The following is a 72,089-nucleotide window of genomic DNA, read 5'->3' as shown; positions in this document are numbered from 1 at the left end:
GTATAGCATCGTACATTTATAATTAATCACAGGAGTTCAATAGTCTTCCATGATGTGATGCATCGACCACTTTTTTGTTAAGGAGAGTGCAAAAAATGAACCATTTTTTGCAGCTACATGATAATTTCTTATGGAAAATATAACTAACTAAAGAAAATTATTTACCAGGTTTGCTGGGGCTGCTCGTTATGAAGATAATATAAATTGCATCGCTAGGTATGCATGGTAAATTATTAGTTCACTATGAAATTATGTCAACAAATACGCAGTTGAGCGTAAGGTGATATAAAAAATAATACAAAAATATAATATAAAAAAATATACGCACACTTTTAGAAACGTTCTGATGAGAATGTTCCACTGAGCAATACTTTTTAATTGAAATTACTGTTACTGTTTTTTTCCTTCAATAGAACTCAATATTTTGTGTTGAAGATCCATTGAAACAGTGGCTATAGGATCATAACTGAAGTTGTCCGTTGATTGAAAAATTTCTATATTTTTCTAATGATAACATACGAGCAATATGCCTGAGCCNCAGTGATGGTGAATACACAGCGGTGATGAATACACAGCGATGATGAGTACACAGTGATGGTGAATACACAGCGATGGTGAAAACACAGTGATGGTGAATATGTAGTGATGGTGAATACATATTGATGGCGAATACACAGCGATGCTGAATGAATTTCCCTGTTGAATATACATCCCTGGCACAAAGGCAATGAGTGATTACGATTAAAGGAGATGGTGAGCTGGTACATACAGAGCAATGGGTGGTTAAGATTAAAGGAGATAGTGCTTTAGTAGATACGAAACGAAGCAATAGGTGATTAATACCACCAAAGAAGGCGAGTTATAGTACATACGAAGCAATAGGTGACTAATACCACCAAAGAAGGTGAGTTATAGTACATACGGAGCAATGGGTGCTTAATACCACCAAAAAAGGTGAGTTATACTACATACGAAGCAATAGCTGATTAAGATTTAAGTGAGCCATGCGTGAACTTTCCAAGAAAAGTACACGGTGCAAATTAATATAAATCAAGTGGATGGTCGTGCAGCCCTGCAGAATAAAATTTTGGATCGTGCATAGGTTGGTTGGGTATTGGTGGCCGACGGTAGCGCGACCAATATTCTAAATAAGTACGAGACTTGCGCAACTGAGATACGGTGATAAAGTACGGCAATGCTGCACGGTGCGTTAGTTGATACTGTAAAGTAAAGAATATTATTTGTACGCAAAAATTAAGTGCTGTAGAGAGCGGCGAATGAAGGTACTATAGGCATCTGGGCCTATACTTTCAAAACTGGCCAAGTGAACGTAAGTACTTACGCTCTATTTTCTTGTCTATGATTGGTGGATTTTGCTTGAAAGGCCGTCAATGATTGGCTGATGAACTTACGATGTCTTAACTTTTTTTGAAAGTATAGGCCCTGATCATTTCTCCTGGGACTCTCTTCAAGTTCTGAGATTTCGATGTTAAATTATTTTATGAGAAACTTTCAGCATTCTAATTTATATTAACTCACCTGCTGTGTTATTATGTTTACACGACGATGGGTTAAGATTTGGTTATAATATTAGGCATTGAATAAATAATTAAATAAGGCTTGACCCTTATTAACAGACCACCAAGCAGATATAAAACGAAATAATTTTGCCTGTAATTTGAATTCATCATAATGATTTCCAAAATATTCCGTGTTCAGGGTCGAAATTATTTTTTAACTAAAATGTTTTCGTTTAACGAATAATAAAACCAATCCTAAAATCAACCTCCCGCATGTGGAAATAAACCAGAGTTGAACTGTACAGCGAAGGTTGACGTTAAGTTCAATGTTCATCCCTGCGCTTTTTTGCAATTCAATGCAGAGTTTTTATAGGCCAGAAAATGTCGTGTTGTGATAGCCATCTTGCTTTATTGAAACGAAAGCTGCAGCCTTCACTGCACCACAATGCAAGGCGAATAAAAGGTCGTGTATAATAATTATCGGAGAGCGGTTAATAAAGGTGCGAGACATAAAGAATTCCTGCGACCATTTAACCGCTGCAGTGAATAACAATTAGGGAGGCTGACACGGATGGCAGATGCTGTGCTCAACGGGACATACATTAATTTTGTAAATAATTAGCACTTAAATTTGCATGTGGACCCTACTTCTTATACACCACATTAACATTCTTCACTCCCATGAGAAGTTATCTCTTCACTTGGTGAACATTGAATTTCTTTTATTCATAACGATATTCGTACCAATATCATAATTTAGCCCTCTACTGCATATGGCGACACGTCCGACTTAATGTTCATAATATAATTTTTACATGAAATTTCAAAGCAATCGCTCATAAATCGCTTCCAGTTAATCGTAAAATTAAATAATGATAAATTCGTAATAAAATTAAATTGCTTCGTTGCTAATCAGCAAGCCATTACTTTCAAGTTGAGATGACTTCTAAGAAGTCTTCGTTCGAGCGGCGCTTTTAAAAATACAGTTTCACTTTAATAGTCAATCTAAACATTCAGTTTCCGATAAAATGATTCATGACAACGGAAAAAATGATGCAATTGAGGAGATTTTAGTGTCAACATATTTCACTGTCGACAATCCTATACAGTCGTGAATCCCGGAACAACTTACGATCTACATATGCATTTAGTCAGCGAAACCCGTGGTAACTCATCTAGAGCTTTATTCAACATATAACAACAAAAGAAAAAACCACTACTATAAAAACAGAAAAATGGGCAACGTAAAGGAAATATATTTATATGTGCTTGTCTTACGCCTAAAGAATAGATCAATTACAAGGAGAACAATAGTTCTTGGTCTTGAATGTATAAGAACCATAAGAACCAAGCCAGCTGTTGTAATGGGAAATACTTCTAGTGCAAAGTAACGACGCACTAGCATAACTATAATACGGAATTCTATGTACACATGAGCACTACAACTGAAATTTCACGGCAGCACAACTTACGATCACAACACAACTTACGATCACAACACAACATACGATCACAGCGCAACTTACGATCACAACACAACTTACGATCACAGCGCAACTTACGATCACAGAACAACTTACGATCACAGTACAACTTACGATCACAGCGCAACTTACGATCACAGCACAACTTACGATCACAACACAACTTACGATCACAGCACAACTTACGATCACAGCACAACCTACGATCACAGCACAACTTACGATCACAACACAATTTACGATCACAGTACAGCTTACGATCACAACACAACTTACGATCACAGCACAACTTTCGATCACAACACAACTTACGATCACAGCACAACTTACGATCACAGCACAACTTACGATCACAGTGCAACTTACGATCACAGCGCAACTTACGATCACAACACAACTTACGATTACAACACAACTTACGATCACAGCGCAACTTACGATCACAGCACAACTTACGATCACAACACAACTTACGATCACAACACAACTTACGATCATAGCACAACTTACGATCACAGCACAACTTACGATCACAGCGCAACTTACGATCACAACACAACTTACGATCACAGTACAGCTTACGATCACAACACAACTTACGATCACAGCACAACTTACGATCACAACACAACTTACGATCACAACACAACTTACGATCACAGCACAACTTACGATCACAGTACAGCTTACGATCACAACACAACTTACGATCACAGCACAACTTACGATCACAACACAACATACGATCACAACACAACTTACGATCACAACACAACTCACAATCACAACACAACTTACGATCACAACACAACTTACGATCACAACACAACTTACGATCAAAACCCAACTTACGATCACAAAAGAACCTGCGTATATATGACAGATGGTATGGCGGGCGCTGGTGAAGCGTTAATATACAATTACTTAACACAAGGATGTATAAAATGAAAAAAAAACATGTTGCTGTGTGGACCGCATGACGCGATGCTGCAATTCATGCATCATTCAAGCAGGTTGAATGGCGCACCCAAATACAGGAGAAGTTCTCCTTGAGTGAAGCAAATGAATGAACTCATCACCAGTTCTCGGCGCACCATCGCAGTCATCACGACCTCGGGCAAAAACATTATTAAAATTTGTTGTGTCCCTGACTGTGCCAACATATTGGCCACCTATGAATCGGCGATGATTTTCCACATTGGAATTCGCCTTTAATAGAAAGGAACTATGGTGAGAAATGAGTGGGGCTTTGTCCACATAGCGATGCATCTTTAGCGCATTTTCTCATTTATGGAAAAAATGCACTATTGTGCACGCCATGTCCGTCTGTCTGTCCGTCAGTCCGTCCGTCTGTCCGTGACCTCAAGTTTTCGTCGACGAGAAAATGCGCTCCCTGTCACTCACTGCAGCGAGTACTGAGTTATATCTTTTAATAATGCAGACACGTTGGCGATGAGTTGTCCATCCCTTCGTTCGGTATAATTAATTTCTGTTTGTTCGAGGTTATATGGTAATAATTTATTCATTTTATAATCGCCTGCAGAAGCCATAACGATGGTGAAGCGTTCTAGAGTCGCCTGCAGCTAGGCACCGTAACGATGGTGAAGCGTACTACAATCGCCTGTAGTTGCTACACCGATGGTGCAGCGTGCTATAATCGCCTGTAGTTGCCCTAACGATGGTAAATAAAAAAAAGCGTTCTAGAGTCGACTGCAGGCGCCCTAACTTTGGTGAAGCGTGCTAGAGTCTCGCCCTAGAGTCGCCTGCAGACGCCGCAGGCAGGTCACGACTCGTAGGCTCGCCTGACCTCAACTCGTGCAATTGCTGGCAGGCGGAGTGCAATTCAGCGATATTCATTTTCAGATTATGTGTCTTTCATTAAAACGAATGCCACTTTAAGTCAAAATTTCACTGGAATTAAGTTTTTCCAGCTGTCTAATAATAAATAATAGCAGTAAATAATAATAAAATCGTATTCTTTTTAATCAAACCTGTCTTAAAGAACGGCTCTACCCAAAATGCACGAAATTTATGTATATAAATGGAAATAAATTCATATAATCACGTCCAAGTTTATTAACGGCTATACGCATGGACGGCTGAAATATTTATGACGATGTGCTTGTTATATTGATTCTTAATTAGAATAGTTAATTAAATGGGGGAGAATTTGAATGAAGTATAAAACTTGTTCTGTCAAAAAGTAATAAACTCACGATCTATTGAATATTTTGTTTGCTCTCAAGGCGATCTAAAAATTACTGTTGTTTCGGCAAAAAAATATAGGTACGTTAAAAAAAAGAGGGTTAAAAGGTTTTTATTGCAAGGGTTCTTATTAATACTTGTAATAATATAAATATTATTAACGTACTAAGGGTTTTTATTACAACCATCGTATGCATGGATATGAGCCGAGTATAAATGCATGTTTCATATATATTCGTATGGTTTGTATTTATTTGTATACACAACAAGGAATTATCTAATCAAAAGTATTTTTCTGTCCAAAAGATTTACCTTACCTAAAGGATTTACCACACCTCAAGGATTCATCTAACCTTAAGGATTCACCACACCTCAAGGATTCATCTAACCTAAAGGATTTACCACACCTCAAGGATTCATCTAACCTTAAGGATTCACCACACCTCAAGGATTCATCTAACCTAAAGGATTTACCACACCTTAATGATTCATCTACCCTAAAGGATTTACCACACCTCAAAGATTCATCTATCCTAAAGGATTTACCACGCCTCAAGGATTTATCTAACCTAAAAGATTTACCACACCTCATGGATTAGTCTAAACTCTAACCCAAAGGATTTACCACACCTCAAGGATTCATCTACCCTAAAGCATTTACCACACCTCAAGGATATCTAACCTAAAGGATTTACCACACTTCAAGGATATCTAACCTAAAGGATTTACCCCACCTCAAGGATTCATCTAACCTAAAGGATTTACCCCACCTCAAGGATTCATCTAACCTCCAAAGGATTTACCATACCTCAAGGATATCTAACCTAAAGGATTTACCACACTTCAAGGATTCATTTAACCAAAATGATTTACCACACCTCAAGGATTCATTTAACCAAAATGATTTCCCACGCCTCAAGGATTCATCTAACCTAAAGGATTTCCCACACTCAAGGATTTATCTAACCTAAAAGATTTACCACACCTCATGGATTAGTCTAAACTCTAACCCAAAGGATTTACCATACCTCAAGGATATCTAACCTAAAGGATTTACCACACTTCAAGGATTCATCTGACCTAAATGATTTACCACACCTCAAGGATTGATCTAATCTAAAGGATTTACCACACTTCAAGGATTTATCTAACCTAAAAGATTTACCACACCTCATGGATTAGTCTAAACTCTAACCCAAAGGATTTACCACACCTTAAGGATTAGTCTAAACTCTAACCCAAAGGATTTACCACACCTCAAGGATTAGTCTAAACTCTAACCCAAAGGATTTACCACACCTCAAAGATATCTAACCTCAAGGATTTACCACACCTCATCGATTAGTCTAAACTCTAATCCAAAGGATTTACCACACCTCAAGGATATCTAATCTAATAGATTTATCACACCTCACGGATATCTAATCTAAAGGATTTACCACACCTCAAGGATTCGTCTAACCCAAAGGATTTACCACACCACGACGTGTCTGCACTCTGAGCCGCACGTCGCCCACGTCCCGCGAGGTCAGTGCTGCGCTCATTCATAAGAACAGCTGCAGGATTTACGCAGGCAAGCGAAGTGAAGGTGAACCACTTCCACTTTTCTTTATTTCTACTCTTTATTTCTACTCTTTATTTCTACTCTTTATTTCCGCTCTTTATTCAGCGCAAGGGAAAAAATTCGCGGGCGCGAGAAAAAATACGCGTGATGAATGAGTGATGTTGTAGTCGTGCGTTCGGGACTGGTGAGTCTTTAATGCTATATAGTGCCGATCTATTGCATTTTTTTTAATTTAAAGTTGTATTAAGGTTCAGTGTAAGATAAAAAGCAGTTATTCTTACGTAATAATAGCTACTTATGGTAAAACAATGGTTGGTAATTAAAAGATTTAATAGTGACTGGACGGCGCACGAATTCCGTCGTAGGAAACTGACATGCGTTAAAAGCATAATTTTAACAAGAAATATTTGTGTGATAGAAAAATAATTACTACAAAATTTTATTATACTGTATAACAAATTATTTAATTTAATAAAACAAAGCTATTTTCAAGCCGCAAAATTGAAAATGTAGTCAAATATTTGGCTGACGAAAGGCACTCAACGATAGCTGAATTAATTAGAAGAAATGTAAATGTTTTGTTTCAGCACAACCAACAAATCGTATAGGGCGAAAGATGACCTGCTCCAGGTACAGGAAATAGCTTCTAAAATCAAGGCGAAATTATTATCGGCTGATCGCCGACTTTTCTATGGCCGCTGATATGTCTTCCACTCTGGCCATAACAATGAATGAGACTGAATAGACTCATTTAAATGACAGAAGTTCATAAATTATGAAGAGAATTATTGCCTAATGCTGACAATGAAAGAAATTTATGACCATTAGATGGCGGCAATTAAAGTGAATAACAAGAGTGCACTATGGCGCTCGCCACGAATTAAATATATTGCTTTGTGATTAGAAACGAAGTTTGTTCCGTATGGGCAAAAAATGTGGTCACCTGAAACAACTTCATTAGGCATTTTAATTGGTTGTAAAAGACATGTTTCTTAATACGTTATCCTGTCACATTCATTTCCGATACAGCAATTAAACATGTAGGGTGTAATGGCAAAAATAAATAGAACATTTCTAGAGATTTCAGACATCGATACTTATAAAAGATTTCAGACATGGATGCTTTTGAAAGATTTCAGACGTGGGTGCAATTAAAAGGTTTCAGACATGGATGCTAATAAACGATTTCAGACATTGGAAGCTTTTAAAAGACTTTAGACATGGATGCTTTTAAAAGACATCAGAACATATATGCTTCTAAAAGGGAATTGTGATGTTATTTCATTTACGACGAAAGTACGGTAGATAATTCAGGGTTTGTTGCAGTCCTTTTATCGTGTCGAGTGGCAATGGATGAAGATAACTGAGCATTAAAAAATACCACCTAGATATCACGATTTAAAAGAATTGTATAGAGTATAACTTCATATTTGATGAAAATATTTATGAACAAAGTGACATCATTTAGGATGAAACGAAAAGTTTGAAAGAGACCAACTCTATACAACATAACCGCGGCATGGATGTGATCAAATATTATCAATAACTTTGCAACAGATAGTTCTACAACTAAATTAAGTAGAAAATCTGCTGCAATAATTCAGGAAAAAATATCTTCAAGTACACCGTATTTAAATTTCAAACAATTTAATTCAGTATTAATACTGAGAAAGTGAACTCCAAAGGAACTTAAATGATCGAACTTTACGATCTTTTACGATCTAATTCTTTTATTTTAGACAGCTCACGTTATCTGAGCAACGAAATCTAAAAATATACAAACCGACTTCTCATCAGCTTACAACAGAAAAATATAAATGAGATTAAATCGGTGGTCTGAAACCATCGCTCCAGTTCCAGGAAAATGGAATTTTTCTTCTCCCGAGAGATTGTATATTTTCTCAGCTGCTGTAGGTCAGATGGAAGTTCAGGTAACGTATTTCAAAGGTTATTCCATCACTGAAGAATAAGATAGGAGTCAGCCTCATCAAACTTGAAAACAAACTCTCGTATTTTTGCGACCACTTCAACAATTCAGGCCTCGGGAGAGCAAGTTTACGAGCTCCGACGTTGCACTGGAAAGAAGAAATCATTCGCTTCTCGGTTTCTGATGTCATGTTGATTAATAATTAAAATTGAGTGAGGTTAATAATTAAAATAATGTAATAATTAAAATAATAATTAAAATAATACTTAATAAAATAATGGGTAAGAATTCAAACGAGGTCAGGTTAATAATTGAAATTAGGTCAGATTAATGATTGAAAAATTTTCAGGTTAAAATTAGTAATTGGCCTGAAAAAGGTTCAGGTAAATAATTAAGACTAATTCAGGTCAATAATTGAAACAAAAAACAGATCCAAAAAGAATAATATGTATCAGGGCGATCATTTTAATCTTGTAAGGGGCATAATTAAAACTATGTTAAATTAGTTATTAGAATTATATCGGCTTAATGATTGCAGTTTAAGTCCGTTTAATAATAAAAACAGACAAGTTAATGTTCAGGAACCAGTAAGTTCTAACGAAGTGAAAATTTTTTTAATTATCACGGAAGTATTATTATCTTTTATCACAGTCATGCAGGCTACTCCTAAGGCTAAAAATTTGGAAGTTGCTAATCTTGGAACGAAGGTAATGTTTGTAATCAAGATTATCTCATAGTACATAGTATTTAGTATTAGTATTAGTATTAGGACATAGTATTTCAATTAATTTATTTTATAATGCTCTGGTAAAATACCAGTACTCATGTACAATGATTATTTCATTATTATTTCTGTATAATGATTATTCCATTCGAAGACGCAGCAAATTTGAAATAACGTCCCGTAGGAGACGCTATGAGCCTGCTATTTTTCGCCAATGTCTCAAACCATATAATTTATTTTAAATTGTTCATAAGACGAATATGATTTACGTTTAAACTATGTACTTCCTGACAGTATATTTTCCCGCGCAAAAACCAAAGCCATTAGGAGTACAATAGTGACGCGCTCTCAAAGAAATGAGCGAGATTTTGTCCAAATAGCGATGCACTTTATGCAATTGTGTGGGTCATCCTGACCCAGTTTGGCCCGATTAAAAGGACGTATCAGTGCTACGGCACCGCCTCTATAGTCCTGGGGCCATACGTTCAAAACTCGCTAAGTGAACGTAAGTACTTACGCTCTATTTTCTTGTCTATGATTGGTGGATTTTGCTTGAAAGGCCGTCAATGATTGGCTGATGAGCTTACGATCTCTTAAATTTTTTGGAAAGTATAGGCCCTGCTGTGCATGGATATGAGAGAGGGTCTCTTTATGGACAACATGATTCATACATTTCTATGAGTACGAACATGTGTTTCCTTATGGCCTCATAAGGAATGCAAATACAATCCAAGCGCCTGTGTAATTTTTTAAATGTATTGCAGTTAAAATTTTTATTTTTCATATTCATGCATGCTTGGAAGAAGATACTGCGTAGAATGTCAAGTTAGCCAAGACGTTTAACGTCTTACTGTGAAAAAATAATACATGACTAATGATGGTCAAATTACATGCCGTAATTTTCAATTGGTACACCGCAAGTTGTCCGTTTACAGCCAATTTGTATGAAGCATTAATCGTACTGTGGAAGTGAATTATCGTTGGAAAATACATGGCATTGCTGCTCGGTCAACATGGGCCCATACTTTCAAAAAAAATTAAGAGATCGTAAGTTCATCAGCCAATTATTGGCGGCCTTTCAAGCAAAATCCACCAATCATAGACAAGAAAATAGGGCGTAAGTACTTACGTTCACTTAGCGAATTTTGAAAGTAACGGCCATGGTGCATAATCAAGGCAATGATATTCGTACGTGTAGCATGTCGTGTAATTGTTCAAAATTGAAAGCCTGCAATTGTCCAATACGGTTGTCTGGTCCCAAATTTATGCTTAAAATCCTTAGTTCATTTTAGATTTAACGTCGATGTACGAAATTCGTTATGCATTGGAACGACAACTTGACCCATAGGATTTTTTTATGAATAATAAATTTCATCGGAATTTATTATAAAGCTGTACCAGCTAGGTATTTTCATGCGAATCTTTTCGTCAGAAAAGAAGTTATCTATTAAATTTCAACAATTTTAACAGAAGGATAACAAAAAACATTGGTTTATGAAAAAACATCGACTGAAATTTAGATATTCTGAGCGAATGTTGAAATTGGAAGCAAGTTCTTCGTATGGTGAAACAAAATTAAAGGGGTAGAAAAATTTTCTAAAAATGGAATAAATTTCAAATGTCGGTCTACAAAGAAAGGTTCTCGTGAGTATTTTACACTTAATGTGAATTATACAATAGATATATATATATGTACAATATAATAATACAATTGATATGCATCCCTCCATTTTTGGGTCATCAGAACCTTATTAATCATAGAGCAGTATAATCATTTTAGTTTTGTCTTTAACGATTTCAGCCGTTGGAAGAATCTAAATTGAAAACTTTTACCTGATATATGTCAATGATTCAAGTCATTTTAATTTTTTCCGTTTAGAATATGTCTTATTTATGAGCGATTTGACTCCAGTTGCAATGAGCGTATATAGATTCTCTGGATATATTTATCTTCGATAAAAAATGTATTCATTTTTCTATCTCTCGGAGCATGCACACGCTAATTTCATTTCTAAAGTCCACAGAATCTCCCAGCAACTAACATGCCTCAAGAACCAAGCCTTATTCCCTACATTTATAAAGTCCACAGTGCCTCCCAGCAACTAACATGCCTCAAGAACCAAGCCCTAATGTTCCCTACATTTATAAAGTCCACAGTAACTCCCAGCTACTAACATGCCTCAAGAACCAAGCCTTAATGTTCCCTACATTTATAAAGTCCACAGCAACTCCCAGCTACTAACATGCCTCAAGAACCAAGCCTTATTCCCTACATTTATAAAGCCCACAGTACCTCCCAGCAACTAACATGCCTCAAGAACCAAGCCTTAATATTCCCTACATTTATAAAGTCCACAGCACCTCCCAGCCACTAACATGCCTCAAGAACCAAGCCTTAATGTTCCCTACCTTTATAAAGTCCACAGTGCCTCCCAGCAACTAACATGTCTCAAGAACAAAGTCTTAATGTTCCCTACATTTATAAAGTCCACAGTGCCTCCCAGCAACTAACATGCCTCAAGAACCAAGCCTTATTCCCTGCAACTAAAACCAAAAAGTTTCAGCGATTCTTGCGACGCTCGAAATGAAGGCGCATCAAAAACGTAGCCGCTGGCCGCGGGGTTGGACAAAGGCTCTCGACACGGAACAAATTGCAGCAACAACTGAACCAAAGCCAGCACAATCAAAACATCAGATCAGTTCCTCATTCTGACACCAATGACAAGACGTGCTGTCTCATAGGATACTTCCACCCTCCCCCCACACAAGTCAGAAAAAACAGGGTACTTCAACCCCCGGCTCCCCTGTCTCGCTCGCATGGATGTATACCCAGATGCAAGAACCGCATTTAGTCCAACCATTGCAATGATGCCCCCAAGAAAACGTAAATCAGTCGTTCACTCTGACACCACACACAAAACCTTTTGTTTCAAACGACTTTTTTAGAAGAAAAATTAGACAATGAATCTAACCTTTAGCACTGCATCCAATCGAATAGCGCACAAATCTAACAATGTAACCCAGAAACGTAGAAGTTGCGTCGCATGCACGCGAGACGTCGTCCATCATCTTAAGAAAACGACGTCTGGTTGAATTAGATCCAATGGGATTAGCGATGTTGACGCATGGCGTTGCATGACAACGTCGCTTTAATGTTTCTTCGCAAGTCCTATCGAGAAAAATGATAGCCATTGTTCGTGTGTGGCATTGGTCGTGCCATGATGGCAGACCTTGCCCATCGCAATAGATATTAATGCAGGGATGAATTGTGGTGCCGTGAGGAGCCTTATGCCTGACATCGGTTAGCATTAGATGGAAATGGTGTGTCGAGGCTGAACTTTGATGACCCCAACTAATCTAAGACATTAGGTGGGAAATTGTTGTTCTCCCACGGAATGATAAGTCATCTGAAGTGATTCGCAATTTACAATTTACATTGATTGTACCAGAATATATAGGGCCTTGAAATTGGGGGGTCGTATTTCTTTTCCTATAAATTTAAACTGAGAATTATTACTTAACAATTACTCTAATTAGAGTGTTTGTTAACGTATCGACCGCTGGCCACAATAACTTCTCATAGTTTTATCTAATAAATAATTTAATACTCAAAGTTTGCTTTAATAATAAAACTTACCTAATCTTAGAACCCGGTGATTTTGTAGCGGTTTAATGTTCAAATGAGATCGTAAATCGAAGTATAATGCCTATACGATCACTTTAAAAACTATGTTACTAATCCTGAATTTCCGTATTAATGAGCTTTCAAAATATTATAGATTTTTATTTACTTTGCTCAGGATGATTTCCTAATGTGCAATGAACAGGATTAATCCATGAAAAGATGCATCTTTATACAGAATGCCCTTTCATTTCATGTCGTTAAGCGTAAAAACACCGAAGTTCTGACCTCACACAATCACTTTATCGCCAGGGCGAGCATTACATCACCCAGCCTACCACCTGTGGGAAATCACGATCAAATATTCGATGGCTATTCACTGGCCGTTTCGTTTTCGGCTAAGATTTGTGTGAAGCTTACGACGAGGCTCGATCTGTTGTTGAAGTGAAAGTTTTTGTGAAAAGTGCTGCGTCACAGTCGTGGAGTGAGGCAGCGTCTGAACGTGATGGTCACTGGATTAGGCAGCAGACGAGGCCGGTCTACTTTCATGTCACTTTCAAATACGCAACACGGGTGTGAATCCATGCAATACGCATTCAAATGCAATTGTTCGTTGTTCACACATAATTTTCAAATCGCATTGCGATGCATATATAAATAACGAATTATATATATATTTTTTTAATTTAATATTAAATTAGACAACTTCAAAATTCATAAAAACTTTGTATTCGAAAATGAGAGTATGAGACATAAATGCTTTTCCATTCAACTTTTGTTGTTTTTTTTCGTTTAATATTATCAACGTGATATTAAACGACTGTTTTTCCTTATTTTTATCATCTATTATAAATATTGGATACCCTAATACATTCGCATGTAGCACTGGCAACTAACATCAATCAATAATATGCCGCCTATAATCCGCCTCTAAATCTCATAGGGGACCCACCACCAGAATTTCAATCACGAAGGTACAAAAATATTTATCTATTCCCTTTTTCTTACGCAATTAAAACAGTTATTGCGACTAGGGATAAAATCGAGGTATAATTCATGTTAAGTATAATAGTCAGACTAGACAAATCATTGTGAATCCGATAAAATTTGTAAATGACATAACACTGCGGATTAGAACAAAAAAATCAACAATTGGGACTAGACTGTAGACTTTAGTTGCGGCTGATATTTTTGCCCGTCAAACATTCGTCCGGCTTCACGACTGAACACACAGAGCCTACACGAATCTTAGTCACAAAAACGAGACTTGCGCGGCACGAATTTCAGGATTCGTGCCAGCAATTGCGCGTGTCTAAATCGAAACGCAGGTCTTGATCCGGGAGGAAAAAAACGCTGCCTCTAGAAAATGATTGCACCGAAGTTTAGTGCATTGTGAGGCGCCGCTTGGGTTTGTTTTCCTTGACTGAGTTGCCGACCTGAGCATTCAGGCGTAACAAATTTAATGCAGGCTTCGCGCTTTTGCTGCTTTCATTTAAATGAAGCGATGCGTCTGTCTCAACAACACATACATTTTTCAGCTGTTTGTTGGTCATTTTTTTCATAAGGAGGAAGGTTGAAAATTTTTTAATGTGGATGAAAGTTAGTTTTGTATAGTGTGCTTCTTGTTTTACTGGATAATCTCGAAATTTATTCATTGGATTACACTATGAATCTTTGATGCACCGAAAATTTTCAACGACACGACGAAGAAAAGTCTAGTATAAATATGTTGGTTTTTCAATTGAAAAACAACTGTGGTGTTCCGAAGCTAATAGATGAAAGTTAGTTTTGTATAGTGTGCTTGTTATATAATTGGATCATCACGAAATTTATTCATTGGATTACAATATAAATCTCCGATAAACCGAAAATTTACAATGAAGTGACGAAGAAAAGTCTGGTATAAATGTGTTGTTTTTTTATGGAAAAACAACCTTGGTGTTGCGAAGCTATAGCCTTTCAGTTGTGTAAGCTGCCGTAAACTGATAACTTGCACCTGCACGCGAATTTCCTTGTTTACTTCTTAGCTTTGATGTTGTTAACACTTGGAAATTTTGTGTCCAACTGAACAGCGAACGCAAGGTGGCTTAGCGCGGCTCTAAACTCAAATTTACGGCTATTGGCCAATTAACCGGTAAGTGTTAACCCTTTGGCACGCGGGCACAAACATCCGCAGAAATTTGAATTTCCGAGGCTGGTAAAAGAAAGTATGGAAAATTCGAAGGCAATATATAATTTAACTGTTAGATTTTTGAAAAGTGAATCACACATCAGTTGAGGATTTCATCATCGAGTGAATGACATTAATTAAAGATATGTTGCATCTTCAATGTTATAAAATATGCTACAAGAAGTTAATTTCTATGTCTAACCCTCAATTTTCTTATGTTAAATGGCTATATTTTATTCTTATATCCAGTAGGACGTGATGATTGTAGGCAACGATTAGCAGATAATTGTTTCGAAATAGCATTTTCGGACGCAAATTTCATGTTACCATTCAATCTAAATCTGCTGTGAAAATACTTTATTTCTCGAACACGTGTTAAAAGGTAAAAGCTTGAAAGCAACTTGGGTAGTGCCGATAGTAGGCACAGTATTTTCTCTAAGCATTGCTAATAATATGCATATTTTGTCACCTAAGCAATGCCGATAATCCGCTTATTATTTACTCTGAGGTGAATTGATGCCATATGCAATTGCTCGCGAATAATTCCCTCCATCATAAACTCTCAGCCAAGTGTCTCACCCGTTTAAAAATACGACCGTGAAGCACAGGCTAAATTCACCATTAGCGTAGAATTTACGATAGCCACACCAATTTTCGAAAATGCATCCACATCACAATTTATGTGCTTGCGGTTGTTCGGTCAACTTCTATGCACGACAGTCGAGGCCGTTGGCAAATTGTTCTTTTTATGACCCATAAAAAGAAGGCATAGAAGCGCTAAAAAAAATTAACGTGATGCTGGCCATCGAAGATCTGCTCGGCATGCAACGAAGGCAAATGTTAGCCATTGGATTGCGGCAAACCCTAGCCGTGGCTTAATATAACGCCGACTTGTGAATTAATTGAGTGCCGATGCTCAGTTTGAAGACGTATTTTCCAGACGAAGTAATTATTCCCAGAAATCTGATGGACAAAAATTATAGCGTAACCGTAATTTCAAAAGTCAATCGCCGTTCAAGTTTCGAATAAAACTTGCCTATTGTGGGTGACTACGTTGATCTGCGGCCGTTGGAAACTAGAGAATCGTACGCAACTTCAATTGACAGAACCATTATACTGAACGCTCGACTTTCCGCCTGTAAGAATTATCGTGCTTAGTTCTGAACCCGGGCAGAATCACTATACTGGAGGTTCTATTGTCTGCCTGCGAGATGTTACATGCATAGTTCTGAATCCGGGCAGAACCACAATACTGTAGGCTTGACTCTTGCCTGCAAGAGTTATACTCAGTTCTGAACTCGGAAAGAACCACTATACTGAAAACTCAACTCTCGCCTGTAAGAAGTATCATGCTCAGTTATTAACCCTTCAGAACCACTATACTGTAGGCTCAATTCTCACTTGCAAGAAGTATCATGCTCAGTTATTAACCCTTCAGAACCACTACACTGAAGGCTAAACTCTCGCCTGCAAGACGTATCATGCTCAGTTATTAACCCTTCAGAACCACTACACTGAAGGCTCAATTCTCATTTGCAAGAAGTATCATGCTCAGTTCTGAACCCGGTCTAGGCGTCCAGCTGAGCTAGCATAACATCTTGTATCAAGTGGCCTACCTAACCATTTAGAAGCATCGCCGTGTCAGAAGCGACCGGCCAAAAGCCATTCAAAAAACACCGATAAAGCGCCTAAGATTTGCAACTGCGCTTTGCTGTCATAACAAGTTTTCTAAAGGGCAGTTGAAGAGGGATCTCCTAACTCCGTTTCCCACACTCCAGCTGACTTAGAGACAAATTTTAAAAAGTACTTTTGAGTGTCTGCAACAGCAGAAACCTAAACCCTATTACGCGACTCTATATTACATGGCCAGAGTCGAGCAGGTTGTAATTACGATGCAGTGTCTCAGCATTTCGCGGCACAGCGCAAACACAGACTGCAATTTTCTTGCGTTTCTAGGTTACTCACTCAGCAGCAACGGGCAAAACCACTGGAATGTTTCTAGAAACAAAATTTAATTGTCTAGAAGTTCCATAGATTATCTGGCGCCGGTGAAGAAACTCGTGCAAACTTACGCAGGTTTGTTCAATTTATCTAACCCACACAACTCACTTCAACTGCAAAAAATTACTCACCTTTACTAATCGCGATTATAACTTGATTCCTGTCAACTTTCATTCTCTCAGCTCAATGGCTTACAGTTTTCTTTCACGAGCAAGTCCCTTTCACTGGCACACGTCATGGCTCATTTATTCTTGCTTCGTAACAAAGCTGATGGGCAATATAAAGCTGAACTTATTCCAGTCTGAACCTTAAGCATCCATAAAGGCAGCATTCGGGCTTAATAGTTCACATGCATGCAAACAAATAATAATGCACGTGGCTCACTTTATCATATGTAAAGCTTATTGATCCAAATGGTTCTATTCAGGACCATTTGATCCAAATGGTCCCAAAATGCTTATTGATCCAAATGGTCCCAAATGGTATATGAGCCTGAACAGGGCTCAAATTCCGAATGGTTACTAGCTGTAGGAAATGAGACACTGTTTTTATCTAATTCTGGATATTTTTCCCCGTGTCGGGGAGAATTTTTTGAAGACAATGATGGGCATCTGCCCAACGTCAACTTATGTGCGGTTATGGGTAACATTTTAGCCAACGGCGCGCGGTCAATAATGAGACATGATAGATCAGCAATCATATAATCGAAGGCGTATTATCAACGGCCACTCACTCGACGATCCTTTCCAGATTGAATATGTGCCCTGAACTGTCGAGAAATAATAAATTTTTGTGGAAAACAATTTCCTCTCGAAATGTGAGCAATAAAAGCTTATTGAATATGATGCGGCTACGACATTTTATGCACGCGGATTGCCTGTCTGTTGTGATGCACGGACTGCCTGTCTGTTGTGCTGCACGGACAGCCTGTCTGTTGTGCTGCACGGACAGCCTGTCTGTTGTGCTGCACGGACTGCCTGTCTGTTGTGCTGCACGGACTGCCGGTCGCTAATTATTAGTCAATGAGAATAAATGGAATTTCACATCTGACTGAGTTTTACAGGACAACGTGGAGCTAATTTTAAATAAATTTGAGGTTTTGTAATGGAAACCTGTTTAAGATCTGTGAGTGGTAAGTGATTTTTTGAGTGATTTTATTTTTTTATTACAAATAAAATAAAAATCCGTGGCATATACTCGGCTGCCCAACAAATAAATAATCATTTATTAATTATTGCATCATAATAAATACTCTAAGTAACTTTTTCATTGATTTCAACAACCCAACTGGAATTATCAAGAAAAGTAATAAATATTTCAGCTTCAAGAGTCAGCTTATACATATTATGCAAGCAACTTCCCGTCAATCTCCAGGGTATATAGCAAGATAGTATATATTATCATATATTTTATGACATCATAAAGATTATATATAAAAGTATTATACCCATCACAGTATATCGTTCTCCAAAATCTTTCATCACCTAAGAACTCTAGATGGTTATATAATGGTGGTGGATGTTAGAATGGTGGTGGGTGGTGAGTGTTAAAATGGTGGTACATCACGTAGATTATATATGATAGTATATTGTTCTCCAAAATCTCCCATCACCTAAGAACTCAAGAAGGTTATATAATGTGACACAGATATTGCAAGATATTATATATTATCATATATTGTATGACAGCATATAGATTATATATGATAGTATAACGTTATCCAAAATCTTCCATCACCTAAGAACTCAAGAAGGTTATATAATGTGACACAGAACCGACGTAACCACAGAGCGCGCGTGTCTGGTGACGGCCATCTGTGCTGATGGCTTTACTGGCCCGCGGCGATGGCAGACACTCAGGAAATAAATGCGTCTTTTTGTCCAAATCGTGAGCCACTTTCTCCACGTAGCACCAGTACGTCATTTTTCTGTCAGGATGGTCTCAAAAGGGAAAATAGTGCTTCGCAATTTAGACAAAGTACCACCAATTTCTCTGAGTTTACGTCACAGCCGCTCTCGTCTCCGAGGCCCGTATCATCAATAAATGATTTCGATTGCCGGTTGAAATTTATAATTGAGGCAGAGCGGTGATAATTCTTACAAGTGACTAAATTCTTATAATTGTCTCAAGTTCTTACGGTGGCCTCGAGTTCTTACGGTGGCCTCGAGTTCTTACGGTGGCCTCCAGTTCTTACGGTGTTAGACTTATGGCCTGGGAATTATGTTTTAGTAATTAGACTCGGAAAGCTCTTGAAAGTGAATTACTTCACTTAAAAATATTCTTAAGAAAATCTGGATTGTTTGCACTCGTAAATTATTCTGTAAAAAGTGTAATTTGCTATTCTAATTCAACTTTGATACCTCAGTTGTTTGTGGTGGTGTTTACACATCATCCAAACACTGCAGAAAATTCATAAAATTCTTATTTAAGTGAAAATTCTCATTTACATTTCCACTCTCTCCACATCCACTCATGTGATTGAACGTTTTAGTAAAACCGACCCTCGTAGATACTAGAAAATAAAGGGTAATGAATATCATATGGTTATGTTCATTTTACTCACTTAATCTTAAGTTTGCTCACTTATGGAGCGCGTTGCATCGAGTGAGCAAACTGTCATGAGATTGACGAATACTTATGGAATTTTAATTTCTTTATTTATTGTTTCTAGAAATATTTCCGTGATTGACTTTATTTTTTAGAGGGGAAAATATTAAATAAATAAATAATATCACTTTAAATGTTCATTGATGAGCATAATGAGTTCATAAGTAAGCATAAATGTTCATTAATAAACATAATTTGTTCATTAATGAGCATGTTCATTAATGAGCATAATTTTGTTTAATAAAGTAATTTCGTACATATTCTATATTTATTTAATTTAATTATAAAAATTACAAGTTGCTGCCGTGAATTTGTAAATTGAACCATTCGGAACCTTCAATAGTTTATCACGTAACCACATTTTTTTTAATATAATTTAGAGAGCATTGTATACACCTATTAAGTTATTTTATTTGGCACTCTAATTAAGAATCATTAAAATCGAAAAAATTATTCAATCTCCAGATTACATATTTTCTGGAGAATATTTAAATAAATGTAATAAGCATATATACATATTATATACGCAATTAATAATACAACTTCCAAGCCTGGTAACTATAAAAACCCCTACGCAACTATTGTCTGCATGGTAATTGACAATAATGATATTCCGTGTATATACAATTAAAAATATCAATAAGAAACTTAGTGATCGAAAATATCTCATCACAAGGGAGAAGCTATAAATGTATCCTATCATTGCTCTTGCGATAAAAAAAACTATAAAAATTTACTTCCAAATTTCAATTTCATTCAACATTTTTTCTGTTAACTTGCATTTATCTTCATTTTTCGGTGCTGAAAGATAAACGTGTGAAAAACATTAACTAATACAGTATATAGTTAGGCAGCGGTGATCATAAATTTTTATCTGAGATCATTATCTTCAATCAGCATATGATGATAGACCAAAATATAAGTTAACATAGAAATGGTTTTATGTAGATGGTGCGTATACGTTGGTCAATATTTCTTTCTTGAAATCGAACGCAATAAATTTATAAGTCTGCGATCAAAGTCAAAAACGCCACATTTGACTTTAAATCTTATTTTTTGGCAGCGATGAAACTTTTATTTTGCATGATGGTTCGTTGCTTTGGAAACCACATAATCTAATATACGATTTGCAGCGTATTTGAAATCTTGCATATATAATTGTATTTTTTGGCCGCGTTGAAACTTTCATTTTGCATGATGGAAGACGTGCTTCATCGAGCATTATATCATATTAAAGACGGCTCCTAAAATTCTTGCAGTCTCTGTTATTAAAAAGCTTTATTTCAATATAAGATATTTGAAACAAATCATTGTAAATTAATTTGATCACAAATTTTCAAAGCCTCAAATTTAAAGAAGATAAGTCTAATAATTAGGTCATAGAGTAAAGTAGAAAATAAATAGATTCGTAAAGTTAGGCTTGAAATAAAGAGATCACATAAATTACCCAGAAATTGTTATTTCTTTGGAAATAAAGCTAGAATCACCAAAGGAAAAGTAACCTTCGCAAAAAATGCCAAGAATAAACATCACACTTGAAAATATATAAGCACAGGATAGGCAAATTCAGTTTATGAAAATATAATACTCAAATTTATGGCGGAAGCATTCATCTATGTTGCTATTGTTCCTCGCTTTCCATATTTGACGGTATAAAATATAGTGAACATTTCCAGAGACCCGAATATACATTAAGGTGCCTTAAACATTGAAGATCGTTAGCTCAGGCACCACATTTAATAATCGTTGGTCCGCGCAAATCGTCTAATCGCGGTTCTATTCATAAAAATATTCACATTACGTTTACGTGTATAGTATTCCACAGTAAGTTACAAGAAGCAACTATCGGGGCGGTGAATAACGCAAACTTATTCCCGGTAATCAAGGACATAACCAAGATTTTTTCGTTGTAAAAACATGAGAATTTCCCAGAACGGCGGCCTTTGCCTCTCAGTTGACCTCCAGCACGAAGTCATCATCTGGTACACCTCCTTACACGTCAGTTCTGGCTGAGGGAGGAGAGGAATCGGGTCTTGGGTCTGGCATGACCTGCAAATGTGTTCCACGACTGCAGAATCACTGAGATCATCTAATGGTCGCTCTGCAGCGTACGTTAAAATCTCCCAAAGTGTTACGCCGAAACTCCAAACGTCACTCTTGGTGCTAAAGCGCGCGTGCAGAATAGACTCAGGAGGCATCCATCGTATGGGTAGCAGTAACCTGCCCTCGATGTTCCAGTAGTCGCTGGCATACAGCGCACGAGTCACTGCAAAGTCTGACACTTTAACCCTCAACTTCTTACCTACAAGGCAGTTTCTGGCGGAAAGATCTCTATGCACTAAATTATGGGATTCCAAATACTTCATTCCGGATGCGATCTGTGAAGATATGTACAGTAAGGCCCCGTAGGAGAGATTTGGCCGATTCTCCACTAGACAAGAATTTAAGGTGTTATGGCTCACAACCTCATTATTATAATCATGGAAACGCAGAAACTGATATAGATCACCGTATTCAGAGTATTCAAAAATGGCACTTAGTGGATCACAAGGCACGATTCCAACCAAACCCGCAATGTTAGGATCACTGATATTGCTGAGTATGCGGATTTCATTGCGGAACTCTTCCTTGTTAAGCTCGGATACGATAAGTTTTAGAGTTTTGATGATATGCAAGCATTTGTTCTTCTCTATGTCCACTCCATCCTGCGGTGCAGTCTGGTCTAGAGCACACAAATGCACGACGCCATGAGTACTCTCACCGAGTAAATCCAATAATTTGAAATCATTTCTCTTTATTTCTAGCACGGGCAGTTCACTCCTGAGGGTGACCGACTCTGGCATAGCAAACAAAGAAGATCCTACCATACCCCTGATGTCGACACCGAAGCGGCCGGACAGATCCTTCTTGGCTTCCTTCAGCTCGGGATCGCTGCTCATGTCCATCAGGGATCCCGGGGGCATTGTTACTGGTACAGGAGGAGGGATTTTGTAAATATCCATCAGAGAGGGAGGATGCGATGTGGACATCGTTGGGATAGCGTAGTCGGATGAGTCTCGAGCGCCGAGCATTGGTTGTAGAGCCTTGTCGGACAAAGAACTGCCTTGGGCGAGTGTGTAATACCCAGGGTTGTTTACAGGGCCTTTGTAGGGCTCCTGGTACATTGCTGAGGACTCGTCATCCTGGTTTGTGTCGCCATAAAACCGGCACATCGACCGAGGAACGCTTCCGGTTCTACCGGTCATATTGAAATGCAAATCATTCATGTTGAGAGCGACTTTTCTTTTGGCATTTTTGACAAAAGGCGGAGTGCTTTTATCTTTGTTTGATATTTTCTTCTTGTAGAAGAGTACGGCCAAAACAATTAGCACCAGGCAGAAGATCACCCCCAAGGTGGCGAGGCAGCCAATCAGCACGCCTGATGACCCGTCGTCCGCTGGGACCACGGCGGGGCTGAAGACCCGCATGTCCACGTCCAGGGGGACCGGCCCGTCCTCAACGGGTAAGTCGCAGTCGCAAGGAACTGGAGAAGAAATTACAATGTCTTTGTCAGGACAAGATAATACGAAAATTTTCAAAGAAAATAAAAATTTTAATACGAACATTTTTCAAGGCAAATACGGAAATTTTTCGAATGAACTACGAAAATTTCCAGGGAATAATAAATTTGCACATTTAATGACTTTGCGTTTGTGAAAACTGTAACGCACTATAGAACTATTCAAACAGCAGCCATTGATACAACTGAAATTATTTTTGCAAGTTAACACATTTTAAAAGTATACATATGTTATCTTCATGAATGTGTCGAAATTCTACTACTCATAGATATGTGATTGTATTGATTGTTGAAATACAAGAACCTATATAGTACATTAATGCAACTCAAGTGTCAATCCACTAGCAGGAACATTATTTTAGTTTCACAATTTACTGAAAGAAATCTGTCATTTCTCCTGGAAGGAAACTATAAATTTAAATTGCACACACACTTCTCCATCAGTTTAAACTTAAAAGGACTATGTAATTAATTTAAGTTACTAGCCAGAGTCTAAAGTCACTTCTTACAAATGTCGGGTTACTCACCCGAATCAAAAATCACTTTTGCAACATTTCAACAACATATTCAACAACATTTCACTGCACTCACACGAGTATAAAATCACTTCTGACAACATATATGACAACATATTTGACAATATGCCAAGCTACTTACCCGAGTCAAAAGTCACTTCTGACAACATGATCCACATATGGGCGAAGTAAAGCATGAGTTTAACCTTCTTGGCGGGAATTTGTTTAAGCAAAATTGTAACGTTCCTCGATTTCTCGAAGACATGATCAGGCTCAGCCTCGTACGTCACGCTCTTCGAGTAATACTTCCCGCCGACGCTGAAGTAAAGCTTAGCCTGCGAGAAAATCTGTGGGCATAAAATTAAACAATTTAAGTGGTAGCAAAATACCGCGAAAAAGGAAAATGTATTTCGAACGAATTATTTAAGCTTGAGAGACTGGATAAATGTAAATATTATTTGTGAAATATATTATGAATTGTTTTTGGAAAGAAAACTATTTACTCTGAAATAATACTTATTCATCTAGAAGTGAAAGTTATTTATCAATTCCGTAAACTTTATATCAACAACCTCTCATAAACTAAAATACGTAAAATATAAAGAAAAGATCATTCATAAAAAGTGCTGCGTCACATTCTATAAATAGTAACACCCTCTGCACGTAACACTGCTACGTTCGTACGAGTATACCCGGCCAAACCGAGTTGAAATTACCCACAAAAGTGTAAAAACTTCATCTTAATTTGAACAAAGTAACACTGATATCTCTGAGTGATGGCCCGCCACTTGCCTGCACGTCGCGCGAGAAGAAGTTGTTCGCGTGGAGGTGCACGGCAGAAAAGTTACGCAGCTCGTCGAACTCGAAGGTGATCTCGACAGGCTGTTGCCCTCGCGTTAGGTTACGCCAGCCTACCCACTCGTACCCTGGTGAGGGGAGAGGGGCATGAGGGTATGAGGGTAGGGGGAAGGGTATGAGGGTAGGAGGGGAGGGGGAGGGGCACGTGAGTATGAGGGTAGAGGGAGGGACACGTGGGNGTGCACCTGTCACCACTCACCCGTGCACCTGTCACCACTCACCCGTGCACCTGTCACCACTCACCCGTGCACCTGTCACCACTCACCCATGCACCTGCCCACCACTCACCCGTGTACGGGCAGCCGTATAGCTCTACCCGCATGCACACGGTGCGCGGGTGGTCGCTGTACGGCACGAAGCGTAGCCGCGACGCTACGATTGGCGGCGACAAAACCGAAGCCTTCGCCAGGTAAGTGTTCGTGTTGCCCTCCAGGAACTGCGTGCACGTGTCGGAACGTCGAGTGAGATTTGAGTTTTACCAATATTTTGGTAAAATCATCTAAAAATTTTGCATTTTTTATGGATTTTATTTGTTCATTTTATTACGTTCATTTTATTACGTTCTTTTCGTCTACATCCTTCAGTGCAAGTAGAATATTTCACGACACCTACCTATTTATCTCCCTGGAATTATTCAAGATTCCCTCGCAAATATCAATTATATTTAAAATCAATTAGAAAAATATGTATTAATAAATCGTAAAATTCTATACACTAGTTGAGACTGCACTTATGCAAACCTTATTATATATTATGCAGAACAGGGATATATATGAAGAACAATCATATTTTTATATATTATATTAACATATATTATGAAGAACAACCATATATGCATATATTATATTAGCATATTTTATGAAGAACAACCATGTATGCATATATTATATTGGCATATATTATGAAAAACAATCGTATATGCATATATTATATTAGTATATATTATGAAGAACAATCATACATGCATGTATTATATTAACATATATTATGAAGATCATATATGCATATATCATATTAGCATATATTATGAAGAACAATCATACATGCATATATTATATTAACATATATTATGAAGAACAATCATATATGCATATATCAAATATTATATCATGTTAGCATATATCATGAAAAACAATGCTGACCTCGTTGCCATGTCCATCCCGGTACGTAACCCAGTGTCCAAGAGAAGCTCTCCAGTACTGTAACTTGTACTTCTCAGCGTACTCCCGACCCTGGCCGTTACCAAACCGCCCCTGTACCTCCACCTTGGTCACCACGTGGTTAGTCTCCAGGTTTACCTCCAAGTGGTCGAGGCCTTCGTCGAACACCATGGTGCGTGGGCACCATGCGCCTCCACCGACTTCCACGTGGGCTCTGATCGTGGGGAGGTTGAGGGTTTGGTTATAAATCTAGATTATTTAATTTCAATTATTAGATTTGATATTAATTTTATTTTGATTTGGGGAGCGAAAAAATCATTAATTACACGATATATCAATTGCAGTGTGCATATTTTAGTCTAAATTATAATAAATTACTTAAACATCATGTTGTGTTAAATCGGTTTACAAATTTTCATCTTCATCACAGCAAAATCAGGCACCAATTTTGAACGTATTTACTACTTAATTGAATCCGTATTTTTACAAGATATCTTAATTCTAATTATCCTGAAACACAAATGTGCCCTCTGGAGATTCATTTGAAAAGTATTTAAATAAATCATATATATTGATAAATAATTTAAATTGTTAGTAAATACATAATTTTTATACTATACAATTGATTATCGCTATAATCTGCTTCATCTGGACCGAGACTTCGACGTTAAGGCAAAACTATAAAGTAAAAATTACGGTTATTTGATTTTATTGATTTTATTGTGTAATTAATTGTGATTAATTGATTTTATTGTGTAATTCATGTTCAATTTTAGTAATTATAGTCATGAGGTGCATTATATGCAACGAAACTTCGCCGTGAAGACTAAACTATTCGGAAAATATACGATAAATTCATCTGCAATGAGAGTTATTAGAGCCACAAAGTGCTTCATGTCGAATTTATTATGTGTGAATTTCTTTATCTGTGTTGTGTCTATAGATAACGTTGATGGTGCTGATAAATGTTCACTATTTCACACTTTCCTTTAATTTACGTTAAAAAAATTACAGAAAACATTCAGCGCGTTTCTCTCATTTTAGTAGAAAAATATCACAAAATATATCTGCTTTAATATTTTTGCATTATGATAAACAACTATAAAGCAATATAAGTGTAAAATACTATACTACAATACTAAGCTATACTAAGTTAAAAAATATTCGAGTTGTGACAGTATCAACTCACCCGTCGACAGAGATGAGGCATGCGGCAATATCAACAGGATGTTGAGAATTATCAACATTAGGGCTGTATTCTGGCGCTGATTTGGACGCATGTTCATCATGTTGAACCTTGTACGAGAGCTGGTAGGATATCTTCTTTCTTCTCTACATTCATAACTTGTAACGTTGTTTCCTCTCATGCTCCTTCAGTATCATCATCGATATAAATATTTTAAATTAATAACGATAAGTTAGTTGTGTTTGTGAACCTTCTGTATCTGATTTAATGAATAGAAAATTTTTTATATTAGTGAATTACAGATAGAATTTTTCTTATTGCTCGATATAATCAATGAACTAAAGTACATTTACCAAAACGGTAGAGGTTTTGTGCAGAAGTAACATAATTTGAATTTGGTTTTATTAATCATTTCATAATTCTATGCTGGCGCGAGAAAAGGATATGCATTTCTCTTTTCTCGTGCTCGAGATGCAGAGAATCAGACGCTCTTATCGCCCGGCCATTAGCATTAGCGATAACACTGCATCAAAAAGCTACGGGTTGATTCAGCCGCGCGCTTTGGTTGCTGCTGCAAAATGCTTTCAACAATCGCTTTTTTAAATAGAAATTATTTTTATCATAAATAATAATAATTTATGATATGAATAATAATAATTTTTAGAAATAATAATTTTAAATAGAATTAATTTTTTTATAATTTTGTCATCTTCTTACCTTACTTTTGAATGCCAGAATTTTATTTCGGTAATATCTTGATTTTCTTTTGATTGAGAATTAAACAATAAGTTTGCTTGTGAGCTTAGAAACCTAAGTACAAATTCGTCACGAGGTTGAATATAAAATATTTGAATATTGTTCTAACCATTTTTATCAGCAAGTTCTTGCTGTTAGAAAGTAATTATTGTCTATTTAACATTTAAATCATGAGTTTCGTTCTAAAATTCGCACAGTTTATGATTAAAGCGATGAAAAATTCGTCTATTCAAAAATTCACCAATTTTTCCCATTTGCTCTATAACTTACGCGTACGAAATTGCATCATTAACGAAAATCTTGTCCGCAAATTGACAAGTCAATATTGACTATCAAAGCCACAGACGCCGACGAAAGCAAAATTAGCTCCCGATTACCAGTTTACTTGCAAATCAACGCACATGTTTTCTATGCAGAGTCACATTATCATCGCCTAATATGAGAAGCTCCGGAATTTGTCATTAAAATTCTTGCAAGAGTTCTTTGGCGTCGCAATCTTACAGAAGTTGCGAGCAAGCTTCGCTCTTGCAATATTCGCTCTAATCAGTCTAACTCTCAGAGAAATGAGTGGGACTTTAGCCAAATAGCGATGCACTTTGTGCACTTATGTGGGTCACCCTTACTCATTTAAAACGTGTATCAGTGCTACGTACCGAGACAGTGTCACTATTTAGACAATATGACCTATTCTTTTTTCTTTGTCTAGTTGCAAGAACGGCTCCACTCCTATATATGAAGTCTCTGTCTTCAGAAGACATACCTACAGGAAAAAACTAGAGCTCTTGTAAGCCTCTCGCATGAAACTTTCGAGCAGCTAATTATTGAGCGATGAATTCTTTTCTCAGGATTAAGGATTCAAAACTTCGTTAGAATTGCATTACGATCCTGAAAGTATTTTAGGACTTCAGTAATCCGTAAGGTGAACATGCAAAGCGACTGGAGTGAGCACAGAGTCGCACTTAAATCCAAGAACACCGAATGCAATGAATTTGTTTGACTTCATTACAACAAATGTCCGCATTCATCTGCATAATTTGAACGTAAGCTGCGTTACTATGCAGTGTATTCGGTAGCTAAATAAATCAGGCTGAGTTCTGGATATTTGCTTCAGTGACAAAATTAATAGTCAGATACGGAGGTCTTGGAATACCAAATGCTAAAAATACGGCATGGCCATTTTGTCCATATAATAAACTCTGGTCCATGGCATATCCCTTCTCTGATCCAAGGCATATAACTACCATGATATTTTATTGTATCTAAATAACATTCGTTAGTTATATCACCTCCCCATACATGTGAATTGATTACATTCATTTCCACGTACGATAATAAAATTCAACATGAACCAGTAACCGCTTCAAAAAATCATGGGCTCATCTAATTTATTTGCATATTATTGATTCACTGCATTAAATGAATAAATAATTATGCCACAGATGCCACTCGCTGGATGCAGATGAATGAAAACTGCGCCTCTAACGTGAGCTTAAAAATGAAAGTGATTTACTAAACAAGGATTGAACGGTCAGGGCAGCCAAACAGAGTTGTTCTTCTACATGGCTGAACTGAAGAAAGTTAATAATTAACGGGCTTATACGGCGAAGACACAAGACAGGCCATGCGACTGCACATTTCACAATTGCATTTTTGGGATTCCAACTTAACATATGCTGGTGAAAATCAAAGGCGGATAATTAATGGCCAATGGTTGGCCGACGATGATCCGACTTTAATTTTCTAGAGAATTTAAACAACATAAATATGTATGAAGCTGGAATTCCGACTCAACATATGCTGGTGAAAATCAAAGGCGGATAATAATTAATGGCCAATGGTTGGCCGACGATGATCCGACTTTAATTTTCAAGAGAATTTGAACAACATAAATATGTATGAAGCGACACAGCATATCGTGTGTCGCTTCGAATTGCTTTCACTTGCAAATGCAAGGTTATATTATTTTTAGCGACAGGTGTAGATGTTTATAATTAATTTGATGAAGAAGAATATCTCTGGAAATATTTCCAAGCGACAGTAAAAGAGTCTTATATGGAATTTACGCTAACATCTTACCAAAAAAATTGTTTTCTTTGCATGAAGTGAGGCTACTGTAAGTGAAGACATGTTTCTTGATAAACTTTATGATTAATTATTTTATAATAACTTATAGCTATAAATGATAAGTCATGGTTAAACTTAATTACATTTATATATTAATCCATGCCATTGCATGCAGGCACTATTATATTAGGAATTAGAATTAACGCGCATAATATAATATAAATATATTCATTTCATAGAATAAACAGGAGAGTTTTGTCTGGCTTCTCGATGTAAAAACCAAGTAATTCTAAATGCACGGATTTACAAATGTCTGGACTTTTAGCGATATTACATGTCATTCTGAAGCAAAAAAGGTGGAAGCTGATGAGTTCATTGCATGTTCAACGATTCCACTAAATCATTTCTCTCTTTTGAAATTATCTTAAAAACTTTAAAACAAAATGCCTATTGACTCTGATTGATTACAAGTTTCGTGCAATTCATCATTCGAAGAATATCGAGCTTCTTTGCAATATTTCTTGACGCATTTTTTAATATTCCCTTTTACATTTTTTCAAGTGTTCATCGTAATACTGCATTTAATTCGTCGTAACGCATTTTAATAATCATTATTATGTACCTTGTTCGTCACTATTTTTTATTATTTCTCCATCTTTTTCAACTGGCTTTTCATATCACAAATTTTTCTAATTCCCGTTTATATTTTCCATATATCTCATATTTTGACCATGAGGACCTCAGCGTGAAAAATTGTGACCAAATAATTGAAATCACGTGAACATAACAGTACCACTAAAGTAAACCGACTAAGTAAATGGGCATTGCTACTATATTATTGTGTCATATTATGGCTGCCTACTGTTGCGTATAGTATTGCGCATTTTGTTGCGTGGAATTACGTATAGAGTTGTATATCGTGTTACGAATCGTATTGCTCGCGGTGATGCATATCGTGTTGCACAACGTAATTAGCTTTATTATCCAATACACTGCGGCGGGTTGAGAGCAGCCTAGAATAGCCAAAATACGGCGGGTAGGCAATATGATAAAAGAGCATAAAAGAGCAAATATACGGGTTTATAGGCAGCACGATAAGTTAGCCAGGTAGTCATTATACGGCGGTTAGGCAGCAGGTTAAGGTAGCCAACATACGGCGGGTAGGAAGAAGGTTAAGGTAGCCAACATACGGCGGGTAGGCAGCAGGTTAAGGTAGCTAATATACGGCGGGTAGGAAGCAAGTTAAGGTAGCCAATATACGGCGGGTAGGCAGTAAGTTAAGGCAGCCAATATACGGCGGGTAGGCAGCAAGTTACGGTAGCCAATATATGGCGGGTAGGCAGCAGGTTAAGGTAGCCAATATACCGCGTGTAGGCAGCAGGTTAAGGTAGCCAATATACGGCGGGTAGGTAGGAGGTTAAAGTAGCCAATATACGGCAGGTAGGCAGCAGGTTAAAGTAGCCAATATACGGCGGGTAGGTAGGAGGTTAAAGTAGCCAATATACGGCGGTTAGGCAGCAGGTTAAGGTAGCCAATAAACGGCAGGTAGGCAGCAGGTTAAGGTAGCCAATATACGGCGGTTAGTAAGCAGGTAAAGGTAGCCAATATACGGCAGGTAGGCAGCAGGTTAAGGTAGCCAATATACAGCGGTTAGGAAGCTGCTCTTGCACCGCTACGCGCCAATCAGTAAATGATGATAGACGGACGCTGCGTGCTCTTTCTTCATCGATGCTCGGTCGATGATTTTTGGGGAGCGGTCAGATTTAGGACCTAAGTGGTCCGTACGAATTATGTCCTAATTTTCCATGTAATAATTGAGATAAACTTGCAACCAGAATCTTGATTTACTAACCTCTATGCATCATAAACCATAATGGCTACAATTTATCCATCGTATTTTGCGAGGTTGAGATGCCTCTAATCATCTGAATTAATCATGGATACGGTCAAGGCATAATTGTCCAGCATGCCATCATTCGACTGCTAAATAATGAACTTTCTACCTGATGGTGACACGGATTAATTAGTGAAGATATACTTACAGCTGCATTTTACGAAGCGTGTTAGAATTGTGTAATGGTACAATTAGAATTATTGAACTATACAACGGGATTGAATATTTTTACTGTTATAAGTTAAAACTATGTGCTGCGTGAATATTCCGCAACTGTATAGCAGTTGCGTACTGATTCCATTTTGCAGCAAGTGCAATAGATGTATCACCTGTACATACACTGTTAGTAAAAACGGTGAAAAAACGGTCCCACCGGCATCCTAGTGGCCGGTCGCCCCGTGAAAATAAATTGTTTCGCCGTTTTTATCAGATTTTTTACGGATTTCTGGTGTTAAATTGGAATAAAAACGGCGACACGGTGTTTCTTTTCACGTGCCGACCGGCCACTGAAACGCCGGTAATACCGTTAACGGTAATTTTTCTAACAGTGTAAAAAAGCAATCGAGCCTGCAGGCCGATATATGGGAGAAAGTATTCGTTGCTTTCACAGCAATCGCTTGCCATCACATCCATCAGGGCCCTCAGCGAGCTAACCGCGGCGCCCGTCACAACTGATATTGCAAAAATCATCTACTGAAACATGACATCCATTAATACATATAAACATCCACTGTGGATATCTAGCGGTCTTATAGTAAGTAATACAAGATATTATAATATCAATCGGCAGAGAAACGTTCGTTTTTCGAAGCGAAGACCAGTTTCTCTTACGGAACAATTTCGTCCAATCGTCATTTCTCTCTACTGGACTCGGTAAATTCTACTATTAATTTATTCTTCTCATCTTACTGCCACGCGTGGCTGTTCGATTAATTCTTTTATCCGAACTCACTGCATCTTTTGCGCCCCGTACGTGGCGCAGTCACTGCTGCCAGACGCGTGATATTCCGACATTTTTTTTAATTTTAGATGAAAGAACTGCATTTTGCTCTCAATTCAACGTGCGTCTTACTTCCACACTAGCGCAGTCACTGCTGCTGGACGCACGACATGCAAGATCGTAGCCTCGGTCGCGGCGAACGTTGATCGTCACGGTAGCGGTAATGGCAGCGCTGGAACGCTGGCCTTGTATGGGCATCACAATCAACAGGTGAAATCGGGACTATAAAAAAAACTCCAACAAACTTTAAAGTGATCGTCGATTCTTGAGCGCTTGCCCAAGGCGGGACGCAAGACTTGAGTAATAGTTTCTGTAAAGAGCTGAGGAACTTTCAGAGTTTGTAAGTTCTGAGAATAATGGAATATAATTGTTTTTCCGAATCTATTTTTATGCACTGTTCTTGGAACATTTTTTGAGACATTTTTAAGACAATGAATAGTAGCAATGAATGAATATAGTAATGAATTTGTGTCATTTATATACATGATTTGATTAAATGAATCATGCGTCAATTACATGATTTGTTAAAATGAATTTAGTTAGAAAGATTTCGTCTTGAAAGTTGAAATTAGGCTCGATTCGAATAATCTCCTCGATCACTGTCTCATGAAAATATCGGTAAGCTAATGAAAAAAATTCAGTCACTGTAGCGCACTTTGGCAGCAGCCGAGAGCGCGCTGTGGATCCTTACCCTACACTCAGAAAAATTTAGAGATTTTGTTCAAATATCGATGCATTTCGCGTAAATGTGTGTGGGCCGGCCTTCCTGACCCAGTTTTGCCCTGAAAAAGGATAAATCCTTTCAGGGATATATATCCTACCCTTAGAGATTTTGTCACTAAGATTTGGATAACCTAACCCATTCATTTAATACTTTAAAATCATTGCCAGGCGTATCAACGGCCGCGCAAAAACCAGCAATAATTAATACGTTCTTCAACGCGAGAAACTCGCCTCATTCCAGGTTCTCTGCGGACCACGGCGCCATAAAACAAACAGAAGCTGTTATCGCGGTAAATACTCAGTGCCTAATTAGACGGATCGTCTGGGTACTGTAAACACAGCCTGGATTTGCCACATGAAAGCCTAGAAAACTGATGCGCACGATAGCCGCAACAGCTTAAATCCTGCGCGCACTAAGGAGCGTGGGATATAAATAAAAATATCTTAATATATCCACAAAATATCCTTAGTATCCTTACATAGTATCCCTGGAATCCTTAGTATCCTTAGAATCTTCAGTCTCCTTAGAATCCAATGTATCTCAAGTACCCTTAGTATCCAATGTATGTATCCTTAGAATCCTTAGTATCCTTAGTATCCTTAGTACCCTTAGTATCCATAGTATCCTTAGTATCCATAGTATCCTTAGTATCCTTAGTATCCATAATATCCATAGTATCCTCAGTATCCTTAGTATCCTTAGTATCCTTAGTATCCATAGTATCCTTAGTATCCAAAGTATCTTTAGTATCCTTAGCAATAAGTGGTACCAATCGAGCAGCTAAAAGGAGCCTAAATATGTATTGCTGTTAGAGCGAAGCATAAGTTGAAAATTAGAACACGACTGAAAACCTATTTTGAGAAGACATACAAGCAGCAGCGCACACTCAGAACAATTCTGAATAGTGACACAATTTCTTACCCACAGCACCAGCAGAGCAACGTATCAATACAGCAGGGTATTGATACGTTGACAAAACTTCACTCATTTCTCTGAGTATATACAGCAGGGTATTGATTCGTTGACAAAACTTCACTCATTTATCTGAGTATATACAGCAGGGTATTGATATGTGGACAAAACTTCACTCATTTATCTGAGTATATACAGCAGGGTATTAATATGCGGACAAAACTTCACTCATTTATCTGAGTATATACAGCAGGGTACTGATAAGTTGACAAAACTACACTCATTTATCTGAGTATACACAGCAGTCACAGATATCCAAATGCCACACAGTGGCGCTCTCGAAACACCGTGTGTTCAGTAGACCAGTTTGTAAGCTGTTCCCAAAAGATCTTTGCCTTCAACTAAACCTTTCAACCGAAAGCGGCCTGACGGCGGCAATTAGCGCATTGCAGTCGTGTCTCAGCGAGACCCGCGTGCCCAAATAAGGACCGCAGATCTTGCAATGGATGTACGGAATCCAACTCGAGATACACTAGCATTCCGTCCCCAGTTTTATGGACTCGGTCTATAGGTCTGAGCGCCCTGTGACACATCTAAAGGTCTGAGCGCCCTGCGACACATCTAAAGGTCTGAGCGCTCTGCGACACATCTAAAGGTCTGAGCGCCCTGCGACACATCTAAAGGTCTGAGCATCCTGCGACACATCTATAGGTATAGGCCTGCGCATTCTGCGATACATCAAAAAAATCTTATTTATCGAGTGAAAATCGCACATCAAAATCGTTACCGACTGACATGTCTCATTGAAGCCACCTATTTCATTAACTTCTATCGTATAGTTCTGTTCCGTAAGAAATATTTAAAATTACGTTCGCTCAATGGATTGGAAAACGCGTTCATCATAATGCGGCAATATATAGATAGCGAATGCTACCCAATGAAGCATTTCAATTGTTATCGCACTCCTAATTTTTCTTTTAATTATCTGGCATTCATTTGGTAGGCATAAGAAACAAAAAAGATGGAGAGACATGCTGAGAAGGGAATCCTTGGTATAAATAAGGGAGGTTAGCCGAGCAGAGAAGGCTTGGAGAGAAAGATAAAGGCTCGCCGAAAAGAAAAGGCTTGCCGAGTATGGAATGTTTGCTGACGGCTTGCCGAGCAGAAATGCTTTCTAAGCAATTTAGACTAGCTGGGTCTTTCCTCCTCGAAAGTAACTTAAAAAGTTAAAAGACACGACAAAATGTTAAAAAAAGGAGTTCTACTACAGCTTGAGGTGACCTTTCACTTTCTATAGTCAACTGATATGAAAGTGCTCCTTTGAGCAAAAATGTTATCCTTTATTTTAATGAATTTTCCCATTAAATCTTCTCGTAATTTCTAATTTGAGCCGCAAAGTTCACAAGTTTTTATTAATCCACAAAGTTCACAAGTTCTCCTTAAGCCGTAAAGTTACACAAGTTCTCCTTAAGCCGCAAAGTTACACAAGTTCTCATTAAACCACCGAGTTATCTACGATTGAAAAATCAATTCCCATGCTCTCCAGCTCGCAGAACTCTCATTGCGTCCGACATATGAGCCTTTGAGTGACCCGCGGATCACATCTGTAAATCTAAAAATGGTAATATGAAGCGCAAAAATTAATAGATGCAAGGTAGATATCTGCCGAGATTATGCATCACTGAAAGACACTTTATTTTTTGCTGCTTCAAGATTGATGGATCTGAGACACGAGAGCGGTTGTGGTGAGGCTGTGCAATGGTGTAAGCGTGTTTTGTATGTGTGTGTGTGGTGCGTATTATGGTGTGAATGTGTGTTGTGTGTGGTGCGTATTGTGCGTGTGCAATAGCGTGAGTGCGTATTGTATATGGTGCGATGTGTGACGCGTGTGGTGCGTATATCGCATTACGTTTGGGCGTGCTAATGCATCATATGATCCATGGCAAACTTCAATTATTTTCTGAACAAATCTCAAAGCTGTACGTATATCCTCCAAACGATGAATATAAAGAAAAAATACTTTTTAGTCCAAAATTCAAAGTTTTGCTGAATATATTTAAACATTTTCTGCTTCCCAAGCACAACACCAAACATGGACTGCGTAGGCTGAGTCCAGGTGTTTTCCTGAATAACTTGAGCTTCAACTTTTTTGAACTCTTTGAACTCTTTAACTTGAGCTTCAACTCTTTTTTCACCGGTGCACGAAAGAGAGATCAGGCTGGCGGAACACCTGTTTCTTTCCTACACGGCACAACGCGACTTCTTTCTCGGCCGCGAGAAAATTTTGAAACGCGCCTCAACCCATTTAAATTCTTCAATAAATTTGCTAATATCAAATTCAATGAGGACATATTTTATTGTATGAATAATCATTTCGAGAAAATCATTTCGAGAAAATTTCGTATGTCGGAATCCTTTCGAGAAAAAAAAAATACTTGCATAAGATTTTGATAGTACTTTCATGTACGGTTGAAATAATTATTGACTTGTGTCACTCCCCAGAAGAGATGCATTGGTCACTTCCCATTATTTATAAATTCAGTGTGATGAATGAAATATTTTGTATAGCACATGTTGGTAACGGAGCCTTGAAAATGAGTCACCAAGGTCACCTAATCAGTTGAATGAATTGCCGAACGTATAAGTAGGAGAATGTACTAGAATAAAAACTTTCAAACATTTATAGTTAATTCTCAAAAAGGGCAAAAAGCAATCGAGGCAAGTTTTTTCGATATGAAATAACGTTTTGCGAGTATATTGCTCTAGAAGCGCTTTGAAGTTTTTCAAAATTTACGCTTAATTCCGAGTTTCGAGAGCGTTTTAATACGTTTAAAAACGTTGCAGCAATAAAACAGTGCTGCAGTCGGCAAGATGTGAACATTTTTATATGTTCATAAACGTAGCCACAGTACAATAGCGTTACAGTGTGCGATTTGTGAGCTATGTAAAATGTTTAGAATTATAGCCGGTATAGGATAACATTTTAGTATGCAAGCCGAAAACACTATAATATAAAAAAAGCTTTTATTGTACAATGTTTCGAGTCGCATGTCCATACATGGCCGATGATAATTCTGCCATGTGTGCGGTGGTGAAGGTGTCAGCTCATGTCACGGCGACGATATAACGTCGTGGTGATTGTGAGCAAGACAACACGACGATGGTGATTGTGAGCAAGACAACACGACGATGGTGATTGTGAGCAAGACTGCACGACGATGGTGATTGTGAGGAAGACAACACGACGATGGTGATTGCGAGGAACGCAACACGACGATGGTGCTTGTGAGGAAGACAACACGACGATGGTGGTTGTGAGGAAGACTGCAGGACGATGGTGATTGCCACGGAAGGTGCGGAATGTGAATCTCCCTGATAGATGCAGAGGTTATTTGTTTACTTTTTTCCGTGATCGGAGCGTGAATTTCGTAATGATAATGCAGGAAGAAACGGTTAGACATTGGCTGCTAGGTGGAATTGTATCCATAGAAATTTACTTTAATAATTAAAAAGGTCAATAAGTGGACCATTTTACCAACATAATTGTGCTGCATGATGTGAATAACAAATTATCCATAGCAATTATACCCGAAATTTTCGAAATTATTTCAATTTTAATGAATAATACTAATCAGTAACAAAAGGGCCTACTGCCACATTATATATGAATCTACTGCCTTACAAATGTAAGTTAAAAACAACAACTAAAAACAACAACTAAAAAATGAAAATTAAATTCCAAACAGCTTGACCTCTGCACCCAAACAGGAGCTGACGTCGAATGATTTAGTAAGTATTTCATATTATATTTTTTTCTTTGAGCGAAGCAAGATTGAAATGCTTCGCGAAATCCTGCATGGCTTAGTCCAGCGAGAGAATGTCGCGGAAACAGGTTGCTGCGTCAATAAATAGTATTTCTATTGACACGTTGGATCGATCATCCTGTCAAACAAGAATTCATCTTGAATTTGACATGATCGATGCTGATCAGGATGATGGTAATGCGGAAACGTGTTTCGCTAGCAAAAAAACAAGCGCCTCTCGCTAATGACCTACAGAACGCTACGCAAGATCGCTTTTTTGTTTAATTATCCTGCGTCTCTGAAGAATTTATTCTCCACGACCCATAATAATCCTGACTCTGTCAACTATTGAGTCCTCACTATTCAGAATTATTCTGCCATTTCACTTGAATCTTTCACGATGTAGGATAATCCTGCTACTCTGATATCATGACTACTCACGATGAATAATTATCCTGCCTCTCTGAATACTCCACTTTGCATGTTTCGGAATTATTCTGCCTCTTCGAATACTCAATTCTTCACAATACAGAATTATTCTGCCTTTCTGAATACTTCACTGTTCATCGACCGTAAATCTCAGAGTGCAGCACCGTGTCGCCAGTCAGCTTCTTGCTTCCACGATGCTTTTCCGCTAATAAATGGCTTCTTTAGTTGACCCTGCATTTAGACGTCGAAGGGCTTTAGACTGCGCTTATATTTGCATATTTTCTTCATCAAAGTGTCCTATTGACAAGCTGGGCAGGCCTCGATGCTAATTGCAAAGCGTGTCGACCCGAGGAGGAGGTTTTGTTTTTACAGCGCAAGACGCCATGGGCAGCGCAGGCTAAAGGCTCTCATGGGCTGCGCAGGCTAAAGGCTCTCATGGGCAGCGCAGGCTGAAGGCTCTACTGGCATGGGCTGCGCAGGCTAAAGGCTCTACTGTCATGGTCTCATGGGCAGCGCAGGCTAAAGGCTCTCATGGGCAGCGCAGGCTAAAGGCTCTCATGGGCAGCGCAGGCTACAGGTACTCATGGGCAGCGCAGGCTAATGGCAAAACTCTTCGTCGTTTCTCGCATCACTGAACGGACGCAGAAAAAACGTTCAACGCAAAGAAATTTTCGGTCAATTTCTATCCGTCCAGCCGTTATCGACGTAAGTATAGCCTGGGTATCAGAGCCGTCTAACTCGATGAGTTCATAGCTCTATACATAAAAATTAAGAACATTATTATTATTAAGAACATTATTAACATAATTTAATTAATTATTATTATTATGAACATTATTAATATAATTAAGGACATTATAATTCTGATTAAAACAAATGCGTGAAAGCGTGATACATGAACTTGACGCGTTCAGCAATTCGTTTTTTTCTAGTTTGTCCGTCGACTGGATCAGGCGACCCCGACAAACAAGGGAAAGTTGTTTTTAAAAAACTGCAGGTCAGTTAAGGGCTTTGTTTTGGAGGAAGACGATGTGAGTCCTGCACTCGGATTGCATTCATAGGATGCGAAGGATTTCTTCGTAGAGAGTCAGGTTGTAGGACGTAGTCTTATAGATGATCGATGTGAGATGTAGCTATGATCTACACCTACAGAAATCCCTGAAACTTTGTCCCAATATATATTATATATATATAATGATTTCATATATTGTGTGTAGTGATATTGCATGTGTATTGATATTGTGTAGTGATATTGATTATTATGTGTAATGATAATGTGTATAAACCCATTATTATAATGTGTATATTGATAATGTGTAGTGATTTTGCATATCATATTGATTTCATATATAATATATTGATTTCATTCGTTGCTCATATGCTGCCTTTATATGAGTCGTCATGACCCAGTGTATCCTGGCAAATAGGCCTATCGGTGTGTCCCACTAAATTATTGAACCCTATCTTTGTCAATAGTCTGTTTTCAGCTCGTTCAGTAGTTAAGAAACGTGTAAATATTTTGACATAATGACGACGCATATTTTTTTGAGTGTAGAGACTTCAGTTACGGGTATGAGTCCCAATTGCGAAGCGCCTGCGAAAATCTTTGCAGCTGAAGGCATCGAAATATTTTGAATACAATAATAAAAAAATACGCTAAAGCATTTGCCTGAAAATAAAATATCATACAGGATGATATCGAGAAAAAGAGGATTAGAGAGAGAAGAATGAGAAGAAGCGCGAAAGAATAAGAGAGAGGGAAAGAATGAGAGATAAAGAATTCGAGAGGGGGGAAAAGAAAGAGAGAGAAGGAAGCAAGGAAAGAAAGAGGAATAGAGAGAAGAAGAGAGTGAAAGAGAGAATAATAGAGAGGGAGTCTCGTTCACGAGCCTTGACCTACCGCTGGCCGAGCCTCGAGTCGCAATCAGCGCCCTAACGACGATCATCCACGATAGTCTTAAATTCACAATCAAATACTGGACAAAAATTATAATAATAAATTAAATGAATTAAATTGGCGGCTTTTGATAATTGAAAATTCTTTGACAAGCTTTCGAAACTGCAGCCAGAATCTAATTAATTTTCCAAAAATGTAGAAATTACAAAGAGTTTAGTTAGTGATTTTTCACTCTGAAGAGCTAACAGAGTTAATTGATGTGAGGCAGTTGTATACAGCCATTCGTAATTTGAACAACTTATGATACTGTTTCATGCAAGAAAAAAATATATATTTTGAAGTACGTCTCTATACTCATAAAATTTGAGAGCTTGGGACGAATTGTCTAAATAGTGAAAAACTTGCTGTTATTAGCACAAATTCCTTTTTTTCCTGGCCAAACTTAATCAAGATAACGCACATAATTGCGTAAGTACATCACTATTCGGACAAAGTCTCATTCATTTTTCTCAATGCATCTTAGCTCTCCATGTTCTCGAAGGGCATTTCTCAACGCTCAGTTTATGAAGCTCCAGAGCTGAGAAGCAATTAAAGAGGAGGAAGAGAAAGAGAGAGAAGGAAGCAAGGAAAGAAAGAGGAAAAGAGAGACGAAGAGAGCAAAAGAGAGAATAATAGAGAGGGAGTCTCGTTCACGAGCCTTGACCCACCGCTGGCCGAGCCTCTAGTCGCAATGAGCGCCCTAACGACGACCATCCACGATAGTCTTAAATTTGCAATCAAATACTAGACAAAAATTATATTAATAAATTAAATGAATTAAATTAATTAATTAATTAACTTAGCGGTTTTGAATAACTGAAAATTGTTTGATAAGATTTTGAAACTGCAGCCCAAATGTAATTAATTTTTCAAAAATGTAGAAACTTCAAAGACTTTTGTTAGTGATTTTTCACTCTGGAGAGCTAACAGAGTTAATCGATGTGAGGTCGTTGTATAAACCAATCATAATATGAACAACTTATGATGCTGTTTCATGTAAGAAAAAAAATCATATTCTGAAGCACATCTACACTCAGGAATTCTATGTGATCTATTGTCAAAATAGTGACAGACTTGCTGTTAATAGCACAGATTCGTCTTTCTTTCACGCCAAACTTGATCAAGATAACCCACATAAGTGCGTAAGTACATCACTATTCGGACAAAGTCTCATTCATTTCTCTGAATGCATATGAACTCTCGATGTTCTCGAACAGCATTTCTCAACGCTCAGTTTATGAAGCTCCAGAGCAGCGACCTGAAGGCTTCATCCATTCGCTGCAATTGCCTCGACCGTTAGCAAGCAATTGCCGTGTATGCCGTGGCGTGCAATGCCACAGCCGTGAATGCCAACACATGTCAGTTTATAGTTGCCGCATTATCATTTGCCACACGAACCTATATGCCACTCGATGCCATATACGATCATTTTGCCATACGCCACACGATAATTTGCCACTTGCCTCACAGTCATTTTGCCACACGCCACACGATAATTTTCCACATGCCACACGATCATTTCGGGAACCACGTCAAATGAGTACTCAGGCAATAAGAGCACCACGATCAGCTCAGACAATAAGAGCACCACGATCAGCTCAGGCTATAAGAGCACCACGATCAGCTCAGGCTATAAGAGCACCACGATCAGCTCAGGCTATAACAGCACCACGATCANAATTCAAAGATAAAACCAAATCAGGACTCATGAGAAAGTAAATCTGCCATTAAAATCTCATAAAAATCATCGAAGTAAATCTCAGTCTCTTCCATTTATGTGTAAGATAGATGCCATATTTGCTGTACAAGATAGACCGACGTTGTAAGTGAGTTCGCTGCAATAACGCGGTTGTGTTGGTTTAACAATGTTGCGTAAGCACCATTTCTGCATGCGTAAATTAGACGAAATTGTTAACGTTCGCTAGCGGTAGTATTTAAGGTAGCGTATTTACGCTCTCGAATTCTCTAGCATTTTCTCGACTGCCGGTCGTTTCGAAAGATGAAAATAGTCCATTAAAATTTTTGTGTAACTTTATGTTACTACCGCTAATCAGGGCACAATTTAGCGTAATTATCACAATTCAAAGCTAACTGAATTGCACTGTAGAGGTAATTATAGATGGCTATTCAGACTTGATGGTCTCGGTAATGTATGCATCATGATTACATGTCAGCTTGTTAAACTATTTTATCGTTAAGATGGTTAATTTAATTCATTTTGATGTGCAATTAGGTTATTTTTAAATAGCAATTTAACTTCGTCAATATGATTATGCATTCGTACTCTATAACCCCCTTGGCCGGCGTTTCGGTGGCCAATTATTAATCAATCTTTACGCCCTTATATGGCAATAGCCTCATAAACGAATACGCTGAGTGGTTATGAATGTAAATGAACGGCATGATAATTATTAGAACACAGAAAATTTCTTTAGTAAATACCAGACAAATACGTTTTTGAACTTCAGCCTTACAAAACTGCTTAACCACGTTAGATTCTTGTTAATACAACCAAAAACTCTCAAATTCACAGACAAAAATTAAAGCATATTGTGCAAAGCAAAGTGCATTGTTTCGCCAGTAATCAGAATCATAATATAGTGAACAAAAATGACATTTTATTTGCAGGTGAATGACACGTGCCTTTCTTTCAGATTTTTAAATCCTTTACCTCGGCTGTAATCCCTCCAACATAGAAAGAAATCCGAACAAACATCTATTCACTCGAAGGATTATAATCAGTGTCAAGGAATAAAATTATAGCGGTTGACGCAGCGTTGACAGGTGTAAGACTTGACAGAAGTGTTTGTGATGGCAACGCTGACGTCATGTCAATGGAATTTATTCAGAGGCTGACGGTTCATCCTTTTTTATCGGTGGACGCTGCATGAGAGACAAGAAATAGCATCCCCCTTTGATTGTTGTATTTTGAAATTATTAGAAACATGCGCAATTCACTCAACGATGCTTAAGTTTTATAATTTATAAAATAGTTTTTATAACGGAAAATGTTTTCGTCAATTTAACGCCAAATTTTCACAGTTTTAAATGCTTCAATTTCAACTGTAACGTTAAACGTAGTCCGTCTAAACAAATGTAGGGACAGAAAGTTCCCGATTCTGCATTTTTTTTTCCTGCATCCCCTCAATTGCAATTCCCAAGCTAATATTTAAAAATATAATTCAGTACTCACTGCAGTGAGTGTCAGAGAGCGCATTTTCTCGTCGACGAAAACGTAAGTCACGGACGGACAGACAGACAGACCGACGGACGGACAGACGGACATGACGAGCACAATAGTGCATTTTTTCCATAAATGAGAAAATGCGCTAAAAATAATCAAGACGATCTTGTGCTCAGTTGAGATTTCCTGGAACTTCGGTCGTCGTTGTTGCGTCTGAATTATGACAGATGTTTGCTTGCCACTTGCCGGCCCAACTGCTCGGCCAATGCAAGGTTTGGTGACGCCCATCCCTTGATGACAACCGATAAGCAGAAATTAACTATGAAAAATTTTTCTGAATGGATGTCGGAAAAAAATTGTTGAAGTGATTTTGAAATAAATAGGATACCAATCTTTTCTGTTCAAGCTGCCTTTTAATATGGTAATGAGTTTTTAATGGAAGTGTGGAAGTTGAGGCCTACAGCTAGCAGGATGCAAACAGTTGTAGGTTGTGAGCGACTTAACTAATTGCTAGTAGATTTCGTATTTATAATGCATTTGCATTCACAGTGCATTTTTCCTTTACATTATACTCCATATTTATTTTGCATTGGCATTGACAGTGAATTCCTATTTATTGCCCATTTTGCATCATGATCACTATAGGTTAATCTGACTTTAGAACAATGGAAATTCAGCGCCGATGAACAAGTTACGGAGAGCGCGTACAATTTTTCATCGCTAAAAGAGCAACAATTTCAACAAGGATAGTAACATCAATTTTGCGGAAATATATTTTTGCATCGTACATGGAAATTGGTTCGAGCAAAATATCGGGATCCAAAAACCCACAACGCTGCCGGCCCTCATATTACATAATTTTTTTTTCAAATCATAGAGGGAGATTAGTTTAAACAATATATCGAGCCAAAATATATCCAAAAACCCAAAGTAGAGCGGTAAGTTTTCATAATAATTGACGATTTTTTACGAACAGGTGAATGATAAAAAATTCAGCAGGGGTATAGGTGACATTTTGGCGCTACTTGAGTAACTACATACGAACAACCAAGATTTGTAGCAGGGGATTAGCAGAACATGATGTCAAACATCCGGTCTTTCTGTCGTATACAGGAAGCTTTCCATCACAAAACGGATCTCGAATGAGACAAATTATCTTACTTGATTTACCTTCAATGGCTAAAGATGGGGACTAAAGTGAAGAGGAATGAGGGATAATGCGCTAGGATAGGCAGCGGGAGCGTATATGAGATCCTACGGCCTGATTAGGATACCAGTACAACAAGCCGCTACCGTGCACTGACGCACAAGCGGGTAAGCTATTTACTGAGCCAAGTCACAAGCCGGTGAGCTATGTATATATTTACTGAGCCAAGTCACAAGCGGGTAAGATGACCGCTTGCTGAGTCACAAGCCGCTACAGTGAGCCGAGTCATATAAGTGGGTGAATAATATTGATCGCTGAGCTGAGTCACAAGCTAGCGTACCGGCCGCTGAGCTGAGGCACAAACGGGCGAGCTGAGCGCCGAGCCGAGGCACAAAAAAGTGAGTTCAGCGCCGGTACAGAAGCTCACATCCGTTGTCTCGTTAGTCGCTACGAAATTGTTATTATTTTTAATCCGTTATCGCCGTATTGCTTTGCACTGAATTATGAGAAGATTTGTTTGTTTACTGAGATAGTTACGTATATGAAGCGAGAAAATACGACTAATTGAGCTGAATAGTTAACTTACCACCAAAAAAGGTGCAAGAGCGATAAAAAACAACTATACACATTATAATTTTAAAGCTTTTAATGATCAGCAGCCCCTTTAATTTAAAAAATCAATCTCATGTCAAAATAATTATATAACATGAGAAAAATGAGAACAAAATATAACTGATTCGTCACTCGACCAGATACACTCCAAACAAAGTCGCTCCTCAAGATGTAATGTTTAGTGTAGAAACCTATAAGCATAGGCACAGAAACGTCAACCAAAAATGCTTGGACGATAGTTTTCCAACTTAAATTACAGCCCTTGAGTTGTACAATTTCAACACCCAACGGCCAGCAAAACATTGCAGGCTTCACCGACAATCTCATGTCCATCTTGACGCGTCGTCTTATTTTCCTGGAATTTTTTTGCCAATTTTCTTGACTCGACGAATAATAAAAAATGAATTGTCCTAATTGTCGATGAGAAACCTGTTCGAGGAGATATCGCTTGCCCACCCAACTAATAAGCGCCAGGTGCCATTTGTATTAATGAGAGGAGAGCAAGCGAGTCTAGTTTTGTACGGTGGTCTGAACCTTGCAGTAGGCTTACTGATAACATTAGTACGAGTATATCAGCAATAGGTCTTGGTAGTAAACAGTATATGACCTATGATTAATCTTCTTTTAAGAGTATAATTTGTATTATTATCGTATAGTATTTCAAACTAATACTATTCAAAGTTAGATGAGTAATACTTCCGATGTTAAACGGATTTTAAATACAAGGGTTATTACTAATGAAATTATTGTCGTGGTCTGGAAATTCGGTGGAAAACAAGTCACGTCAACGAAATAGTACTATCTTAAAAAATATAACTTAGTACTCACTGCAGTGAGTGACAGAGAGCGCATTTTCGCGTCGACGAAAACGTGAATTCACGGACAGACGGACGGACGGGCGGACATGACGAGCACAATAGGGCATTTTTTCCATAAGTGAGAAAATGCGCTAAAAACACAGCCTATTTAGTGCATAAATAAATCTACTCAGCAGATCCTGTATATAAATAGATAACTGCACTCTACCAGTTGACTTTCCGTCATATATAGAGAGATAAACTTTATTCAATTATCATAGTTGCTTTAGTAAAGCAAGCCTTGAATATCGTCCCCTGTTGTGCGCAGGCGCGCAGTGCGCGGTTCCCTCCATGCAAATGAGCCCAACACAAACTTGATTTACGTTTGGTCGTAACTTACGCAGATGGAATTCTGAGCGATCTTCGTGTTTCTTATGAGTCCCACGGGCCCGAATATCGGGTCTCGTCGTGGGCGCGGGAGTCGTCTTGGTCGACTTGTAATGTCCAATCAAGGATGAGCGATGTTGAATTTAGGGAAAAATAAGGTTTATGCTTTAACGCTCCTGTTGGTGGAATGTCGTCCCGTAGAGCGATATATTTAGTTAATTTACATATTTTGAATTTAGAGGAAAATAAGGCTTATGCTTTAACGCTCCTGAGAGGGGCATGTCGTCCCGTAGAGTGATATATTTAGTTCATTTACATATTAATCCTAATGTTTTTTCATCCTCATTCACCGTAATGCGCTGTATGAATAATATCGCCGTTATAACTCGGCGTAAAATGGCATTTAACAAAGTAACACAGAGGACGATTTATCATTAATGAATTAAATCTCTGTACTTTTTCATCGACATCTCCGAAATTTATTAAATCTCTTATCCTGAATTCCTTTTACTAATTTTGATACTATGTATATTTTAAATGATGTTAATAAGAAAGAAACCCATTGAGAAGCTTCACAATAATTTAAAGTTATTTACTAAGAAAAATTATCTTTATTTAAGCAAAGAAAACTTGGTAAAATTTAACAATAAGCAAATAGTTGAGCTGACACTAAGCAGTTTATAACAGGGAAACCACATATGAAACTAGTATCATGGAAAAGCTTTTATACGTACAATATTTGCCTAATTTAGTATCAGTTCAGTTAATTTTTCACTAAATTGGGAAAAAAGTTTCAGCGTACGTACATAACGAAATCCTCAACTTTCTTTTTAAGTACGCACCGAATTGTATCAGCAAAGCATTTATTCTCAAAGCCAGACATAATTAAAGTCAACCAATCTAAAGTATGATGCTAGATAAATAATCACAAAAAACTTACCCTCGTACCTAATTTCTGTTGTTTCAGCAAAAAATTATTAATCCACCAAGCTAATTAAATTACATCCACCATAGGATATTTATCAAGTTCAATATATAAAAGTTAAATAGGAACGTTGAAGTTAATATTCGATCGAATTTTTATTTAATCTTTATCATTCCTTGCCGACGAGTTAAACATATGGCATTCACAGGCAACACTAAATTCTCGAAAATTTAACGCTTTTTAGGGGCTCAAGTTTTGATTCCTATGAGGAACTTCTCAGTAATTGCCGAATTTTTTCAGCTATGCGTCTTCTGATCTAAAAAGTTAATTTCATTTGAATAACAAAAAACACCGGCTGTAATGAATTTTATTATAGAACTTACGACAAGTTCCATAATAGACAACGTCAAAACTCTACAAACACACTGAAAAGTATAATATTGCAATGCGAGACAATAATTATTCTTCTTATTTGATGTCTCAACAAATAGTTTCAAATTTCGTTTCGCGTTACACAGAACACTTCACTATAAACTGCTCAAATTGAAAATAGTTTTCTGCATTAAAACCTAATAATCGTCTTCTTTTTCGGTCACAGTACGAGAACAGCTGAAGCAAGTTAGCGACTTGAAACCACGCAAGCGCACTCCAGCCTTCGCCTTTAAAAGTGTCCAAATTTGAGCGAGTGTTGGAGCGAGCGCGACGCACACCCTACCCACACCTCCTCTGGCCCCACACTGTCAGAAAGTCAGGCAGGCTGGGGCATTTGACCGAGCGAGGCTGAGGCAGCCGTGATTACGGCAGGTAGACACGCAGCGGTTGAGTCGTGCCCGTGGCCAGCCGCGGCACCGCAGAAAACAGCGCCGCCGGGAGCAGGAATAACGGCAGCGGCAGCATCACGTCTCGTCGGCACGACGCGCCATGAACTTTAGGGACTTTGTGCGGTCCGCAGGATCTGTGTGGCCCGCAGGGTATCTGAGGCCTGCAGGATTTCTACGGTACGCAGGGTCTGTGCGGTCCGCAGGGTCTCTGTGGCCTGCAAGATCTCTGTGACTGGTAGGATCTGTGCGAGCCACAGAGATTATTGCGAGTCACAGGGCGAGCAGGATTTGTGTAACCAGCCGAATCTCTGTGACCCACAGGATCTGAGCGGCCCGCAAGTTCTGAGCGGCCCGCAGACTCTCTGTGGTCCGCTGAATTTCTGTGGACTGCAGGGTCTGCTGTCCGCAGGATCCTCTGGCCCGCAAAGTCTGTGGGGACCGAGTTGTCTATGGTAGCTTACGGACCAGGGGTTCTTGTTCTACAAGCTCCTGGAAACTTTTTAAGCAGGCAGATCTTGGAGGAGTCTGATGGGATTATAGACCCTGCAGGATCTTTGAGGGATGCTGATATACGAGAATCTCGTTGGACAAGTTAGTAGGAACAGACCCCATTGTAGACCATCCACCTTGGAGACCATGGATAGTCAATGTGGCTGTAGACTATGAGTTTGTTTTAGATACACAGTTCGAAGGTTTTTTTCTTTGAGGGGCCTGCGCCACTGAAAACCTGTGGGTTCATTCTTCGTCATTGCGCCGCAGTTGCGCAGCCTGCGCCAGCTGCGCTGACAATTTCATCAATGGATTGTTTGCCTTCAGTCACGGATGATAGAACATGAATCATCCAAGACAGGGAAAGATTTTTTCTCCGAAAAAAATTCTAAGGAAAAATTCTTCCAGCTCATTTTGCATCAACTTATAGTCGTGCTCCATAAAAAAAAATATTTTAATTACAAAGATTAGTCATGAAGACAGGAGCCGTGAACGACAAAATTCCACAATTTTATATCAACCTAAAATTATTCTGCCGCTAAGTTTTTCGTAAATTCCAGTTTCAGCTCAAAAAGTTAATTTTTTAAAACGCGAAAAATTACTGATAATTAAAATAAAATGAGACGACAATATAAAAGTTCATGAAACGGTGTCTTAAACACCAAAATGACTCCGAAGTTTTTTTTTTTTTTTTTGCTGGACGCTCCCTAAATATAAAGAAATATTTCTTTAAGCAACAAATATAAATAAAATAAGTTGGAGCATCAACCACCGTGCGTTCAAGAAGCATATCTTAACGACCCCTAATTAGTCAAATAAATCTGCTTTAATGAACGCGAGTTTAGATAGAAATTCTTTCGAGTTTAATTAGATGAAAATCAGCTCCGCTTCCTGCCAGAAGACGCTCAAGTATTCTGCTTAGAGCGCGGGCAGAGCTTTGCACTCAGAACCAGCGTGTTATTGTATTAAAGTTAACAAATGGTCTATTGTGTTAAAGAACAAGTTACAGCATTTACAGACTGTTAATAAATGGTCTATTGTATTAAAGAACAAGTTACAGCATTTGCAGACTGTTAATAAATGGTCTATTGTATTGCAGAACAAGTTACAGCATTTGTAGACTGACAACAAATGGTCTATTGTATTAAAGAACAAGTTACAGCATTTACAGACTGTTAATAAATGGTCTATTGTATTGCAGAGCGAGTTACAGAATTTACAGACTGACAACAAATGGTCTATGTCATTAAAGAACAAGTTACAGCATTTGCAGACTGTTAAAAAATGATCAATTGTATTATAGAACGAGTTCAGCATTTTCAGACTTATAACAAATGGTCTATGGTATTACAGAACAAGTTACAGCATTTGCAGAGTGTTAACAAATGGTCTATTGTATTATAGAACGAGTTACAGCATTTGCAGAGTGTTAACAAATGGTCGATTGTATTATAGAACGAGTTACAGCATTTGCAGTGTTAACAAATGGTCAATTGTATTAAAGAAAAAGTTACAGCATTTGCAGTGTTAACAAATGGTCAATTGTATTAAAGAATGAGTTACAGTATTTGCAGACTGTTAAAAAATGGTCAATTGTATTATAGAACGAGTTCAGCATTTTCAGACTTATAACAAATAGTCTATGGTATTAAAGAACAAGTTACAGCATTTGCAGACTTAAAACAAATGATCTATGGTATTAAAGAACAGGTTACAGCATTTGCAGACTGTTAACAAATGGTCTATGGTAATATAGCAGACTTTGCAGCATTTACGGATTGCTAAGGAAAATGGTTTATAGTAGTACAAAGCAATTTTCAGAAATTGCATAATGACTGGGCCCATTTTTTGTAGTAAAGAATAGGTTATAACATTTACAGGCTGTTATGATCATTGGTCTTTTATATTACATAATAAATTAAGGCTCTTACAGACTTTAAAAACCGTTTGCGCTTGTATTTTGGAAAGTCATGTAACATTTGCTGACGGTAAAAGTCTCACAAATTTGTATTTCAATACAAGTTACTTCATATTAAGATTGAAAAACATTTTACGCTTGTATTTAGTAACAAGGTACTGCTTCTTTAATGAGAAGTCTATTTACGACTTAACTTCATGGAATGATTTAAAATAAAATTTTATCAATGACTGATTAAATTAGTATAGTAGCAATTTCTTTTCCTTGTAGTTTACAAGAACAATTATTAATAACATTAACATTACTTCAGGAAATATAAAAGTTGAAACAAAATAAAACATTTGAGCGAGTGACGTCCGTCGCGTTGTTTCGAGTCTTGTTTTGTTGAGCCTCAGCCCTGTAATGACTTGATAGCCTCAAGCCATCAGCCACTGTGGCTGATGGCATCTAATCATCAGCCACAGTGGCTGATGGCTTCTAGTCATCAGCCAGATGTGGCTGATAGCCTCCAGCTATCAGCCACAGTGGCTGATAGACTCTTGCCATCAGCCACAGTGGCTGACAGCCTTTAGCAATCAACCACAGTGGCTGATGGACTCTAGCTATCGGCTACAGTTGCTGATAGCCTATAGCTATCAACCACAATGGCTAATGGCCTCTAGTCGTCAACCACAGTGGCTGATAGCCTCTAACTATCACCACAGTGGCTGCTTCCACCAATAAAGAAACGAAAAGGTGACGGAGCATTTGCTGATATTTGTTCCTGTCTTCGCAGATGCCAATAAAATTGTAAAAATTAAACTTTTATTGAATATAAGACATTAATTAAGCAGCTTGACGTATTGAATGATTAGAAAGTTTATTATTAGGCTGTACGAACTTTCTTTACAAAAATATCAAAAAGAAACCGGCTGCCATAATTGCACGTTTGAAATATTTTTAAAACACCCTATAAAAGGCAGTTGAACAGAGAATAATTTATCAAAAAACGTGTAATGTAAGTCCCGCTGCAGACGTATAAATACATCAGAAATATTATAAGTTCGAGTGTATAACAGCAGACGGCGACAGTTCTAACAGTAGCGTGTTCTGTTGAACTTACAAGCGGCTTACAGGTGGCCATTGAAAGGCCAACGACTAGCCGCCGATATTTCGGCCAGAATAATTGATAGTTCTTGTAGCTAATGACCTTGCAAAAAGTTGTATACGAGTAAATTGCAGACGAATAACCTCTCGGTCCTACATCCATGGCTGCGAATTCATAGATGTGGTCTTGGTATTGAGATGGGGGTCAAAATTACGCTATAAATACTTAAATAAAGTGTGCCAAAATTATTTGCAAGCATAATTAGTGCCATTTCATCGTGCACTTGCATAAAATTTATGCTCTTGTGATTTTTTAAGTTTCTAAAGCAAAGGTTTGTAGTTTTCAATATTATTTTAGAGAAGTTTTTTTTTTTCCACGAGGTTTATTACACAAGATTTATTTTTTCTTTTAATCATGGAGGAGTTCATTTTTCTGTTCATGGTCAAGAATCAATACATAAATGTCGTTATGACGATTGTAATTCAAGTTCTTGAATAAGTGATTCGTTGTTATTAATGACGAATATAAATGTAACAAAAAACACCTTCGTGTCATGTCCTTGAGGTGAATATAGGTGCGTATAATGAACCAGCGCCGAGTAATTGGTTCCTAATGAAAGATCAACGTTCTGCTGGCGCATGGACGGTTCTCACAACCAACAGAGAATTGAATCCCAGAGAAAGTGACAACAAACAAGAATATTTACACAACAAACTCGTGCCGTAGAGGAGCATCAGCTATCGAGGCTGAGTAAACACATGGCGACTGCAAAGCTGGAGAATTTACTGCTAACCTGAAAGTGATTTCCGGTCAAGAATGTCGGCCGATTTAATGACGAATCATAAGAGGCCTCCGATGCCCATGCTAAAATTTTCAACAAGGAATTTCGTGCCATTAGCTTCGTCGAGCGCATCCAACCACAAGACTTTCACATTCAACGTGAACATGCGGTGTTGGATGTACATTGCGGTTTGCAGTGAACATCCAACATCGTTTCCAGTTTTAGGATGTTTTATATATAAAAATTTACATGTTTATACAATTAAAATTTGTATGAAGCTTGAATGAAAAACACGATTTTAAATGATTCCAACTCGCTCTTTGTTTAGCATGCACACAGCTAATAATCAATAATGGTTGTGTCAGTGATTGACAACAAATATAATTCGTTAATTTTTACATGTTTTACTGAAAATATAACTATTCAAGTTAGTTTCTTGGCGCCGAAATCTTTTAGGTATAACTGCTGAGTCCAACGATGTCTTGTGTTAGTACGAATACAAACTAAACCATGCGTTCAGAACGTGTGAGTTCAACAAAAAACATTTATGCATATGTTCCTTAGACGACTCTAATCACACCTCTTCAATAGTGTTGGTTTAGATGCCAGGCTGCATTGAAACAGTCACTAACCCTTAATTAAGACCATTCATAGCTAGCCTCATGAAAGCATCTATTTGTTCGTCCGCTTAGTATAAGATGGTTTATATCTATAGCAGTATCATGCCTTGCGTATCATCCATCTTGTTATGAAAATAATATCGCCTGTAACGAGGAAATTGATGGTCCGGTCGTAAATCTAACGCACGCTCGCTCTTCATGCTTTGCTGAATCAAAATGATTAGTGGAGTGCCGTTGTATTGCCTCTTCATTGGAATTCGATCTCTCTTGCGAATTTCGGAATTAAAATTGTTGATTTATTACGCAAAAATTGCATTGCTCGCGTCAATATAGTTTTAATAAATTCAATTACAGTTTCATTTCAAAGCTTTCACGTCAAAATATTCTTTTGGAAATGTGAAAACCGATCAAAAAATAATTTTAATCTTTACCTCTACACGGCTTGGAAAAATTAGCTTTGAAAAATGTTGCCATCATATTTGTTGTGCGCAACAAACTACGTTCATTTCCTGCCTCCAAACTAAGGCTTCTAAAAATTACACCTGAGCCCGGCAGTCATTAGAGTTCCGTCCGTATTAAAAGTGCAACAGAAATGCTTCATTGTTGCGGAAGGCAAGATAAAGTTTCTTGCTTCTGCTAAAACACTGACGTATCTCATGTGTCTTGCTAGGGTAAAAAGAATCCAAAATTTTTCAGTGCACTAAGATCTCTCATATATGCTGCAAAGCCATAATTTTTTTATTTTACAAGTGCATCAAGTAGTTCACACGGTTAAAAAAATCCCATACTCTATAAGAATGCCAGGATGTCTCAAAAATTTTACAATGAGGCGTTTTTAACATCTTTTTTCATAGTTCAACAGCTTTATGGGACACTAAGATAGCCAAAGAATTTAATAAGGTTAGAATTAATTCAATATTTTACCAGGATTATAGAATATATCAAGCATTTTAAGAATCTAGAGATTATTCTATATTTTATAAGGACACTAATTAAAAAATCCTAATAATGGCACAAGGTTAAAAACAATTCTTGAATTTACTAGGGACTCTAGAATATCTCAATCATTTTATAAGGCTGGAATTAATGCTTTACTTTACAAGTTTGTTAAGGTATTCTAATCATTTCACAAGATTATAAACAATTCAGTATTTTTCTGAGAATGCTAAAAGTTTTAGAAATAATTCGATTTTTTATAAGGACTCTAGAAATAGCTGGAAATAATTCGATATTTTATAATGACTATAAAATATCCTGAGTATTTCATAAGGAGGATTATTTTATTGAGGATTCCAAGAATTCTGGAATTATTTTATATTCCAGAATTATCTATATTCTGGAATTATTTTATTGAGGATTACTTCCTTATTTTACTGAGGATTCCAGAATATCTCAAGCATTTTACATGGCTACAAATAATATTTTATTTAGCCAGGCATGACGGGTGTACTGGTGATAATTTCCCAGGAGTTCTTGCCTTGTTTCCGCCCCTGACATGGATTGATAGCGGCCACCCCGCGTGCATGGCTTCCCTCAAGCACGAAGTCGACCCTAAAAACTAGTCATTTTTTCTGCTGCATGTGATCGACTTATGGGGAAATTTCTTTATTTTACTTTACGTAAGTAAAGTAAATTTACTTTACTTGTGATCGACTTATAATCGAATTCACTAACAGTAAATTCGAAATTATAATATAGTATGGTATTTGATATTATAATTTCTGGATATTATGAATATAATAATATTATACGGTATTTGTTAAAGTTGCTTATGGGCGAGTGTATGTATACGTTTATTTAAAACAAAGTTTTGGAAATACTAGTTTGTATGGGGCGCATTGAAGGACGTCTCCATAAAACCTATCATATGGGAATATTAAATGAGCCTAAAATTTTTGTTTTTATTGACGAAATCACCAGGCATAAGAAGAAAAAGGGCATGAAGGTTTCGAACAAAAATTTAGAATTTTTTCTTTTAATATTTCAACATTCGAGATTTCTGTCCTTAAATTTTAGACTTCCTTCGAACTTCAGTTCGGGATTTAAATAAATATTTAATTTCAAATTAAGGTTTGGTCGGGTCTGCATCAATTGCACATTTCTTCAATTTGAAAATAAAGTTACGTGTCAATGGATTAAAGCTTTCGGAATAATAAAGGATTAAAACTTTCGGGAAAACGATATTTTTTACAACCTTATTTCAAATCTTAAACATGAAGGAATCTGCTTTCATTAAATTCCAATTATACACTCGATATGTCAAAAGTATACCGTACATTTTATAAATTCACTAGAGATTTTAATATTTCGTGAAGTTGAATTAAATTTACACTGATCGCTAAGTTCAAGGTGGAATAATTTGCGATGCGTTGTAGTTCTTGCCAACGGTTTCTAGCGAACGCGAAACAGGCAAGACGCCTTAAAAACGCTACGTAGCAAATTTTTGTTCAATAATAGCACAAATATCGAGTTTTGTGCTGCAGTTATTGGTTTTGTGACTAAAATTGCTAAATTAATGCTTGGAATGAGAGATAAGTTCTGGATTTCACTGCGCAGTGCTTGCATGTACTTGCTAAAATTATATATGTAATCATAGACATAGGGACGTATATAATCATGTTGTATATACTAGAGAAAGAGACGAATCTAATATTATACATCTTAAGCTCAGGAGCGAAACTTTAGCAGTGAATATATATTAAATTTATAAGATTTTAATCACATTTGATGCTTCCAACTTCGAATGATACAATACTCTACTACTTACCTTGTCCACATACCAACATTTCAATTTGAAATTTGAAGCCTGATAATTCGATACGAATAGCCCAAAAATATTGCAAATCAACAACTATTCTAAACAATCTAATCTTCTTATACAGAATTTAATCAAATTCTATTTAGTTCGTTCATGGTTATTGTCAGCAGTGGAGTTAAAAATATTGAGGAGTACACTACGTTTGAATGCCAAGTCGTTACTACAGTAAACTTTAGACTCGAGGCTGTATTTGGCAGCATCAAAGGATATCTTTTGACTATGAGTTTCATCAATTGTAATTCGGTAAGGTAAACTGTATCATCTAATCGAAGATTCCGGGAATTATTAGAACAAAATTTTTAACTTCTAAAAATTACTTCTTAAAAATCACTTCTTACCTTCTTACAATTACTTCTTGCAGAGGATTAGAGAATTTCTCCCTATTAGAGGATATTCTTCTATTTTCATCCCGCAATATCTGGAAAGAATTCTTGAGTAACAATGAGGGTAATACACTCCATTAACAAAATATAGTCGAAGTTACAAATGTAAAAATTAATCACCTAATTCGGCACATTTCTACCTTTTTTCCTTGTGAGAATTTCTTACATGTAATCCTGTATACGAAACTTTTACCCTAAAGTGCCATTAGAAAGGTTATTAAGTAGAAACTTGCATTATCCTTCTGTCATCTTTTTTTGCATTCCCGTTATTAAGAAGAAATTTGCATTCTTCTTTGGAATTCATTGAGGCGATGCCATTTATTTTTTTTTTCCAGTTTCGGTGAATGCCATTTATTTTTTTTTTTTATTTTTTTTTTTGTTCCAGTTTCGGTGAAAGCTAACGAATGACTGCCTAAGTTAACGGTTTCTCGTTTCCAGACCTGACGTAAACATGGGGAATGAATTCCTAATGAGGGAGCTTATAGAGCGAGCAGCTTTAATGGCTTCAGCAGCTTTAAGTCCATTACTAATAATCTTTACGTTCTAATCTAAGAAAATACGAGTGTAATTGTGTATGAAGATTTCGGAGGACACGGAAAAATCTGAACGTGCGCGATAAATTTCCAACATTTGTGAAGTTTTTATAAGAACTAGTTTCAACATATATTGATCAGAAAATATTCATTTTCGGAGGTCTCTTATACAATTATATTTAATTAACAACTAGTTTTTCTCGTTTGCAGTTCAGTTTGTGCTTACTTCTACGAGTACTTGTGAAGTTTGCGTAACTGTTAACGAGAACGAGTAGAGTTTAATTGTAAATACAGTTAGGAGTAAGAGTAGAGTTTAATTGTAAATGCAGTTAGGAGTAAGAGTAGAGTTCAATTATAAATACAGTTAGGAGTAAGAGTAGAGTTCAATTATAAATACAGTTAGGAGTAAGAGTAGAGTTCAATTATAAATACAGTTAGGAGTAAGAGTAGAGTTTAATTGTAAATACAGTTGGGAGTAAGAGTAGAGTTCAATTGTAAATACAGTTAGGAGTAAGAGTAGAGTTCAATTGTAAATACAGTTAGGAGTAAGAGTAGAGTTCAATTGTAAATACAGTTAGTAGTAAGAGTAGAGTTCAATTGTAAATACAGTTAGGAGTAAGAGTAGAGTTTGTGCAAACGTCTGTGTGTACGAGCAGATTATCTTTAAACTTTCACGAGTGCGAGCAGAATTTGTGAATACGCTTGCGAATACGAGTTTATTTTGTGTAGAGTTTGTGTATATGTTTGTGTATATGTTGTGTATATGTTTGTGAGAACAAGCAGAGTATGTGTATATGTTTGTGAGTGCAAGTAGAGTATGTGTATATGTTTGTGAGTACAAGTAGAGTATGTGTATATGTTTGTGAGTACAAGTAGAGTATGTGTATATGTTTGTGAGTACAAGTAGAGTATGTGTATATGTTTGTGAGCACAAGAAGAGTATGTGTATATGTTTGTGAGTACAAGTAGAGTATGTGTATATATTTGTGAGTACAAGTAGAGTATGTGTATATGTTTGTGAGCACAAGAAGAGTATGTGTATACGTTTGTGAGTACAAGCAGATTATGTGTTTTGTGAGTACAAGTAGGTATGTGTATATATTTGTGAGTACAAGTAGAGTATGTGCATATGTTTGTGAGTGCAAGTAGAGTATGTGTATATGATTGTGAGTACAAGTAGAGTATGTGTATATGTTTGTGAGTACAAGTAGAGTATGTGTATATGTTTGTGAGTACAAGCAGAGTATGTGTATACGTTTGTGAGTACAAGTAGAGTACGTGTATATGTTTGTGAGTACAGGTCGGTATGCGTTTATGTTTATGAGTACAAGTAGAGTATGTGCATATGTTTCTGAGTAAGAACTGAGTTTGCTGATCCTTTAAGCAGTTTGAGTAGAATTTGTGTGTACGTTTACGAAGGAGTGTAGACTTTCATGTATACACGCAAAAAATTTTCTACACTGAACAGTTGTTTTACGATCATCAAGCAGTCACGTGTTCGTGCAGAACCGGATGAAAAATCAAGCACCAAACTTGTAATTGCTGAAGTTAAACTGTTTGAGTCATAACACATTCACATCATTCAACTTCCTATTATTCACTATATCATCAGTAACACAACTGCTATTGAATTGCTTAATTTGACTTAGGAGCGTCAAGGCCTTTGAATATAAAAGTTTTAAATACCTATTTTCCAACAAATTCTTTTCACGCATCATCTATAATATCTCTGTGGCATCGTCTGGCATACAAGTCGCTCTCGGCACCACAGCTAGGAGCTGAAGACGACGCTGTGGTATCAAGAAGGAATTAAGCTTCCAAGGAACTGTGCAATGTTCCTACAAGACGCTGTTCTCGGCACGTATATGCTGCGGAAGACGCTTTTGTATGAAGGAGGCTTCTATAAGGAACTTTGTGATGCTCCTACGAGCCATGCTGTTCTGCGGAAGACGCTTTTGCCTGAAGGAGGCTTCTAAGGCCCTTTGTGATGGTCCTATTCGAGCCATGCTGTTCTCTGACCCTCGCGAGCTATGGAAGACGCTTTTGTATGAAGAAGAAGGCTTACAAGGAACACTGCAATATTCCTACGAGCCATGCGGTTTTATGATCCGCAGGAGATGTGGAAGACGTTTTTATATCAAGAAGGAGGCTTCTAAGGAACTCAGCAATGTTCCTATACGAGATACGCTGTTCTAGGCACCGCAAGAGCTGCGGAAGACGCTTTTGTATCAAGTCGGAGGCTTCCAAGGAACTCTGCAATGTTCCTATACGAGACACGCTGTTCACGGCACCGCAAGATCTGCGGAAGAAGCTTTTGTATCAAGTCGGAGGCTTCCAAGGAACTCTGCAATGTTCCCAGAGTCAACAAACGCTGCCTTTATTACTGTTTGCCGAAACCTTCCCAAGGCTCCGATCCTGCGCTTTTTACGGACGCTCCACGTAAATGACTCAACCCGCCAAATTCTGAGGCTCGTCAATGAGACGCAAGGCTAAATTTGATAGAAATTTTTCGCTTATTGTTTCTTACATTACATTACAACCCGACCTCTAATTTTATGTTTGGTGCATTCTTGTTTTGTTACTTCATAATTTCTAACCGTAATATCTTTTAATTTTCACTTATTACTTTCTGTCATACAGTCAAACGCCTTATTGTATTGACTCGCAATCATCCTTGATTTTAATGAATCCTTGGCAGACGATGATAGGAATTTTAATTCACAGCGCTTGTCTCAGTGTTTGAGTCTCAATATATTTCTAGCATGTCGTATCAACTGCTGTTTAGTTTTAGTTCTACAACGCGTCTTCTCGCACGAGGTATATTTTCAGTTATCCCTACGGTGCTGTTTAAAATTTCACACACGAACGTCAGAGGAGATAACAATTGATCTTATCGTGATTTTCTAATATTCGTACATTTTTTTATTTAGAGTAGAGATGGAATCGTATCGCTACATCAGTGAAATATTGTGTTGACTATTCCTCATATTTAATCTCCATTCATTAGTCCATCCTTCGCTGGATCAAATGTTTGGGTCAATAAAGCTATACGACAAACGAGGTCCGTTGGAGAAGGGTGGTAATTTGTAGCACTCATCGTTGAGTTCATATGATCTATATTTTGAAAAGCTCATAAGGGAAATACTTATAAGTCTGGTGATAATTGAGAGCGAACTAACAAGTTCATGGCCGACATATTTCAAAACCTTTATCGACTGCCAACAAAGTCATTTTATTATAGCATCCCTCGAAAGCTCACGCATCTTTCACGACAGTACATTGAGCACGCTTTGGTTATTTTCAACATTATATTCGAAAAGTCATTAAGTTATTCTTCTATTTACACAAACACTATACAGTTTTAATCACTTAAAAATAATGAAAAAAGCCCAATTATCTCCCACTTTTGGATAATTTCATGACATTAAATTAGAATTTAATTGTGATGTACACTTTGCTGAGAATCGACACTCGCTCTTTCTTTCCAACTTCACTCTTCATTGGATCGTCAGCCCAGGGTCTCTAGCAGAAGGCCTGTGCAAATCCAGCCTGACTGCCACGCTAGGAATGTAAATTGGCAAGATAATGTCGCCAGCAGCATGACGCTGGAGGCTTGGTATCACTGCATGATTAACGTCGTGCTGTAAACTGTTGTTTCAGCATCACTCTTCATTGGATCGTCAGCCCAGGGTCTCTAGCAGAAGGCCTGTGCAAATCCAGCCTGACTGCCACGCTAGGAATGTAAATTGGCAAGATAGTGTCGCCAGCAGCATGACGCTGGAGGCTTGGTATCACTGCATGATTAACGTCGTGCTGTAAACTGTTGTTTCAGCATGAATACAGTCACCAAACCAACAGTAATGCTGACGCTGTCACACCAAACCAACAGTAATGCTGACGCTGTCACACCAAACCAACAGTAATGCTGACGCTTTCACTCAAAACTGAAGGTAATGCTGATGCTATCACTCAACAAAACTGACTTATTAGCGACAAACTTTATGAGCAAAAAATTAACACTCGAAGGCGTAAAATTTTGCCCCAATACAACGGCATCAAGAGCCGTTCTTCCCATCACCTCCTGGCCTATCGTCTAAACGCACGAAATAATTTTTTCCCCTCTCAAAAATTGCTCTATGAGACTCAACGGCCCCACAAAGACGACGCAGTTATTGCAGTAAATTGCCAGCGGTGGCTGTAAAAGCTACGGCTTGCAGTTCATTTTACGGCCTCCTGTCCGAAATCATTTATTTCTTAAGACCGCTCTTTCTAATCCCGTTGCGCTCTCTGGTTTTCATTGCGCGACTCCACCGTGCCGGTATATATGAGGTTTATTCCATGAAAATATGGTTTGCGAATTGTTAATCATTAAAGGGGAAACCAATTCACATAATTACCTTCTAGATGTTCAATATACATTAAAATTTACAACAAGATCAATTTCGTCATACGTTTTAATATAATTTGCAACTATGTGGCTGTTGCACCGTACATGACGCTCTCGATATCAGTTTACAAGATTAATTCTGATTCTAATACTGATTGATTATAATAATGGTTAAGTTAAATAATATATGCCTAATGAAAGCATTTTTATGATGACAATTGCTGTCATTTATACCCAGATTAACGAAAGAATTCTTCAATTGTATATTAGTCGTCATAAGTTACAAATAAAGTTCATTCGACTAATCATCAGGAATCAACAAAAACATCGCTAACGATATCATTAATTTGTTGAGTTCGAGTAATTCACCGAAGAATGGGCTTTTATAATTAGTCTGTAATTTTTTTACATTTAGCTTGAAGGATTTAGCTCGTCAGTAAGTAAGGATTTAGCTTTTTTTACCCGTCAGTAAAAATCCTTAGTAGTAAAAAAATCCTTAGTACAATCATTAAAAAAAATCCTTGATATACAATCATTAGTATGAAGATGTTCTCCTTGATATTTTCTAGAAATTTCCACACGTGTAAATAAAAGCAATACGTCTTGACTTGATGTCTGAAATTTCCACTTGTGGCTACTGCCGATGATATAATCTGACATCAAAGACGGCCCCTGAGGTCCTAAGCCATCAAATCTCTTCTTCAAGCCACACATCGAAGCTTGTAGAAAAAACACACATCATAAAAAAAACACACAGCCCCAAAAAAATGCCCCTGAGGAATTATTCTGCCATTTCTTTGAATTTTGCGACAAAAGATTTTCGGGCCTAGTCTGCTCAAGTTCATAGTCTGATTTCATGATAAAGTTTGCATTATTTTGCCTGTTAGTCTGTTGAAGTTAAATTTTATATTGTTTCTCAAGTTCAGTGTCATTTTCCTTATTTTAGCTATTCAAAAAATCAGTCCAAGACTTTTTTGTGTTCAAGGATTGTTATATGTTCAGTTTTTGCTTCTATACTCAGGCAATTTCAAAGACTAACTGCAACAGAAGTGTGCATTTCTATAGAATAATTAGCTGTAACTTTTAAACTCAAAAAATTGGGATTAATACGAGTTTAGTAGAACACAGCGTAGCACACTCAAAAAAATAAATGTGCAAATTGTGACAAACTTTTTGCCCGTAGCACTGATACGACTTTTTTTCATGCCAGACTGGGTCAGAAAGACCCACTCACGGATAAAAAATATAACTCAGTACTCACTGCAGTGAGTGACAGAGAGCGCATTTTCTCGTCGACGAAAACTTGAGGTCACGAACAGACGGACAGACAGACGGACGGACAGACAGACGGACATGGCGAGCACAATAGTGCATTTTTCCATAAATGAGAAAATGCGCTAAAAATGCATCGCTGTTTTAAAGAAATCTCACTCATCCCTCTGATTGAACGTAAGATATTCAGACTATGAGACAGGACGAAGAGCTCGAGTGATGTTCATAAGACTGATGCTCGAAATATGCTGTCTTATTATTTATTATTCTGTGATGTGTTATATTGTAAGCCATATTTTTATGGCATGCTATTTTATGAGGTATTATGTAATATGTCATATTATTATGGCCTGCTATTTTATGAAGTTTTATGTGATATGTTATATTATTAGGTATTATATAAAATTGTTCTTATTATGGCATGTTATTTTATGAGGTATTATGTAATATATCATATTATGCTATGAGGTATTCAATCACCTATAACGTTTTCAATCGTATTAATCCAATGGCTTTCATATGAATTTGATAGGCAGTGATTATTCTATTTGTGAAGAGGGATTTATCAGCTGCTGTAGGTAACTTTTTTTCTCTTTTTCAAATAGGTCTCATTTTTTTATATATTGGACCTAGTCTATTTTAACCGCTGGATGAGACAGTTTCCCCTTAAATTTATTCTTTAAATTAGAATAGTTAGACGTAAACACCGCTTAATTAAAATGTGAGTCAATGTCTTTGACGAGAATAATGATGTTCAAAAGTTGGAACCATCATTTAAAATAGAGTATAATTGTATTGTGTAGGTGGTTTTTCAAAACATCCATCAGCATAATATTCATCATCATGTTTAAAGTCTAATATTCAGTGTTATTAATTAAAGAATCAAAATAAAATCCATTCATTTCAGTCCATCACAATTTATCCATTCAGCAAAATAAATATTAATTTAAAAAATTTAAATAACCTATCGTGTGAATCGTGTTTTGATTTCAAGAATAACAGACAAAACTATAACTCTTTGATGGAAAATAAAAATAGAAATATATTTATACCTCTTAGCCAAATCTTCATAGATATTTAATTTTTGTATTCGATAATTTATAAATTAGAATACATGAAAATTTCATTCGATTTCATAATAAAGTTCACTACTTTTACTTTATATGCCACGCTTCCGATTAAAATTTTTTATTCGACCTAATAAATTGAAATAAATAAAAATTTCATTCAATCTAACAATAAAGTTCACTAATATTCTTTATATTCCAGGTTTCGTTTTAACTATCCACTTAACTCCACATCAGATCATCGAAACATGGCCATCCTAAATAAAAATTACATATAAATTACGGTCTGGTGATGTCTGGTCAATGCTAATTAGGCAGTTACAATCTGCTCTGTATATGTGGCAGAAACTTTGTGTTTTATGGAGCCAAGTACCGGAAATATATTATTGTATTTGTGTATTTGTGTTTTATGGAGCCAGGTTCCGGAAACATATATGGGCTGTTCGAGCGCGTTTCCACAATATTTTTGTGTCGGGATATTACCTGGACCTGGAATTGTATTTATTTTCTATTTGGAGAATTGTAGGGGATTTCAAAAACGGATTATAGATGTGTGTGGATGAAAGAAGCTGCGTGTAAATTTTTAGGTAGAAGGTAAAATTTTATACAAAAGTGCAAAATTCAAATTTCCTTCAAGTTTAAACTGGGAGTTGAATTGGAGTTCCACGCTGCATGTTATTTATAAAAGGCGCTTTCTTTAAATAATTCCTTTTAGTTTCATAATTTATAACTAAATTTGGAAGAATAACCGATTCACAAATTTAAATTTCAGTTGTAAACTATCAGAAACAACGCCGGGTTGAACTTCAAGTTATCTACGAACGAACAATTTTCAATCACGCATCTAATTCCAATCCAACTCTCGACGCCTGTGACTCAGCAAATATTAATTTTAATAGAAATGAAAAGAAATAATTAGTAAAAGAAATAATTAATTAAAGAAATTTAATTAATAAAGAAAAGAAATGAAGACAAGCAATTTAGACACCTGGCAGTAGGCATGAAACTAGCATCGGAGCCTCGTCCACCGCAGCCTCTGCAATTACTAGACAATCATTGAACTTAAAAAAAGACAATCATTGCACTTAAAAAAAGACAATCATTGCACTTAAAAAAACTCAAGCGACGACGTCTTGTGGAGACAAAACTTCAGCGACACTTGAAAGCAGCCAGACGGCACACCTGTCGTATATCCTGCACGTAATTACCACTTCAACTCTGGTCATCTGCTCCTCGAAACAATGACCCTCCATTGCTGCTCAGATGGAGTACAGTCGGTGGGACTGTGTACAGTCGGCGGGACTGGGTACAGTCAGGGAGAGAACAGTTGCTGAACACAGTCAGCAGAGCTACAGTCGCCGGGACTGAGTACAGTTAGGGAGAGAACAGTGGCTGCACACAGTTAGCAGAGCTGTGTACCTGCAGTCAGGGAGAGAACAGTTGCTGCACACATTCAAAGGAGCTGTGTACAGTCAAAGAGAGAACAGTGGCTGCACAATCAGCAGAGCTGTGTACAGTCAAGAGGAGAACAGTGGCTGCACACAGTTAGCAGAGCTGTGTACAGTCAGGGAGAGAACAGTTGCTGCACACAGTCAGCAGAGCTGTGTACAGTCAGGGAGAGAACAGTTGCTGAACACAGTTAGCAGAGCTGTGTACAGTCAATGAGAGAACAATTGCTGCACACATTCAAAAGAGCTGTGTACAGTCAAGGAGAGAACAGTGGCGGCACACAGTTAGCAGAGCTGTGTACAGTCACTGAGAGAACAGGGGCAGAACGAAGCAAAATTGATTGACCAACCGACTTATTATATAGTACATCTCTCTTAACGTCATTTTATATTTTCAAGTTTATTAATTATAATAAATCCATAATAGTTACCTGTTTATCAACAGTTACAAGTCTGTAATACAAGTCTGTAGTAACAAGTTAATTATTAGTAAGTAATATTTCTCTGATAGTTATATAGCTACAACTCTATTTAACTATATAACTATCTGATTATAGTTACAACTCTATTAATATCTACAAGTTAATAAAGTTATTCGAAACCAAAGTAGATCAATTTCTAACAAACCTCGTGTTCAATTATTTAAAATAAAAAATTGCATAAGTTTGGGTGTGCATAGCCTAGAAATGTGAATTTTCCTAGGCAGAATCAATGGCCGTAATAAAAAATATCATTCGCGGATATTATTCATATCATAATGTAAAGTGTTAACGTTTCTAGCGAATTTAGTTGAAGTTTATTTCTGCAAGCCGTGAAGAAGTGCATGCAAACCTCTTAAGTGTTCATGCAACGATCATTCGGGTGCAGGTTTTTTTTTCAAGGGGACACTCAGAAGCGAGAATGGGTCAAACTGTCCAGCTGCATGGTCATGCACACACTTTCTTCACTTAGCACTGATACGCCCTTTTGAAAGGCCAAACTTGATTAGGATGACCCTGCCAAAGTAAAAAATGCATAGCAATTCGGACAAAATCTTACACATTTCTCCGAGTGAATATACATTTCATGATCCCACTCTGGGCCAAAAGATCATCTAAAAAAGATGATCTTTTTAGCACTAAGCAGAATAGATTGATCTTCTGACGAGCGGATCCGTGTTGAAAATGTTCACGCTCTTCATGCCTGAGTCACGATCGCGCAATTTTGCTTAAGATTTCCTACCAGGTTGTTAGAAATTTAATTTAAGTTACCGTCGCGACGAGGTACTTAGCTCAGTTCGAGGTCTCGGCTGCTCTCAGAGATCAGTTCATCAGAGATAAGGAATCTCGAGCAACACTTAAACTTTACTGCAGCATTGATTCATCTCGCCGCTTCGTCTTCATGTGTTTTCTTAATAACTTTACCTTCTAAAAAGATGCTATTCAATGCCAAAAATTATTCGTAAATAAAGCAGAAACACAGAAGTCAGAGATGACATGACGGAGAAAGTGAAAGGCAAAAATAATTTTTTTGTTAATAAACGGTGAAGTCTTTGATGATGTAAAAAATATTTTATTCGAGATTATGTTACCACAAGATAAATAAATAATTCATAAAAAACACCTCAGCTGCTGCTATTTTGATGCGTACATAGACTGACTTCATAAGCTGCGAAAGACCCTTCCGTTTAGCAGTTAACCGAATCATGGTGAATTCAACCGGCCTGCGTTTGACTAATCAATTAATAAAATCGTCATATAATTCATGATAATCAGTAAAATTTTTCGATGTAGACATCTGAAGAAGTCAAACAATACCTATATGATCAAAATCTAATAGCATTATTCTGCACTGCAAGCAATTTTTGTGAACAATGCGTCACCGCTGACCCATGACCTCGTGATAGCCGCGGGTCGGCGATCTCGTCAGCTCTAGGATTTTTGGAAAATTCATTTTCAACGTCCAAGATGAGCAGAAAATTTTTTAAAAAGAGTTTGAAATTTACAGATGAAGTTATGATTTTTTTATGGCATAGGTTCTTCGTGAGCAGAAATGACTAACGAAGTAAATTGGTCGGTCCAACATAAGTCAACATCAACTATAACGCTGCTGAATGGAAAATGTCCATAACTGTTATTTTATATAAAAAAGTTTCAGAACTTCTGTCGAAGGAAAAATGTGCCTGTGAATGCACATTTAATGAATGTGAAAAAATGTACTAAGTGATATTAAAGGAAAAAGTTGCCGTCTACTGTCAAATTGGAAATGCGAAAAACTCCTTTTTACATTACTCGGGCATGGTGTCGTTTTGCGCACTTTCAAATTTGAATTCAGAAGAAACATTTAGACGCGCACTTCGTAACTAACAGCAACTAATAAGTTTCTTTGAATTAACAGGCATTTGAGATTGGGAAGCAAATATGCAATTTTTTCAAAACAAGCTTGATCGTCTCAACTTATTATATTTAAACAAACGCAGCAAACTGCCGTATCCTTCGAAGCTTGTCAGTTTGCTTCCACAATGATTTGTAATACTAGCAATTTTCAATTATTCTTCGATCCTTTTAGTAATCTATAACATTATCAAATAAAATTCTTTCCAAACTCGACAATACGAGTCCAACCGGCCTACGGCCAACCCCTTTTAACATGCTGTCAGTTATCGAAGAGCAATAGTTGGCCTGCGCTGCGCCACCTATAATTTTGAAACTTGAGTGAAAGCGTTTGCGGCAGACAGGATGTTGAGTCTACGCCTCGGGCTCCTCTTGAAGTAATGAGCTTCCAGAGTCATGATCGAATCTTCAATGATTACCGATAATTGGTGGGTACCTGCGTCAACCTACAGACGTTCCCATCGCACTCATCGCCGCAGCAAATCATTATGACGTTCTGCTCACGAATGAAAGTTCACTCACGCACTTCAATTGCTCCTTCCTATGAACAATGTTTCTAATATTTCTTTATACGAACAATAAATCAATATGACATTCTGATCACGAATGGAACTTCACTTACGCACCTTCATGTTTCTATAAGCGAACAATAAATCATTATGACGTTCTGCTCACGAATGAAAGTTCACTCACGCACCTTTAATGCTTCTTTCTACGAATAATAAATCTTTAGGACGTCCTAATCATGGATGAAAGTTCCCTCACGCACTTCAATAGCTTCTTTTTACGAACAATAAATCATAATGACATTCTGCTCACGAATTAATTTTCACTCACGCATTTCAATTGCATCTTTTACGAATAATAAATCATTATGACGTTCTGATCACGAAGGAAAGTTCGCTCACGCAACTTAATGTTTCTTCATACGAACAATAAATCATGAAGATATCTTTGATCACGAATGAAAGTTAACGGATACATCATAATGATGTACCTACTCACGAAGGAAAGTTTACTAACAATACGTATATTCTACGAACAAAAACATATTATAACGTCTATACTCATGCATGCAAGCTCACAAACACACGACCGCTGAACTTTAAATGTTGGAACATTCAGGAATAAATGTTCACTCATGCTCTATAACTGTTTATTCCTACAAACCAATATAGAACGGACATTATGTTTGCATTCAATCAATATTTTCGCACAAGTGTTAACAGAATAAATCATATTCGAACAATTTTGTACACCCTCAATAAAGTTTGCAAAATGGCTGACATATTTTTGCACTGAGGTTCAAGTTGACAACCCACAATAATTGTATCTGATTTCTCTACATCCTGATATAATCACATATTTGATAATATAATCATATATAATCGCAACTAATCATATATTTTCCCAAATTTCCTTAAGCAGATAAGAATACAACCAATGGCTATAACCACGGACTAATATTTAAGTCTACAATATATAAATATTTTTTTCCTAACGTTTCCGGTTAACAAAGCCAGAGTCTAGTTTATTTGTATTTAACTACGAATTTTGAAGCAAAGGAAAACTTACTACTAAATTTACAATATATTCATTAAAAACGTTTCACTGACCGGCACTCAATGGAGCTGGACTTCGAAATGCTTTCAATGAAGATAAGACAAATTTTATAGTTAAAATTTCTTATCTACTAAAAGTTTTTCTACAGATGTACTAGAATTTACCAAAAATTTATTCATTTTTTAGCTTGCAATTTAACCTCTTGAGGTTTTTTTTCTATCCTCTAGGTCTAGACGCTAGACGGAAAATCTGTAAGCTCCCTTGGTGCCTATAGCTAGCCTCTAACGTCAGCGTGACTCCATTGAAAATTTTTATTTGGTTGCAATCAATCAATGTCTAAATTATTTTCTCGCTTAATTGTCCGGCAATATCAGGCAGCAATTTTTTTTAATTCTATCCAGAAAGTTTTAATTGGGTTCTAGATTCATTTTGTTACTGGATTTTTTGTTGAAGAAATTAAGTGAAAATAATTTATGTCGGATATTTAACAAAGCAGCTCGTGTGACTTGCGTGGCAGCGCTGCCACCTGCCACACAAAGGCCTACTGAACGAGTGACTTGCGTGGCAGCGCTGCCACCTGCCACACAAAGTCCCGCTGAACGAGTGACTCTTCAATTCTCTGTAAGCAGCTTTATATTCCTCATATAGAAATCATTTAAAAATGCAAAGAAAATATCAAACGAAATTCAGGCACGCTGCTCTCCAAACGCAGTCTTTGACCTAATTTACTCCTACAGTTTTTATCTTCGTTTGAAGTCTATTCTCCAACATGTTCACTTCACTCGCTTCTGACCCAAACAAATAACTTGTTTAGAATAAATACTGCGAAATACTCCATTGCAACTCAGAGCAGGAGTGTTATGCTCTTCGCCTGACCTTTCTTGATCACTCCCAATCAGCGTTGGAAGTTTGCTGACATTTTAAAAATGTTTCGACAGTATTTTAAAAATGTTTCGACAGTATTTTAAAAATGTTTCGACTGAGCGCCCCAGATATTACGAGTGATCCAAAAAAACTAATTGGCCAAGACCTGTGAGTGTCACGAGCTTCTCTGCAACGTCCATGTTGAGCAATTATATACCTTTGACGGGTGACCGTTGAAAATTGATTCCGCAGCCGAAATTCCGACTTATATATTTATTGTATTTATGTGTGGCTTGGGAAAGTCAAAAGGGCATTGGCTGATAGATTTTTCAAGTCACGGAGCTACACGTTGTGTTTGCGACTGTCGAGGTTGAAGTTCCGCAATAATTCATTAAGATAATTTATGTTTTACTGTTTTGAGGTAATGATGGTTGATCTTTATGACCAATTGGTGATATTTTTGCCTGTATTCTAGTTTTTCGACGGTAATACTCGATTGAACAATTTTTTTGACCCGGTTTGATTGAAAAACAATATTCATTACATTTGTAAAATTCAAATCTTTTTAAACTTTACATAAAATGTCAGATAAAAATGACCAGCACGCTCTACATTCAGTAGATTTCAGGTAATGATTAATTCAGAAGCTATGAGCAGAATTAACTAAAATGATCTGTGAGCTAATAATGCTATTTGATAATACCCAGTCTTGGTCAAGTCGGATCACTTTCTTCTCTTCGACATTTTTGGAAACGGAATACCTGATGGTGGATACAAAACTGTCATTTGTACTGAAAAAAGCTAACAAATTGGTAAAAATCCATAATAATTTATGAAGCTCCACTGATTTTGCAACGCCATAAAGTGAACATTTTTCTACAAACATCATTGTTGTTGCGTCGAATATAAATAATTTGCCGAGCTTGGTTGTTGTTGCGACTGTGACAGTCGTGGCGAGGTTTGTTATCGGGGGATTAGATTCGGCGGCTGTCGACTTGTTTGCATCACGGAAAAGTTGCAGTCAAATCTTCAGGAAAGAAGCTTTCCTTGGACGACACCCGATACGATGAAGGTAATGCGATTGCTTGACTCGTCATTACCACCGGCTTAGACGAGGTTCTCGTCTCGATACCAATTATTGACGATACGATATCGTCACACACGACTAAATCTTCCTACGGTAGCCGTGGCATGATAAAACTCACCACGAATATCGCGATTCCCGTTTTAAATTAAATCGCGTCTTTGAAAAATCTTATAAATAAAATTTTCAACCTCAATATATGTTTGTTCAATCTGCGCTTAAATCGTACAATTAATTACCGAGTTACACAACATTCTAAATGGCTGCCATTTTTAAGATAAAAAATCTAACATTGCAACTTAGCTTGTTCAAAATTCTCTCGCTTTATGACATTGTTTCGTGCATTCCATAAAAGCACAAGCAAGAAGATAATGTGCCTAGTAAAAGTGAAGTTTATATCTGTGCTTTTATCTCTGAATCAATTGATATTCAATTGCATGACTTCAAACGCTGGCCATTATCACTGCACATCCTCGCCAGTCAAATCACGTTGAAATATACGTTGATTAAACGTTGCTTCAACGATATCAACATGTAACTAACGTTTTTAAAACGACATCATCTCGTAATCAACGTTGTTTAAAAGCCCCTTGACTGGAGGCTCGCCTCTCATGTTCAACAGAGAACTGGAGTTGAGAGCACGGCTGCTCAAAACAACTTTTCGAAGTCCTGAGAGCCGCAAAGTTCAGCTAAAAAGCAGACTCGGGGGGAATCAGCGCGTCTGTGCTATTCTGATCCTCTGTAATGAGCGCCCAGAACGAGAGGGAAGAGTAAAAAAAGCTCTTTAAAAAAGCAGCATAACATCGCACTATATCATCGTAAATCTTCAGCGCGTTATCGGAGGCCACCAAAGTTTACGGCTTAAAACAGTAATATCTTCGATGTTTAATAAGGGTTTTGGGGGCTTCCA

At 37.3% G+C, this 72,089-nt stretch overlaps 1 protein-coding gene across 1 annotated transcript; it reads right to left on the bottom strand.

Moving 5' to 3' along the window:
• Positions 1 to 20,309: 20,309 nt before the first annotated feature.
• Positions 20,310 to 49,105, bottom strand: LOC108681352 (discoidin domain-containing receptor 2). Its single transcript, XM_047880361.1, has 7 exons — positions 49,036 to 49,105; positions 48,573 to 48,735; positions 25,899 to 26,130; positions 25,045 to 25,192; positions 24,691 to 24,941; positions 24,041 to 24,245; positions 20,310 to 23,347 (listed from the first exon to the last, which is right to left on the bottom strand). The coding sequence occupies exons 1-7, from the start codon at positions 49,103 to 49,105 to the stop codon at positions 21,693 to 21,695; spliced, it is 2,724 nt and encodes a 907-aa protein (XP_047736317.1). The 3' UTR covers positions 20,310 to 21,692.
• Positions 49,106 to 72,089: the final 22,984 nt, after the last annotated feature.

Source organism: Hyalella azteca, unplaced genomic scaffold (genome assembly GCF_000764305.2).
Source record: "Hyalella azteca isolate HAZT.00-mixed unplaced genomic scaffold, Hazt_2.0.2 contig5311, whole genome shotgun sequence".
Classification (NCBI taxonomy): domain Eukaryota; kingdom Metazoa; phylum Arthropoda; class Malacostraca; order Amphipoda; family Hyalellidae; genus Hyalella; species Hyalella azteca.
The sequence above is the reverse complement of the archived record's forward strand: the minus strand, read 5'-3'. Positions and strand labels throughout refer to the sequence as shown.